A 72089-nucleotide genomic window follows, 5' to 3' on the forward strand; every position below is an offset into this window, starting at 1 on the left:
ATAGTATACGAAGAAGAGAACTCGAAGTAAAAATAAATAAATAAATAAAAAATAAAAAAATTGGGCCGCGAGTTTTCAGAGCAAATATTAAAATTTTTATGCAAAATTTTCAGAAACAAATAGCAGATCTGGATTCCTTGCGGAAAAATACCCAAATTCAAACAAAAAATCGGCTGAATCGGAGTTCGGATGAGGGAGATATCGCTGATTTAAAATCAGCGCTTTTTCCAGAAAATTTCTTGACGGCGGAAAAGATGAAACAGATTGGTCTGCTAGCCAAGAACCTGTATGCAATTGAGGTACAAGATGCATGCAAAGCCTTAAGGAGCAAGGCAAAGGTTAGATACTTGGTGGTTGAGAGGGAGTGTAAATTACCTCTCAACATGCAGCGCCAGAAGAAGTCTCAGACAATTATGAAGGAGCCACAATTGGTGAAGCGGCTTCAGGAGGTTGTGGGGCAGCCACAACTGGAGAAGCCGAGAGGAGACTGAGTGGAGGCATCCACTCATGCAGAGACCTCCAGTAGGGGGAAATTCCGAGCCAAGTGGGCAGAGGGATCACTTGCAGCGATACCTCCAAGTGTGAGGTGGGGCGATGTGAAGCGATAGTCCCAAGAAGGCTGAAATAAGAGTAGGATCCTTGAGGTACCCAGCCTCTTTGATTAGACCTTGCTATGAGAGCCCCGACGAGGAGTAGCAGGACTAGTTGAGTGGGTAGAGACAGATGCGGATGGAGCGGCAAAGAGAGCTACAGTGCAGGAGTCCCAATACAGCGCAGAGCTAATAAGCTACAGCAATGCGAGAGGCACAGGAGTGTTGCACCAGTGCAGGATGGCACAGAGAGGTGTGCAATGGTGCAAGATGTAGGGAGTTGTTGCAGCAGCGCAGAGGTCAGAGAGGGAGCACTTGTCAACGACAGAGGGAGCTTCAACATCAGAGGGTGTTTCTAGCCCAACAGGGAGGTCAGTTGGGAGATCAGTGACTTACTTCTCAGTAACTGAGTTGCAGTGCAGCAGTGGGTAGCGTGATGCAACATGATGAGAGGAGGTGCAGTGTGGATGCAGTGTTGGGAGATAGGACCAGCAGCAGCACGGATGCAACAGGAGGAATCAATGTGATTGATGCAGTCAGAGATCAAAGTGACAGAGGCTAGAGCAGTCAGACACTAAAGGGCACAAAGGTGCTGAGTTTTCAGTCGACATAGGCAATAGCAGTCAGAGACTTTGATGACAGAGGCATCATTCTAATTCAGGTTGGATACTTTTTGTTTCTGGAGTTGTTGAAGCAACAACACTTGAGAGAAGTGTTGCATGCAGAACATTCCAAAGGTTCAAGATCGGGTTCAAGCTGAATGTTTTTTTTGTTGAGAGGGAGTGTTGAAAATAGCAACAAGAAATGCTAAAAATAGAAATGCTATAAATAGCATTGCTATGGATAGCATTTCAGGTACTGGTGTGGAAAATAGCAACAATGAATGATAAAATAGAAATGCTAAAAATAGCATTTCAGGATATATTCTAATTTTAATTAGTCCCTGAATTAAAATTCGAATTTGGTCTCAGCAGTTGTTTGAAAAATAATTAATTAATTCATCTTGAGTTAATTAGTTGGTGAAAATCAAACATGAAGTCTATGTGAAGACATGCAATAATTATCCCTTTGATTGAGGAAGTTATCCCTTAATTAAGGAGATAAGAATGAGTTGTATTTGAATTGTAATTCATTAGCTTAGTTAACTGAGTTAAGTCCAGTTAAATTAGTTCCAAAGAGTTGGAGGAACTAATTGTGAGTTCAGTCAGTTAATGCATGCATGCATGCAACTAGTGTTCTCCAGATAACTGAATATTCTCTCATAAATAACTCATGCATGTCAGTTCAGAGAAAGACTCAGTTGAGATTAAAGGCAGGGACAGTGTACTATCAGTTGGAGGAATTTTCCTATAAAGGAAACTCACCCATGTAGAAGGAATTATCTCCTTCAGGTTTGTGCAGTTATTTCATAGGTCAGAGCAGTGTGTGAGGGATTATTACACACAGGTAGTAGCTTGAGGACCCAGGAGAAACTGCGCAAGGAAATAGGAGGCTTGGAGGACTGAAGGAAGGTATATGTGTTGTCTATTCTGTCTACGAGCGGCAGCGAGGGATTGTACTGAGAACTGGATATCTTGTGAGCTAAAGCTTTGTGTAATCCTTAGATATTTCCACTTGTATGATAATACAGATAGCGGGGTTTTTAGCTAAGGCTTTCCCCAGAGTATTCTTCTGTGTTTCATGTGTGATTGATTTCTCATTCTCTATTTTATGTGTTCTATTTGATCTTGCTCATAATCGATTAAACTTCCGCAAGTTTGTTTGTAGAAGTAGATCAAGTATTTTACTTTAGTATATTGCATTATCTGGTGATCTACAGTGAGAATTTCTACATGATCCTCTGGTGATTTTGATGGCTTAGCAAACCTGAAGTCAAACTCATACAATTTGATGAACCAAAAAAACATATACTATTTAAATTAATAAATATCGGTGACAAGTCTGAGAAGGTTACACTTTGAAATTAGAGTCAAATTGACATTAAGGTTTGCAAATTATTCAAGGTAGACTTTTTCCCTCAAATCATTCAAAACAAGTATGGTTGGTATCTCCATTATAATAGATAATTAAAAGTCAAGAAAACTGAACATATTTTAGAATTAAAAATAATTTAAATGAGCAAATGATATTTATATCTAGCTTTAAAATTATATAAGTTTTATAGAATAATAATATGAATACTCTAATCTGATATCAAATTAGTAACATAATTCAATATTAAATTAGTATCATTCTTTTTCAAAGGGTTCCAATCATTCCCTCTAACCACTAGAGATTAACCCAATCAACAATATCAAATTAATATCATTATTTTAATACACAAATAATTACATTACATAGTTTCAAGTTGCAACTAACCTTAAATAATGTCTTTTAAACACATATCATTCAATCCACCATATAATTTTAACTATGTTTTAATCCACAACCCATCTAAAGACATACAACACAAGGGGCATTGGGGATTTTTCTGAAATTCAAAGGACATAGAGACAATCCCCTAATTTTCCTTAGGTGTGAGCAATCTCCTAAAAATATCCTCAAGCAATTTCTTAAAAATCTCCTAGAGCATGATCAAATCATTGAGCATTTTCACATTTGTGAGATAAGTTCTTGGTAATTTTCTTATGACATTATGATGACGACGTTGATTAATGTCCACCAAAACAAGATTTGGTCTATTGAACCTTAAGAAAGGTAAGAAAGTACTTGGTATACTTTAGAATTGTATTTCTATATTTGAAAAGCTTTAAAAGAAACATTCCTGGATCACAATAATTTTGATGAGTTAAATGGTTCTGAAAATCAATTTTGTAACAAATATTTTAAATTTGTGATCTGATTTGAGTGTATGCAAGACATTTTAAAAGAAGTGTTTTTCTAATCTGCAATCCTCTTAGTGTCGTAAAGATGACAAATTCTTTGTGACCCGTGACATTTTGGGAATTATTCAAAGTTTTGTTTTACTATGGAGCTCATGAGAGTTTTATCTTATTTTAACAATGTTGATTTTTTTCTCTATGTTAATCAAAATTGAGATGTATTTCTGATCTTCTTGATTAGAGCTGATCATATCCTTATAATATCTATAAAAAAATAATCTCCTAATTCTTTATTGCACCACAATTTTTACTTAAATTTAGATGTAATAATATTTAATAATTGTTAATATGCAAATTAACCTCTTTCTTTATTCTCCAATTATTTAGCCAAGACTTGCAGCGTTATGCCATCCCCACTTGAGCCAAAAGTGATTTTGACTAAAGTTTGAAGTAGTCTTAGGAAGCCTCTTGTCTTCCATGTCATTTATCTTGTTCTTGTATATTAAGAATCTAAATATTGTTGTGCTCTCAATGAGCAAAATGCTCACTTCTATGAGGAAGAAGGATACAGTGCATTGCTTTTAATTTTGAGATTGCAAGTTATAAAATATTTTTGAATTTACTTTATCTTTCTCAATGATTCACTAGAGAAAATGTAGCCCAAGACTTTGCAATCATATAACATAACACGAGTGACAAGAGTCTCAAAGAAAAGTTTATTCTTATCCCATAGCCAAAGGTCCATTGATTTACAATTGTTTTCAAATCCACAATAAGCTTTCCACGCTCCATTTATCATTTCTCAATGTTATAGTTTTGGATGAACTTGTGATGAAGATCAATTTCCAAATACTTGTATGAAGTCACTTCCTTCCCATTGTTGATGTCATATATACATGAAATTAACATAAGTGATCTTTTTGGATTTAATTATCATAACATTCATTGTCACTATTAACAATCATACCCGTACTAGAGCAAAAATCCTTGAGGAATTTTAGTTTCTTGTCAAAGGTTATAGGGGCTCCTTCCCATAAGAACAATTTCATCGATGTAAAGAAGGATGATGACTATACCAACAAGAGTTGAGCTAAGACAACCAACTTCTTCCAAACAATCCTCTAACTTGTCAATGTATGTACCAAAAAGACATGGAATAGGGAGCATCCTTGCTCAACTACAATTAATTTCCTCCGGCCAACCCTTATTATTCCTAAACTTACCAATAATGTTCTCATACAACATTACCGTAACAACTTTCAACTTTATAGGAACTTTTAGCTCTTCTAACATATTTGATAGGTTAATCCTAACAATTATGTCAAAAACTTTTCTAAAGTCAACAAAACAAAGGAAATTGATTGAGCCAAGAGGCTCATTCTATAGCCAAGTATGAAGGTGATGTGTAAGTATGTGTGTTTGTCCCTCTTAAAATAAAAATAAAGTATTCTCTAAATAGTAATTAGAAGTAAATAAAGAAATATACGAGTAAGATGTTTAAACTTAATGTTTTTAAAAAATATTTTAACACTTAATATCAACTTCATGTGTATCAAATAGCAATAATAATAATAATAATAATAATTAATGTTGTATATAATAAAATATATAATGTTGGTTATGAATTAATATCTGCCCATTCTTAAATATATATTAATAGCAAAAAAAATACCTTTCGGCTCATGTTAGATTTGTGCTTAAGATGGATTTATGTTGGTTTTATTATTGTAACACTAGATCTATGCCTAAGATGGATCTATGTTGATTTTATTATTGTAACGCTTTTCCACAATGATCCTAAAGATAACAAAATGATCCATTATTCCATAATTGTTAATAACTCCAACCTAACTCTTTAACTCTTTTTCAATAACTTTCTAACCACTTTAAATTATAAATATATATATAATTTAAATAATTTTTTTTTATCTTATTTTTCTATATATCATCACACTTCTCTGTGTAAATACTTCCGCTCCCCAGTAATGATTAATGATGATCTTCCTATTCATTCCTCATCTTTTTTTTGGTGAGTTAAACACTTAACTTTGCATTTGCATTTCTAAAATCCACAATGAAAATCCACATCTGAAATATTCTAAAATAATATTAAACCTCAGCATATGAAAATGGTCTTAGAACATTGACACAATTCAACCGATAACCATGAGTACATTCACAAAATTTAAAATATTATACCTGTGAACGTTCACAGATTTAAACTCAATCCCAGGATTAATATGTTTAATCAGCCACTTTAATCACAGTTCTCAGACAAAATTTAAAATAGTATACCTAACTGATTTAAACTCAACCCCGGGATTAATATGTTTTTCCCTTTACTGTTTAATCAGCAACTTTAATCACAGTTCTCAGACCCTCTCTATTAGTCATGTAATCAAATGCCTTGTTGATATCGGCAAAAGAAACCTCGTGTGTAACAAATTTATCCAATTCAAGCTCCTGTAAATTAACAACCAAGAAAATAAATGATACATTATAAGCATAAGTATACTGGGCAAGTATAGATTGTTCCTGTTTATACAAACAAACAAGAACGATGAACTTTACTATCTCTGGTTAAGGTATGACAGAGTCATTTCTATCAGGAAACCTAAGAAAGTGAGTGAATTTCATATAGTTATAACTAGGCTAAATAGTTGACTGAAGTCTCACCTTATTTAAATACATCTCAACGAGGCCTGGCAAATCAGAACGAGGTTTGTAGTTTCCGAAGAAGGTTCCTTTCAACGTCCTCTCGTTTAGAAAGTTCACAGGATGCGTTGCGAAGACTGCCTCTGCATGAGGGACCCCCACTAAAACGGATACACCCCAACCCTGAAAAAAAGGAAAAAAATTATGGGATCAAATTCTCTTTAGCTGATCAGCATATGCATTGCAGGCATTTGCCCAAAAGGAAGCGATCAGCTTATGGTTCTAAATGAAATGGAGCTCAGAGGAAATACATCATGGCAGGATTCGAAGGCTTGAATCATGGTCTTAACATTCCCTGTGCATTCGATGCTGCAGTCCACACCTCCATCAGTTCTTTCTGCGATTACCTGTAAAAAGTTTGAATGATGATAAGTTTCCATAATTTTTATTTTAGTTTCCATTACAATATATTATAAGTTCACTATTTTTTTTATTTCTCTCAAATTAGAGGCAAAGTTCAGGTTTAGAGGCAAAGTTCAGGTTTAAAGTTGGTTGTTGAGTGATAGAAAAACATGGACAAGAATAAACTCCAATATAGAAATGGAGTGAACAGTTCTTTTCATTGCACAGAAGACAAACAAATATGTAGCCATAAATAATTGAACTTAACTGAATTAAAACTCAATTAACTAAACTAAAATTAACTATAACAGCATTCAGACAAAGATGAGACAGGATAAAACAGTAAAATTAATGCTTTCAACAGTTGCCAGATTAGTGCCAATAACAATGCAACGCCTCACAAATAACTTGTAATAGTGCCAGCAACTCTTAAAGCCATTCGCAAAAAAAATAAATAATTATACAAAATATTTAAATCTTAAATAAATAATTATACAAAATATTTAAATCTTAAAGCCATTTGCAAAAAAAAATAAATAATTATACAAAATATTTAAATAATGTTTATTGATAAAAAAATTACAAGCCAAGAAATTAGATTTTTTAGCTGATATTAGATCTGTGTTTAAAATGGATTTATGCTGCTAAGATATTAGATCCGAATTTAAGATAAATATATTTTCATTTGATAAGAGAAAGCTAGATATACCTCCTGAATAGGTTTTTCGTGGTCTGCCGGGTTTATAAATTCCGTTACGCCAAATAGTTTTGCTGAGAAAGGAAAGATTACACGACAGAATTCAAAGAACGAATCAGAAAGGCAATTTTACAGTTGACATATGTACACAGACTGTTCAATAATGGAAGTGGGCAATATACAACCTTGTTCAAATTTGGCACTGTTTGAACCGATTCCAATTATTCGAGAAGCTCCTGCAATTCTTGCCCCCTCGGCGGCCTATATAGTTAAAGCTCAGATCAGAAGGCTAACAGACACTTAGATGGTACCTTTATCATATTGATCTGCAGTGATAGAAACTGAACAGAATAATCCTTAACAGAAAATTTGCAGACTTTGTAACTACAGTGTTTAGTAATATGTATACACATGAAAATAAAGAACACCTTTTATTGGTACTTACAGCAAGTCCAACACTCCCAAGGCCAAATATTGCTACTGTCGAACCTTTCTTCGGTTTTCCTACATTCAAAGTAGCACCCATCCCTGATTCCACAACAACAGAAATGAGTTTTAAACAATAACTACAATCAAGGAAACCATTATTGGTGATTTTATTAACAATCCAAGAAGCATAACTTCACAGTAATGGAATTACCCACTTAGTAAAATATTACACTATGTCAACTATTTCGTTTCCTTCATTGTTTTCCGTGTTTATCTTATTTCTTCATCATGATGAAATTACTTAGAAAACTTCTACAAGCTGAAGTAATTTACGAGTTAAAATGGCAGCTTGCACTCACACTGGGAATTCACCCTTGTGGATTAGACTCAATTTTGTTGGGCATCCAAGGGCAACCCAGGCCTTGCAAAGGCAGGGAAGGGTTTAATGAGGAGCATGGTGACATTTCAACGATGTTGTGTTGTTTTTGCATACCAAGCCCAACAATCAACAAGAGAAATAGGACGTCCAAGGGCTAGCAATGCCTGGCTCAGGCTCGCCCTGAGGAGAGGGTGGGGTTAGCAACTTGATTCGGTCACCCCTTAACCAAGTCAGGGGTTTTGCCGAATACCCAGCCCCTGCATGCATTCCTCAAGTTATCCCTGATGTAATGCTCATAAGGAAAATTCATTACCACAATTATCATTTTTAGGGATCCCAACAGCATTTGCGAGTGTTTGATATCATTGGGAGTAGTTCTCTTCATAAAGCATGTGGCAATTGTTACTTGGGGACTGAAATTGACCTCAAAAACGTGCTCAACATCCTAAAAAGCTAAAAACATTAAATATCCATAAAATAGGGTTTTGAGTGGGATGATAGTGGCATGTGTAGTCATCTTATATAATGCTGCCAAGATTTGATGCATCCTAAAACCTTAATTTCTCCATTAAATAGAAGATTTTAGGGTGGAAAAGGGGAACCTTCTCTCTCCACTGGGATTGCTTGTTCCCCATTACGATTACTTATATGATGCTGCCAAGATTTGATGCATGCTAAAACCTTAATTTCTCTATTAAATAGAAGATTTTAGAGTGGAAAAGGGGAACCTTCTCTCTCCACTGGGATTGCTTGTTCCCCATTGGGATTACTTTGTTAGCATTTTTCTTCAGTTGTAGCTATGGTTTCTGCGTATCGACTTTACTCCTTGTTTATGCTGTGGAGACAATGCACATTTTGAGGAAGGATTAGAGTTAGAAGAGATTGAATGGGAATGAACCCAAATTCAGGGTATGGAGATCTTCGTCAAATAGCACAGGGTTTGCAATAACGTTAATGAAATCTCTGTTTACCCATCCAAATATGTTGCGTTACGGATTATTACATGTTAAATTCATCTTTCAATTCTGGCTTTGCTTTGATTTTAATTTGCAAGTTCAATTCATAGATATATGACATGGGTTTTCTTGAGAAAGTGTAAAGGTGTGGCTGTTGTTTGATGTGTGTGAGTGTGATTGATATTTTCGTGTTTGCGGCAACTACCATATCAAAGAAAAAATATCTTTGAGCTAATTACCCAAAAACACCTCCTCTCTTTTCAATTGTTTTCAATTGTTTCAATTGCTTGAATAGCTAAATTGAAATCAAATTAAGAAAAACAACTTCAATCTCACATCTTTCAAAATGATGTCAACTTTTCATCCCAGAGGTATGTCACTAACGTACATAAAACCCTTGTAATAAAAATTGCAACTCTCCTGACAATAAAAATATTAAAATTTTTCTTTTTCCCATTCATCTTTGTAGTTACATAGGTTAGTAGGTTAGTAATCCTAAAAATTCAAACCCTTCTTCTCATTGGTATTTTTGGGCAAAACTTATTGTGTTTTTTTTAAGTTTTTCATCTTAGGTCATTTATTACACAATTATCTTAAAGGTATTTTAATAGGCTTTCCCTATGAAGTTTGAACTCTTCAAGAAAATAATGGCTATGTCTTATCATTTTGAGCCTTTTGATCCCTTCCCAGCCATTTGCTTAGGCAGTGATTGGTTTGCTTCTTAGATTTCAATCTTAAATCAAAAAAGGAAAAAAATTCATTTTTATTCACAAAAGAATATTTAGGTGAATTATGCATTATGTCTCTACTTTGTTAGATTATTGATGTAAAGATGGGTTTAAATTAAAACTTCTCATCGTGCATTACTTTCATTGTGTTTGAAAAATAGCCAAGATGTTGTGTATTGCTTAAATGATTGAAGTTGATGCTTTTGTTTGGATTGGTGTGTTGCTCATTGTGTTGTCATTGATGTCAAGGTCAGGAGAACCAAACCAAACCAATAGCAGCAAGCCGAGCAGGTTGCTTGAGGCGCAACTAATTCAAGCAATAGAGGGCCAAGTAGGTCAAGCAAGCCAAACAAGATCAACAATAAAGGTGCCTTCACCGAAAACCCTGGACTTCAGATTCCATCGGATGTTATATTGCACCAGTATGAGATAAGCGATGTTATATTGCATTAGTACCATGTGACTATTTAAGTGTTGAAATGAATAGGTCGTTACCAATGTTTGATACAAAAATGGTTAACCACTAATTCTTGTTAAAATGTGACTAAGATGTAATTAACAAACACAGGATGAGCTTAGTGATATTAAGCATACCAAGCACTAAATGCTTTGTTGATAGAGTGTTTCATAAAAATTTAGATATCCAATATGGTGTTAGCGTGCATCAAGTATGGCATGGCAAAGTGGGTCCCTACTGAGGTACTAGGGTACTGGGATGAATAACACTGCACGATCGTATCCAATATCCAGTATGACCAAAAATAGGCCATCAATTGCATATTATGGAAAATAATTTAAATAGTCCATTAGTTGATAGGAAAGGAGTACTAGGGTATCGGGATGGATAACATTGCGTGAGCCTTTGATATGCGGTGTTCTAGTATGTAGCATTCTAATATGAAGGTTGTGGTAATGTCATGTGGTCACAAATGGGTAAAGAGCTTAGCCCCAAGGGCTATGTCTATGTGGATATCGCCATAGCGACTTCTTGGCATAGAAGAAAAGAAAACCTGATATCCAGTATCTAATATGGGTTAGCACCTATTCACGGCATGTGGTCATGGGTGATCAACGGTTTAGCTCCTTAGGCTAAAGGGTCATGAAAGGTAAAGTATATCCGGTCCTTTTGATGTTTGAATTAGGGCGCCAATGTTCGATCAAGCCCATGATTTCTTGACTAGCTCATAGTATTAGCCCTAGAAGGGCTCCAAGGTATTTTGTTGGCTTTGATCAAGTTACTCTCGTGTTGTGTCGGCTCTGATCAAGCATGTGTTGGCCCAGATTTGGATATGTGCTATAAATAAAATTGAAAAGGTATGGTGTGAATGTGTATCAAATAAATCAATTGAAATAGATCAAAGGGGTCAAAGACGAAGATGTTCGAAGATGAATTTTGAGGAGGATGTTTATGGAGCAAGGGGGTATATCCCTGAACAGGGCGTAGTTGTCAAAGTAATAGAGTGTCATAACTAGTAAGAGGAGCAATCCTGATCTAGGAGGATATTGTTGGCCACCCATTGGCTCACAACACAATTTTCTATTTTGTCAGTTTTTACTACAATTTTTAGGTCCTAAACTGGTAGAGTCATTTTGACTCTTGAGGCCCTAAACAACGTTTTTTTGAGAGCAAGCACTCGGTAGTCATAGATTGTCAAGTGCAGTGAAAAAATGGTGTCTCATATAGACCTTTGTAATGGGCTATCGTGCATGCGAAACGGAGATTGTATGCCAAAGTTACGACTCTGGGAAGTTGACATTCCAACTTACTTACCCCATTAGGGCCCACAAGCCTTTGTCACTTCATCTCCTAGGGTTAGGTTTTTAGATTTTATGATTTCTCATTACTTCTTTATGATAAAAAGGCCTCAGAGCCTCATTGTAAGATAGTTCGGTGAAGACGTGTAGCATTTTCCATTTATTAATAGAAGTCAAGTTTCATTATATCTTAGTGTTTTGGTTATAAATTTGTATATCATTTCATTCCCTTCATAAACTCAGATAAAGTACAATGTGCATGATGGAGTTTGCAGTGTAAGGCATGCAATAATGTTGTCTAAGATATACATGAATCACGATAAGAAGAGTATGTTTTGTACAGTAAATAAGAGTGTTATTGTCTAAATTTCACAATAACAAAGATCACTACATATTTGGATCTATAAGAGGCTAATTGGAGCTCAAAAAATAGAATTTTATCAATGTTGAATAGACCTGTTATGAAAGTATGAGATGTGCAAAAGAGGTTCTGACGGTTAAAGCAGAACATTGAGAGCAGAGAGGTCAAGAACAGAGTAGATTAACATAATTGATTCAAATTAATTTAACTAGGGGATTGGTGTCTCCTTTAGGTTAGTGCCTATAAATCAGGGGATTGGTATCTCCTTTAGGTTGGTGTATGTAAATTAAGGGATTGGTGGCTCCTTCTAGTTGGTGCAATAAATTGATGTAACAATGGGTTGGTGCCTATGAGAATATTCATATAAAGAAGTTTTGTGGTTTTCTCCCTTTAAGGGTTTCCACGTACATCTGGTGTTCTCATGTATTGCATATGTGATTGATGTGTTAAGTGATTTGAATTGGTTTAAATTATTAAATTGGCCATCATAGTGATTCACTCCCCCCCCATCAGTATAATTGTGAATTACAACAATTGGTATCAGAGTAGGTTCATTCATAAGCAATCTAACCACCGAAAGGGATACCTCAAAGGAACCATGGCTACAAACAAAGCTCCATTATTCAATAGATCAAATAATGTTATTTGGAAGGAAAGAATGAAGCATTATATAATGACTTTTGGCTTTGATACTTGGCAATTTATAATGGATGGAAGGAAGGACAATAAGCATAATGGAGAAGCTATCAATGTTATCTTGAGTGGGCTATCAAAATTAGATTATGATAAGGTGATTTATTGTGAAACAACAAAAGTAATGTTGGATAGGTTGTAAAGCATTTATGAGGGAGATGAAATTCACACTACATATGAAATTTGGACAAAAAAGTTTGCTCAAAAGGAAGAATCACTCAAAGACTCAAAGAAGACCAAAGACCATGATTGCTCAAGTGATGAATCAGATAAGGAATAAGTCCAATTCGCGAGGAGACTGAAAAAGGGATCAAACAAAGGTAAGAAATATTTTCAAGGTGAGCTCACTAATTCCTTAGAAGAGATAAAGAGACTCACAATAGCAAACAAAAGGCAAAAGGAGTTGTTGCAGGACTATTATATAAGGATCCTGATATTTATGAAGCAAAGAAAATGGTTGTCACCTTTGAGACTGAATTAGAAGAAGCAAGAATAATGAAAGGAGTGATGGCAAGCCAATTGTTAAAAAAGAAAAAAAGGAAGGACATTGTGCGAGATTAGAAGTTGAGATTGTTTCCCTGAGAAATGATCTAGAAAGGTAAATGATCGGTTGAAGTTTGGAAGGAGCTATAAAATATTAGATGATATTCTTAGTTGTCAGAGATCTCCTTTTATTAAAACAGGCATCAATTATCCTGAAGTTATTAAAAGAAAATCAAGTTCAAACACATCAAAGACAAAAGAACCTATAAGCTATGCCAATGTGCTTAAAGGAACCAACCAGTCAAATAGTATGAGAAATGAAGTCAAAGATCAACAGAGTATTAATCAGACTTGTTGTACAAACAATAGGGAAGAAGGTGAGGATCAACAAAAACAAAATCATATCAGCCCCACAAGTAGAGATGGATCAAAAATACATCAAAAGTCTGAATTTACTCAAAGAAGCAAACAAAGCAAGCCAATTACTTCAAAAGGATCATTTCCTCCAAGAAGGCTCTTCACATCAAGGTACTTAGATTTCTTTAATGGATATTATTTTATTTATCATAACTTTGGCCACAAAGTAGACTATTGTAGATCAAGAAGCAGTAAAGGTCCTTATCAAAACCTTAATGAGTAACCCTATCAAATCTAGAAATTACTACAATCATGGAATCAAGAACACCAATTCATTTTATCCCTTGTTGGATCACATTGAATGTTTCTAGTGCAACAATTTCGGACACAAAGCTCGTCATTGCAGAAGCAGTATATTAAGGCCTCAAAATAAAAGAAGAAAACAAGATTTCATCAATAATAGAAATCAAAAAACAAAGATACGGAGAAGGAAGCAAGAGCAATGTGAAGAATTCAATCTAGCTCTATGTGTTCAAGGTAAAGAAAGCCAATGGTATATAGGCAGTGGATGCTCAAATCATATGACAAGTGATAAAAGAAAATTTATCTCTCAAGGAAGTCAAAGGAGGTAGTGTCACTCTTGAAAACAATGATACAAGAAGTATTAATGGAAAGGGTACAATCAATCTTGATGATGGAAGGACAAAAAATCCAAATGTCCTTATTGAAATTCTAGAGAACAATCTATTGAGTCTAGGTCAAATGATTGATCCAGGATATGATCTCACATTCAATTCCAAAGGGTGTGAAATAAGAAAAACAATTTCAGGAAGATTGATAGCAACTGTAACCAGGTCTTTAAACAATGTATATGTCCTCAATGAAATTAAAAAAAATAAAAATTTCTCTATGGCAGTAATATCCCTAACAGTTCATCCGTCAAAGATAAATATAAGTGAGATCTTGTAGCACCTCAAGTCACATTAAGAAGATGGGAACTTTTTGCAGAAATTCCCACTGTAGATCAACAGATTATGCAATCTACTAAAGCAAAATACAAGATCTACTTCTACAACAAACTTGCGGAAGCTTAATCGAATTTGAGCAAGATCAAATAGAACGCATATAACTAAGAATGAGAAATCAATCACACATGAACACAGAAGAATACTCTGGGGAAAGCCTCAGCTAAAAACCCCAATCTCTGTATTATCATACAAGTGGAAATATCTCCGGATTACACAAAGCTTTAGCTCACAAGCTATCCAGCTCTCAGTACAATCCCTCTGTTGCTCATAAACAGTCAAAAGCTTCTCACAAACCTTCTCATCTGCCCTCCAAGCCTCCTATTTCCTTGTGCAGTTTCTCCTGGGGTCCAATGCTGCCACCTATGTGAATTCACCTCTCGCACTACTCACTAAACTCAAAAGTAACTGTGCAATCCTGAAGGAGATAATTCCTTCTGCATGGATGAGTTTCCTATATAGGAAAATTCCTCCAACTGATAGTACATTGTCCCTTCCTTTAATCTCAACTGGGTCTCTGTCTGAACTGACATGCATAAGTTATTTATGAGAGAATATTCAGTTATCTGGAGAACACTAGTTGCATGCATGCATGCATTAACTGACTGAACTCACAATTAGTCCCTCCAATTGTTTAGAACTAATTTAACTAGACTTAACTTAGTTAACTGAGCTAACTAATAACAACTCATCCTTATCTCCTTCATTAAGGGATAACTTCCTCAAGCAAAGGGATAATTGTTGCATGTCTTCACAAAGACTTCATGTTTGAATTTCTCCAACTAATTAACTCAAGATGAATTAATTAATTATTTTTCAAACAGCTAGTGAAACTAAATTCGAATTTTAATTCTCAATTTTAATTCAGGGACTAATTAAAATTGGAATCTATCCTGAAATGCTATTTATAGCAATGCTATTTTTAGCATTTCTATTTTATCATTCCTTGTTGCTATTTCCAACACTGGTACCTGAAATGCTATTTATAACATTTCTATTTTTAGCATTTCTTGTTGCTATTTTCAACACTCCCTCTCAACAAGAAAGGAATTCAACTCGAACCCGATCCTGAACCTTTGGAATGTTCTGCATGCAACACTTCTCCCTAGTGTTGTTGCTCCAACAACTCTAGAAACAAAAAAATATCCAACCTGAATCAAAATGATGCCTCTGTCATCAAAGTCTCTGACTGCTATTGCCTCTGTCGACTGAAAACTCTGCACCTCTGTGCCCTTCAGTATCTGACTGCTCTAGCCTCTGTCACTTTGATCTCTGACTGCATCAATCACATTGATTCCTCCTGCTGCATCCGTGTTGTTGCTGGTCCTATCTCCCAACACTGCATCCGCACTGCACCTCCTCTCATCATGTTGCATCGTGCTGCCCACTGCTGCACTGCAACTCAGTTACTGAGAAGTAAGTAACTGATCTCCCAATTGACCTCCCAACTGACCTCCCTGTTGGGCTAGAAACATCCTTTGATGCTGAAGCTTCCTCTGCCACTGACAAGTGCTCCCTCTCTGACCTCTGCGCTACTGCAACAACTCCCTGCATCTCGCACCGTTGCACACCTCTCTGTGCCATCCTGCACTAGTGCAACACTCCTGTGCCTCTCACATTGCTACAACCTGCTAGCTCTGTGCTGTCTTGGGACTCTTGCACTATAGCTCTCTCTGTCGCTCCATCTGCATCCGTCTCTACCCACTCAGTCAGTCCTGCTACTCCTCGTCGAGGCTCCCGTAGCAAGGTCTAATCAAAGAGGTTGGGTACCTCAATGATCCTGCCCCTATTCCAGCCTTCTTGGGACTGTCACTCCACATCGCCCCACCTCCGACCTGGAGGTATGGATGCATGTGATCCCTCTGCCCACTTGGCTTGAAATTTCCCCCTACTGGAGGTCTCTGCATGAGTGGATGCCTCCACTCGGTCTCCTCTCGGCTTCTCTAGTTGTGGCTGCTCCACAACCTCCTAAAGTTGCTTCACCAATTGTGGCTCCTCCACAATTGTCTGAGACTTCTTCTGGCGCTGCATGTTGAGAGGTAATGTACTCTCCCTCTCAACCACCAAGTCTCCATCAGTTGCCTTGTTCCTCAAGGCTTTGCATGCATCTTAAACCTCAAGAGCATACAGGTTCTTGACTCGTGAACCGATCTGCTTCACCTGTCTCGTGGTGATGTGTCGAAGGAAAACCTTTCCCTTACTGAAGACTACATCATAGCCTTTGTCTTCCAGCATTGCGATCGACACCAAATTTTTCCTCAGTCCTGGTACATACTTGACATCGGTCAAGGTAATGCGAGCTCCATGCTCCCTCTGAAAAACAACTATGCCTACTCCTGAGACACTATACTTTTCATCATTACCCATCGTTATGAGTATTTGGAGATCTTTCTCCTCTAAGGTACTAAACAAACTCTTATCGCCGGTCATGTGGAATGAAGCTCCACTGTCAAGAAATCAACCACATCCCACCATGGATGAAACCATGCATGTGAAGAGGGTGAAATCCAACTCGAACTGTGAGGCCAGTGCCTCACCTTCAGATCCTTCCTTGGATCCCATCTTGGATTTCTTCAGTGGACAATTTGTAGCAAAATGGCCCACCTCATGACAATGAAAGCATCGCACTTTCGATTTGTCAAACTTCTTCCCACCAAGGGAGAACTCGATTGGAGATGAGAATCCTTCTCCTTTCCTTTCTTTGCCTTACTCTCTAAGGCACAATTTTCATCATCCTCCTTGGATGAAGAACCATCTCTAGTGCTTCTTATCTCCTCCTGCATCAGATTCAACCAAAGTCGTTCCCAATCTGGCAGTTTCTCTCTTCCATTTACCGAGCCTTGGTAGCTATTCCAGATCTTAGGAAGAGAGGAGAGCAAGACTCACCATGTCATCATTGGTTGTCGTGATCCCTACACTTCCAAGCTCATCCCTGCAGGTGGTGAGCTTGTTCAGATATGTAGAGATTATGTCGCCCTTTTCACACTTGATTTTCCGAAGCTTGTCTTTCAGCGCCAACTTCCTCTGATTGTTGTTGTTCTGATATAGATCTTTCAATATTTTCCACATCGAAAACAGTGTCTCCTTCCCATGGAGGCTCGAGACAATGTGGTCTCGAACTCCCTCCAGGAGGATTCTCCTCGCTCTAGCCACACATTTCTTCCATTCTGCCAATTTTGTAGCATTAGCCGCTGCTGGCTTGGGGACTTCTTGATCAATGAAGTCCTTTAGACCGTTATCCTCTAATACTACTTCCATGCGATCCTTCTAGGCTATATAATTCGAGCTACCATCAAGGGCATACTCGAGTCTCAAACCATTGAACGCCATTGGGGAAATTTGAGATGTGATAAGAATTCGAATTCTATAATCAGGAACTTGAAACTTCGAACTTCTCCCTTCTTTGTATATTGTTCTTCGCTTTGATCACCTTTGCTCCGATACCATGTAGAAATTCCCACTGTAGATCAACAGATTATGCAATATACTAAAGCAAAATACAAGATCTACTTCTACAACAAACTTGCGGAAGCTTAATCGAATTTGAGCAAGATCAAATAGAACACATATAATTGAGAATGAGAAATCAATCACACATGAACACAGAAGAATACTCTGGGGAAAGCCTCAGCTAAAAACCCTGATCTCTATATTATCATACAAGTGGAAATATCTTCGGATTACACAAAGATTTAGCTCACAAACTATCCAACTCTTAGTACAATCCCTCTGCTGCTCATAGACAGTCAAAGGCTTCTCACAAACCTTCTCCTCTGCCCTCCAAGCCTCCTATTTCCTTGTGCAGTTTCTCCCGAGGTCCAATGCTGCCACCTGCGTGAATTCACCTCTCACACTGCTTACTAAACTCAGAAGTAATTGTGCAATCCTGAAGGAGATAATTCCTTCTGCATGGATGAGTTTCATATATAGGAAAATTCCTCCAACTGATAGTACATTGTCCCTTCCTTTAATATCAACTGGGTCTCTGTCTGAACTGACATGCATAAGTTATTTATGAAAGAATATTCAGTTATCTGGAGAACACTAGTTGCATGCATACATGCATTAACTGACTGAACTCACAATTAGTTCCTCCAACTGTTTGGAACTAATTTAACTGGACTTAACTCGGTTAATTGAGCTAACTAATTACAACTCATCCTTATCTCCTTAATTAAGGGATAACTTCCTCAATCAAAGGGATAATTGTTGCATGTCTTCACAAAGACTTCATGTTTGAATTTCTCCAACTAATTAACTCAAGATGAATTAATTAATTATTTTTCAAATAGCTAGTGAGACTAAATTCGAATTTTAATTCAGGGACTAATTAAAATTGGAATCTATCCTGAAATGCTATTTATAGCAATGTTATTTTTAGCATTTCTATTTTATCATTCCTTGTTGCTATTTCCAACGCTGGTACCTGAAATGCTATTTATAGCATTTCTATTTTTAGCATTTCTTGTTGCTATTTTCAACACTTTTGAGAGTGAGCTGCAAGAGAAGGATGGTGAAATGGAAAGGTTGCAAATTATGAATCCACAATAGAAAGTGAAGTAAACGATGCATTTTAAATAGTGCATAACTTCAAGGGGAGCGATTCTTTGATGTCAAAATAGTTAAGTTGTATAAAAAAGGAAGCATAAGCCTAGGGGGAGAAGTCTCAAAAGAAGAGCTACAGAAGAAGAAATGTTGCATGCAAAAGGACACAGCCTTAACAAGGGGATCCAAGATGCAATTACAACCAGAAGTAAAATCCATCTCTATTCATCAAAATGGGGGAATTAAGCAAACATAGTGAGAACCGACTAATTAAGAAAACATGAGAAGACTCTCAGACAGTTACAGGGAGTTTCGTAACAATTACAGACAAATTGTGCTTCAACTTCAATATAGGAAAACTTTTTGCTCCTAGAAGACATGTAAGGGGGAGTCACATTTGTAGCCGGTATAACCCCTTGCCATTAATGTCATAGGGGGAGAGATTGCAGATTGGAAGATAAAATAGTTGCAGATTGGTGGAGAGATTGCAGATTGGCAGCAGTGCTCAATTGTTTGGTGTTGCCATCAATGACAAAGGGGGGGATTGTTGACCATAGCATTGTCATCAATATCAAGGTCAGGTAAGCCGAAACAAATCAACAGCAGTGAGTCGAGCAAGTCACTCAAGGCACAACAAATCAAGCAGTAAATGGTTGAGCAGGTCGAGCAAGCCAAACTAGATCAACAACAAAAGGTGCCTTTGCTAAAAATCCCGAACTCTAGATTCCACTGGTATGGGATGAGCGACGTTATATCGCATACCAAGTATCATGTGATTGTTTAAACATTAAAATGAATAGGGTGGTACCTGTTGGAAAATCATTGCAAATAGATTAGGGTTTGATTCTCCTTACTTGATAATTACTTGTGAGTTATGTTGGCTTCTTTTACTTCTTTATTATTTTATCATTCATCAAGAAATTAACATATCATGTGTGTATGAAGATCACAAAACAAGAGACACAAGATGTAGGCACTATGCCAGGGCAAAACCACCCTCGAGGGGAAAACCTAGTAAAAAATTATCTTCCTTTCAATAGTATTTTTTGAGACTCTTCACCCTAGACAAAGACCAAACCTTCCCTCCACACCAAGTCAGCCTCCCAAATCTTCGACCTCTTTCCAGCAGCACTTCCTTCCCAACAACTTCGACTATGTAGCAGCTTTTGGCATTAAGCAGCAACGGAACTTGGAAGACTTCGATCTTCCAAAATAGGGCACGAAACAGAGAGAGAGAGGCCCCAAAAGTTCAATTTTCTTCTTTTCCTTAGACTCCACCCAACTCGCACTTCCTTTTGCTTCCTTAGACCCACTTCGCACTTCTCCAGCTTCTCTTGAGATATCAAACTAGCTTGAGATGAGATGCTTCAAAATAATTCGACTTGCTTCTATTTATAGGCTTCAAGTGAGGTCGAATTAGTGTCCTTAGGCCGACTTGATCACTTCTATGCTGACTTGGTGTGGAGGACACATAAATCATATTTGACTCAATAGTAAACCTTTTTACATGATTCAAAAGCCCAAGAAGGGTCTCTTTGAATGCACAATGACTCTATAAACTCAATATTAATCCTAGGAGTCCACAGTGGGGACTTTTACTAATATAATGATGACCCAAACATGAAACCCATGCTTTAATAAGTCATTGATACAATAATAAAAAATATTTTCTTTATTCTTTTGACAAGTACATTTCATGATGACTCAAATACATTAATGAAGACTGAACCTAGTTACATTTTCCAACACTCCCTCTTAACTAACGAGGTATTCATAATATACAAATACAATGGAAGATCTCAAAGTATATGAACAATGAATAACTTTAGGCATTGCAATGCCATGGACTAGATTCCTGACCAGGGCAATATATCCATTGGTCTCTCATCAATTTGGGCACCGCAATGCCACGGACTAGATTCCTGACCAGGGAATCTATCCAAGTGGGAATAAGGTGGACTCAAGCTTTCAGCCTCTCTAGGTACCATCAGGCTTACACGCTAACCACCAACCCAGGGACCTAGGTGCATATCCATGGTCAGAGCTCTACAACCCACGCCACCTTCCCTACTTTGGGACCTAGACATCAATATAAAGTGTCGGCCAGACGTCCTCCCAGGCAATGCTTCACTCACAAAGCCTCAACAAATTTCTTCCAATTTCCTATCATCAGTACAATCATCAATGTCTACCAAACCAAGCAAGTTCCTCAAATATTCAAACTTCTTATTAGGAAGAGCCTTTATTAGTATGTCTGCTACCTGTTCATCTGTCAAGACATACTCCAACTTCACGATCCCATCCTACACCAGGTTCCTAATAAAGTGGAACTTATTGTTGATATGTTTCGTTCTAGCATGAAACACGGGATCTCCAGACATCTTGATACAACTTTGATTGTCACAATTAATCACAGTAGGACCCAGAGACTTCTTGAACAAATCCGTCAGAAGCTTCCTTAACCAAACAGCCTCTTTTCCTACTTCACATGCAGCCACATATTCTGCCTCAGCACTACTTAAAACAATGGGATCTTGCTTCCTACTCATCCATGAGATCATAGCATCTCCCAGACTAAAACATCCTCCAATAGTACTCCTTCCATCAGTCTCACTACCACCCCAATCAGAATCTGTGTAGCCAATTAACTTGACTTCCTTACTATCATACTTTAGGAAATGATATATAGTGCCACGAAGATACATACTTTAATATATGTTTGGCACTTATCTAGTGATCATGATGAGGCTCCAAGTGAAACTAACTAAGAATGTTTACTGCAAAACATATATTTGGCCTAGTATTTACCAGATACATTAGGGAACCCACCAACTGTCAATAGGAGGTAGGATCTGCGAGACTAAAGTCAGAGTCCCTCAATTTCTTGAGATTGATGATCATAGGAGTAGTCATCGACTTGGAATCCATCATCCTGAATTTCTGCAACAACTTGATGATGTACTTTCCCTGCCCCAAATATATCTCCCCAGGTCTCTGCCATACTTCTAGACCTAGGTAATAGTGCATCAGTCCTAGATTCATCATTTCAAATTCAGCTGCCAACTTCTTCTTGCATTCTTGAATTCTTCGCTCGACACCTGTGATGAATAGATCATCCACATATAGTAAAATAATGATGGGCTCACCATTCATGACCTTGATGTAGGGATTTGGATCAACAAAACTCTTCACGAACCCAATTCTAAGTAGATATGCATTCATCCTTGCATACCATGCCCTGGGTGCTTGCTTCAAGCCATATAGGGCCTTCTTAAGTCTGCAAACATGAGAGTCATTGCTATTAACTTCAAAGCCTTCAGGTTGTTCAATGTACACTTCTCCATCAATGGTCCCATTCAGAAATGTGGTCTTCACATCCATTTGATGGATATTCCAACCCATTGTAGCAGCCAATGAAACCAAAGATCTAATGGTAATGTACCTTGCTATGGGTGAAAAGGTTTCTTCATAATCAATGCCTTCTTTTTGAGAGAAACCCCTTGCAATGAATCTCGCTTTGTACTTGTCTATACTTCCATCAACAACATGTTTGATCTTATAGATCCATTTGGAGGTGAAAATCAATTTGTCACTAGGTCTTGAAATGATTTCCAAAACCCCATTCTTCATGATGGATTGATATTATTCCCGCATTGCTTTCTTCCAAACCTCTTGATGAGTAGCTTCTTTGTATGTCGATGGTTCGACTTCAATTAACTTCATCATATATGCAGCATAACCAGAATATCTCTTCTATCTCTTACTTTCCCTGAAGGTTCCTTTTGCAACTTCATGTCCTTCAACATCTTCTAATGTAGCTTTTAACCAATTTGGCATTTTCCTTGTGGTTGGGATAACCACCGATTGAATAGGCTCACTTGGTCCTTCTTCTCCTAGATTTGTGGTAGGGTCTTCATGATGAACTTCTTCTTCTTCAAATATGGGAACTTCTTCTTCATCAGAGTCAATAGGAATATCCTTTGATTTCTTGTATGCTTGATTTTCATCAAATATGACATCCCTGCTTCAATATGTCTTCCTTCCTTGATGTAGATTCTATATGTGCTTTTGAGGAGAGACTATATCCAACGGATATTCCCCTGATACTTGTAGTGCCCAACTTCTTTCGCTTGTCCTTTGGAACATGGATGTATGTTGGACTTACAAAGATTCATAGGCGATCCACACTCGGCTTCTTTCCTGTGAATACTTCTTCGGGTGTTGTATTATCAAGAATTTCATGAGGACTTCTATTTTGAATGTACACGGTTGTCATTGTTGCTTCTCCCCATAAGAATTTTGGTAGGTCTTGATCAAGGAGCATAGTTCGAATGTCTTCTTCAATTGACCTATTCTTCCTTTCGACCAATCCATTTTGTTCAAGATAATAGGGAACAATGAGCTCCCTCTTAATACCTACTTCCTTACAATATGCGATCAATTCCTTAGAAGTGTATTCCCCACCATTGTCAGACCTTAGAGTTTTTATCTTTCTTTCGGTTAGGGTTTCCACTTCGGACCTAAACTCCTTGAACCTATCAAATATTTCATCTTTTGTTTTAAGGAGGTAGAGCCATGTCTTTCTAGAATGGTCATCAATGAATGTCACATAGTAGAAATGACCTCCAAGTGATTTTTCAGACATGGGCCCACACACATCATAATGGATGAGGTCTAATATCTCTTTAGACCTAGTTTCATTATTCAGAAATGGATTTCTTGTATGTTTCCCCAAAGAGCATCCCTTGCACACACCTTCATGATCTAGATTCATATTGGGAATACCATGAACCAATTGACTAAGAGTTGGGATGACCTTATAATGTAGGTGACCATACCTCCTATGCCATAAGCTCAATGGGACTTATTTCCATATGAACCAAAGCTTGAGGAGGTGGTGTAATGACTCTATAAAGGCTTCCTTCACGAACTCCATTAACCCCAGCTTTATCAACGCTAGAGTCTTTTCCCCAACCAATACTTTTCCATCAACAAAAGCAACTCTTTCCCCTTTATCTTCTAAACAAGAAATAGAAAAAAAATCTTTTTCAAACCTGGAACATATAGAATGTTGTTGAGGTGCAACTTCGATCAATTTTCTAGCTTCAACGATGTTGATCCCAGGCCTCTAACAACATAGCTTTTATTGTCACCCAATTCCAATGCATGAGAAGATGGCTCCTTTGATAGTGTATGAAGTTGTTTACTTTCTCCTGTCATGTGCCTTGATGCTCCACTATCAATGATCCATGCATTGTCATCATTAAGGGAACCTATAAGAGCAACCAAGAATCCTTGACTTTTGACCTTGTTGAATTAGTAGATGACCTTCTTGATCCAGCTTCTAGCAGTGTTAATACCCATTCTTATGTAGTTCATCAAAGAGGGAAAATCCATGCCAACAAAGTGATCTTCGACTTTTCCTGACCCTAGCTCCGACACCATGTTGGAAAATCAATGCAAATAGATTAGGTTTGATTCTCCTTACTTGATAAGTACTTGTGAGTTATGTTGGAATTTTTTACTTCTTTATTATTTTATCTTTCATCAAGCAATTACCATATTATGTGTGTATGAATATCACAAAAGAAGAGACACAAGATGTAGGCACTATGCCAAGGCAAAACACCCCTCGAGGGGAAAACCCAATTAAAAATTCTCTTCCTTTCAATAGTATTCTTTGAGACTCTTCACCCTAGACAAAGACCAAACCTTCCCTCCACACCAAGTCAGCCTCCCAGATCTTCGACCTCTTTCCAGCAACACTTCCTTCCCAGTAATTTCGACTACGCAGTAGCTTCTGGCGTCAAGCAGCAGCAGAACTTGGAAGACTTCGATCTCCCAAACTAAGGCACGAAACAGAGAGAGAGAGAGGCACCAAAAGTTTGATTTTCTTCTTCTCCTTAGACTCCACCCAACTCACACTTCCTTTTGCTTCCTTAGACCCACTTCACACTTCTCCAACTTCTCTTGAGATATCGAACTAGCTTGAGATGAGATGATCCAAATGAATTCAACTTGCTTCTATTTATAGGCTTCAAGTGAGGTCAAATTAGTGTCCTTAGACCGCCTTGGTGTGGAAGATACATAAATTATATTTGACTCAATAGTAAACATTTTTACATGATTCATGTTAAAATATGAAATTTCTATGCAGAAAATTGAATGTACTTTGCAGAACACTGAATGTACTTTGCAAAAAGTTGAATGTACTTTACAGAAAATTGAATGTACTATGTTGTTACAATTACTTAGAATGCATATTTCTTCTTCACAACTTTTCAGAACAGCAATTGTAAATATAACATAAACTTAAGGATCATATGAAGACAGCCAAGCACAAATATGAGACACTGAGAGTTAGGTCCAATGACACGGGCAAAACCCACAAGGGGAAAACCCAAATGATTCTTCTTATATTGTTCAGCAGAGTAGAGAGAGAGAGAGAGAATGATAATGAATAAAGTCACCAGTGTTTGATCAACTTGCAGCTGAAGTGTTCTTGCTCTTTGTTGGAAAATCTCATCATTTTCTTGATTAGATCTTGTCCTACACACTTGCTCCAACTCTTCCCTTGCTCTTACTCTTCACTTTCTCTCACACTTCTCTTGCACACACTCAACTCTAGCTCTCCTTCTTCACAATGAACATGTTACTCTCAACTCTCACTTGATCTTGCTTAAATAGATGAGAAAGGAGAGTTACAAAATGAATTCATTCCTTCAGCCAATAATAGGAGAATTGAATTCCATGAGGGAGGAGTTACTTGAGGAGAAGTGTAACTCATCCCAAGAATAGAGAGAGAGGTACACTTGTCTTGAGGAGTTACAATTCAAATTAGGGAAAGAGAGTATTTGGTGATACTTACAAATCGAATTGAATGAGGAATTACACTTTTGTCATACATTGAATTAGTGAGAGAGAGTTACATTCTCCTAAGTGTGGAGTTACTATTTTATTCCAAGAGAGAGGTTCAATTTGCCAAGTAAGAGATGCTCAATTTAATTTACTTATTTTATGAGAGAATTTGTTTTTATTAATCCATTGAAGGTGAATGATTTTATACTATTTTATAATTAATAGTATCATAATAATAATACTAGTAAGGATATGCTTGACTTGTATAATCATGATTGGTTTGATTTTAAAGTGGATTCCATATGTTGAGATCATCCTTGATCATTTAGACATGACTTTCTATTTTTGGAAAGTCACTTCCAAATTGAGATGTGACTTACTATTTTTGGAAAGACATATTAAAATTATTAGAAATGAAATTTTATTATAGGTGGTTCAAACAGAACTGAAAGATATGATTTCTTCTAAGAGAAATTCATCTCTGAGCTGTCAAATTTTAACAATTCAAAAGCCCAAAAAGGGTCTCTTCGAATGTGCAATGACTCTATAAACTCAATATTAATCCTAGGAGTCCACAATGGGAACTTTGACTAATATAATGATGACCCAAGTATGAAACCCATGCTTTAATAAGCCATTGATACAATAATAAAAATTATTTTCTTTATTCTTTTGACCAATACATTTCATGATGACTCAAATACATTAATGAAGATTGAACCTAGTTACATTTTCCAACAATATCGGTGTTTGAAACAAAAATGGTTAACTACTAATGCTTGTTAAAATGTGATTAAGGTGTAATTAGCAAACAATGGATAAGTTTAACAATATTAATCATATTAGGCACAAGATTCTTTGTTGATAGAGCATTTTATAAAAATGTAGATATCTAGTATGGCATCAACATGTATTCGATATGATGTCGCAAAGGTGGGTCCCTACCAAGGTACCAAAGTACTGAGGTATCAGGATGAATAACACTGCATGATCGTATTTGGTATTTGATATGATGGAAAATAGGTTGTCAATTACAAATTATAATAAATAGTTTAAAAAATCTATCAATGGATAGGAAAGGAGTATTGGGTACTGGGATTGATATCATTGTGTGAACCTCTAGTATGCGGTGTTCGAGTATGTGGAATTGTAGTATGAAGGTTTAGGTCACACCATGTGGTCACAAAGGGGTAAAGGACTTACCCCCGAGGGCTATGTCTATCAGGATATTACCATAGCACCTCTTGACGTAGAAGGAAAGAAAACCTGATATCCGGTATCTAATGTGTTGGCAAAAAGTTTTGTTGTGTAGATATAGGGTTCGACCACAGGGTGCCAACAAAAAGGCTCGTCGTAGTCTAGCACAACGTTGGCATTTTCAATCCTCCGCAAGGGAGGAAGGTCTCACTCTAGGTGTTCTGAGACTGTTAAGTGATGGGTTAGGGATTTAGAGAGTAATAGGATTAATTCCATCAATTAAAACATACATTAAGCCCATATTTAGTCACAAAACATTCACACAAAAGTAAATGGACACATAACAACAACAACAAAGAACTTTAAATTTTTTAAAGAGACCACACAACTCAATGTCTTTCAACCATAAACACATACATATGGAACCCCGCAACAAACTCCTTTTCATTATACCCCAAGAAAGACAATCATTACATCACAGATCCACAAAGGCTCTACCGGATCTTTTCAAAATCTTTAGCCAAACTCTTGTTTCAAGACCAGAGTACATCAAAATACAGTAGAATATATGGAAATCTTAAGTCTTCATTCCAGTAGCCTGACGGCCCCTCTCTGATCTCTCTCCTTTTTGGCTTGATCTCTCCAGCAATATATATATATATATATATATATATATATATATATATATATTATATATATTTGGTCCAATTTAGCCAACTTGACGAAATCCATCTACTTGGTCCACTTTCCGCTTGATTCCTTCAAACTCAACGTTTTGATTCTTCTTCCGCGGCCTTGGCAAGTCTCGATGTAACTATTCTCTTCCATTGCTTACCACTTTCTTCTTTTTGTTTGCCACTTTTGGTCTATTTGACCATTTTCTTTTTCCATTTTTGTTTTCTTACCTCTGCAGCTTTGTTCTATCAAAATTGATCAAAATTGTTTACAAAAATGAAGGACCCAACAATATGGTTAACACCTATTCATGGCGTGCAGTCACAGGTGCTTAATAGTTTACCTCTTGAGGCTAAAGGGTAATGAAAGGTAAAATAAATCCGAGTAATCCGAGTATTTGATCCTTCTGATGTTTGAGTTAAAGCACCAATGTTTGATCAAGCCCATGGTTTTTAACTAGCTCATAGTATTATCCCTAGAAGGGATCCAAGGTATTTTGTCGGCTTTGATCAAGTTACTCTCATGTTGTGTCGACCTTATTTAAGTTTTTGTTGCCCCGGATTTGGATATGTGCTATAAATAAAACCAAAAAGGTATGGTATGAATGTGTATCAAATAAACCAATTGAAACAGATCAGAGGGGTCGAGGACGAAGATGTTCGAAGATGAAGTTTGAATAGGATGTTTAAAAAGCAGGGTGTCTATCCATAAAAAAGGGCACAATTGTCAAAGTAACAAAGTGTTGCAACTAGTAAGAGGAGCAATATTTGAAGAACAACGTGCATGATGAAGTCTGTAATGTAAGGTATGCAATAATGTATTCTAAGATATACATGATGAGAAGAGTTTTCCTATGTTACAGTAAATAAGAGTGCTACTATTTGAAGTTCATAATAACAAAGATCACTACATATATGGATCTACAAGAAGCTAATTGAAGCTCGGAAAATAGAATTTGATCAATGTTGAATGGACCTATTATGAACATCTAAAATGTGTAGAAGAGGTTGTGGTGAACAAAGCAGAACGTTGAGAGTAAAGTGGTCAAGAACATAGCAGAATAACAAAATTGATCCAGATGAAATTAACTAGGGGATTGGTGCTTACTTTGGGTTGGTTCCTATGAATCAAGGATTGGTGTCTCCTTCAAGTTTGTGCCTATAAATCAAGGGATTGGTGTCTTCTTCAAGTTTGTGCCTATAAATCAAGGGATTGGTGTCTCCTTCTAGTTGGTGCTAGTAAATTGATGTAACTTTAGGTTGGTTCCTACAAGAATATTCATATAAATAAGTTTTGTAGTTTTCTCCTTTTAAGGGTTTCCACATACATATGGTGTTCTTATGTGTTGCTTATGTCATTGATGTGTTAAATGATTTGAATTGGTTTAAATTGTTAAATTGGTCATTACACTAATTGTGAACTAAAACATGGTGAAGGATTGTTGTCCTAAACACGTAGAGAATCATCAGAAGAGCATTTCCCTTTCAATTTGTCATTTCAAGGGATTTTACAAGAAAATTTTCATTTAAAAGCACCTTTTACATTTAATTTTCCACTTCAAAGTGATTTTTACATTCAAGAGTAGAATTTAAATAATCAAAAGCCAAAGAAGTCTTCATTCAATCCTACTCTTTGATTTGAGTGTTATGTTTGTTACCACACGATCTCACACCAAAAGATGTAAAGTCCAACAACTAGGTGGGGACATGTCAAACTAGGAGGTTGGCCACTACCACCTCACCAACACTCCTTTGCACATTAGACAAAGGGTTGAGTAAATCAAATGGCGAGTTCCCTATGGTTTCTAGGGTCACTTCATGTACTATGGAGTGGAAGTAAAGAGAGCTTAACAACAAATACAACAAAAACAAAATGGGAAAACTGAATAGGTTAGGGAGATGGATGAAAGGGATCCAATACCTTATTTCTTGGGATATGGAGTCACACTGCATACGTGCAATTTAATAAGGTGTTCTATTGAATATAAGTCAGAGACAACAAGGTAATAAGGGAAGGGACTACTCACAATAGGAGCTCCTAAACCAAACCAAAGAATTCACTCGCAAAAGGAGGTCTAGTGATTACAACATCTCCTATCGAAGACAAGGCGCAAACTTTTACCCACAATGGATGCATATGAGTTTAACTCCTCTTCAAGGAAAAGTACTCAATTTAACTTTGACACTCTTAACCTACAATCACAAGTATACTAGAGGTGCAACTAGAACATTGCCACATATAATATATTGTAGAAGCATAAAACCACAACTTCAAACAAATAATTTTACCTTACTACATAAGCTTGAAGCAACTTTCCCACAAGTTCTTCCATTCATAAATTTCCCAAGTGCAAAATGGATAAAGAAAACTTTTATATAAGTTTTAGCTCAACTGCTTTCTCCAATAAAATATTATTTTCCTAATAACATATTAAAATATTTACAACTAAGAGGTCGAATTGGGTCAATAGCCCATAGAAAAGGCTTGGATAAAATGTTCTATATGAGTGTAGTGCCACATGTCACCTTCCTCCATATTCTAACTCATGGAAAGGAAAAATTTGTGTCATTTGTCCTCATGTGCAAGGAGCTCTCCAAGAGATAACTACCTCAATATAATAATGGAAAACTCTTATTCAATGAGGTAGGTAGGGCTCTCCCCTAGATATGTGCATGGATGCCAAGTATACAAGCCTCGTGATGAGGGAACTTTCTAGAAATAACCACCTCCAAATAATAATGTTGCTTGTTTAAATGAGTAGGTTGGCTTTTCAAGTGGATGAGTAATTTTCCAAGTGTATAACATGCAAATGCCATGTGTAAAGCTCAAACGGAGAGTGATTTTCTAGATATTTTATGTGTCTTCATTACTTAGCTCCTTCTAGAAGTGTTATTTTCCATAAATTATATAAAATAGCTATCTTTAGCTTGTGTGACCTAGGAATATGAGCTTCCTTAACCATTTGGCTAGAATAATGCAATATCTCTTGAGCTTGTGCACCCTTGATTCTTGTGCTTCAATGGACAATCTTTTAATAAAATAATTATGAAGTGATCCTTTAAGAAGTGTGCCCTAGGAAAGAGTTTATTTATCCACTTAATAACCTCTATCATAATAAAATATTTATCTATGCATGGGCTATTCAAGTTAGAGAGTGTGCCCTTGAAGAATGTGTCCCTTCAACTACTTTGATCAATTCAATCATGGAAAGACCGCCATGAAGGGGGTACTCTAAGTAATGTGCAAATGGATCATCATCAAATTCATCTTATCTCCTCAAAAGTGTGCAAATTGACCCCCTTTGACCAAGTCCAATAATCACTAGTAACTTCATATGCACGCCAGGGGTAAACAAGGTTATGCAAGGAGTGAATATGTCCTCATAGTGGAGCATGCCACCTATGGATGTGTGCATGAGCGGATAAGGTCGATGAGGCAGAGGGTAAAAAAACTCTAAGGAGCATGAGTAGTGAACCTCTCTAAATAACTCAAGGCTCAACTAACTCCTAAAACCTTGTGTCAAATGGTAAGGATTAAGTAGGAATGACTTACCACATGTGAACAAGACTAGGCTAAGGTGAGGGAGAACTAGCGTTTTTGCATGCATGTGCCAAGGAGGGAGTGCCCAGTCTCATGTGTACCACATAGACTTTAGGTTATAATTGCTTGTGACAAATTAATGAGTGAAACTTAGGGGAAAGGCCTCAATAAATAATTTGAATAATAAAGTACTAATAGACAATACTTAGGCAATCAACCTAAGGTTTAGGACTAAATTAAAATATCATGAACCAGTTATGCATGTTCACACTAGAAAAAAGTGGAAATATGAGAATTGAGAGGTTAATATGGTTTAGAACGTAGGGAGATATAAGCAAAAAGTTACATGCACCTTAGAGATTGAGCATAGTGAAATGTAAGTGTTGTTGTGGATTTTACTTATGTGAAAAGTTAGTGTAATAGTGGATTTTACTTGGGTGAAAATCTAGGATGTGATGTGACACAAATTACCTAAGCAAAATGATGAAGTTTGGTGAAAATGTATGTATGAAATGGATTTCACTTAGGAAATAGTGATAATATGCTTGAAATAAACAAATTGCCTAGGTAAATTGATATGAAACACTAGTAAAATACATCACCGTGTTAGAGGATACCCACACTTTAACCATGAAATATGAAGTGAACATGACTAGGATGTGACATGTTACCATAATGAAGAAAAAGATGCACCACTGAAGCAACCTCCACCAATAGCCAACCTTTGGAAGGATAAAATGATCCCACAGATCTACACAGCACCAAGTTAACCTCTCATGTCAATGTGAGGGGTAACAATTTCCACCAAAAATGTATTCTTTATTGATAGTGCAAGAGCTTTTTGTACGAGCAAACACAACGTCCACATCACGTGTGTATGCTTCAAGCTCTAGGCTCATTACCTTTAATGGGATAGACAATTGAAACCTTGTTATACTTCTTCCATGCCATTTAAAATTCAAATAATGGTTGATTTTAACTCATACACAAGGACAACTCATTAATATAATATGGATGAGAGAAGCTCCTCTAGTACTTTTTACTCCTCTGTTTGGAAACATATAGGTTCTCCCACCTTTGTCTTAGTTACGAGCATGTAGTTGGCTTTTGATGGTATATCTCATGAACGTATAGGAATTCTTCCTAATTTTATTATCATGTTACATTGGAAGATTGCCTTAGTTGATGTTGTAGTGGTGTCAAGCCCATTGGAATTCAATATGCACCTTTGGCATGACTACATGTACACCTTGAATGATGTAGTGCCTTTGTTGTTTCTTATTGTATATCTTCCACATGAAGAATGCATTGTCATGATTGATCTACCATCATATTATGATTCTTGACCATCTTTGATTAAGACCATGTAATGTCAATTGTTGCTCATGTCAAATCTATTCTTATTGTTTGGTTGGGCATTACCTTGCCACAAGTTAATTATGTGCTCTCATTGTGTATTTGTTCAATTTCATTGAGAATGGAACTTTGTGCACATACTCACTTCTTTAGGCTTAGGTATGGTAGTTGATCTCAGATTTTCTCCAATGGGGGCAACGATATCCATCCCTGCCCCCCCCAACCCCTAATGGCCCAAGCAAGTACTCTTATTTGTGTCCCTTTTAGGAAAATGTCTTCCCCTTATATGAAGCCCTCTTGGAAGCAATCATCAATTTAGATGTTGCTTGGGATGACTCTCAACATATGTCTTCCATCCTCTCCAAAGAGACTCACTTTCGATTGAATTCTACTACAATTAAATTCAACATTGACTTTACTTCAAAAATATGATCACTTTGCTAGCAGATCCTTAGAATTTAGCATTGTTGAATTTTTTCCCATTGAATCTGTCATTGAACATGATGTTTTTGAAGATATCAAGACTGACATCACCTCTACCACAACTCTTAATATATCTCTTTCTAGGTCTTTGAGATATGATATTATTGCTAATATTCCTTGGTGTAAATTTTTGCGTTGCATTTTTGTTTTAATAGGGATCATGCTTTGTGCTTTGACTTGGTTAGTTATATTCTAGAGCTTAGGCTCAAGTGTCTTTGCTCTTTCTTGTTGTATATTTTCCACATGAAGAATGCATTGTCACGATTGATTTACCATCATATTATGATCCTTGACCATCTTTGATTAAGACCATGTAATGTCATTTGTTGCTCATATCGAATCTATTCCTATTGTTTGGTTGGGCATTACCTTGCCACAAGTTAATTATGTGGTCTCATTGTGTCTTTGTTCAATTGCATTGAGAATGGAACTTTGCACACAACTCACTTTCTTTAGGCTTAGGTATGGTAGTTGATCTCAATTTTTCTCCAATGGGGGCAACGATATACCTCCCCACCTCCCAACCCCTAATGGCCCAAGCAAGTACTCTTATTTGTGTCCCTTTTAGGAAAATGTCTTCCCCTTAGATGAATCCCTCCTAGAAGCAATCATCAATTTAGATGTTGCTTGGGATGACCCTCAACATATGTATTCCATCCTCTCCAAAGAGACTCTCTTTCAATTGAATTCTCCTACAATTAAATCCAACATTGACTTTACTTCAAAAATATGATCACTCTGCTAGTAGATCCTTATAATTTGGCATTGCTGAATTTTTTCCCATTGAATATGTCATGAACATGATGTTTTTGAAGATATCAAGACTGACAGAACCTCTACCACAACTCTCAATATGTCTCTTTCTAGGTCTTTGAGATATGATATTATTGCTAATATTCCTTGGGTGTAAATTTTTGCGTTGCATTTTTGTTTTAATAGGGATAATGCTTTGTGCTTAGAATTGGTTAGTTATATTCTAGAGCTTAGGCTTAAGTGTCTTTGCTCTTTCTTGTTGTATATTTTCCACATGAAGAATGCATTGTCACGATTTATTTACCATCATATTATGACCCTTGACCAGCTTTGATTAAGACCATGTAATGTCATTTGTTGCTCATATCGAATCTATTCATATTGTTTGGTTAGGCATTACCATTACCTTGCCACAAGTTAATTATGTGGTCTCATTGCGTATTTGTTCAATTGCATTGAGAATGGAACTTTGCACACATACTCACTTTCTTTAGGCTTAGGTATGGTAGTTGATCTCAAGTTTCCTCCAATGGGGGCAATGATTCCCCCCCCCCCCAACCCCTAATGGCCCAAGCAAGTACTCTTATTTGTCTCCATTTTAGGAAAATGTTCCCCTTAGATGAAGCCTTCCTAGAATCTATCATTAATTTAGATGTTCCTTGGGATGACCCTCAACATGTGTCTTCCATCCTCTCCAAAGAGACTCTCTTTCGATTGAATGCTACTAAAATTAAATCCAACATTGACTTTACTTAAAAAATTTGATCACTCTTCCAATAGATCCTTAGAATTTGGCATTCTTGAATTTTTTCCCATAGAACCTGTCATTGAACATGATGTGTTTGAAGATATCAAGGTTGACAACACCTCTACCACAACTCTCAATATATCTCTCTTTCTAGGTATTTGAGATATTATATTATTGATAATATTCCTTGGGTGTAAATTTTTGCATTGCATTTTTGTTTTCATAGGGATCATGCTTTGTGCTTAGAATTGGTTAATTATATTCTAGAGGTTAGGCTTAAGTTTCCCCTTTGTAGCAATGCACTTAAATCATAATTCACCACTCAAATTTGTCATAGGGTCCACCACATTAGGCATTGGTGCTTTAGTCTCTTCTACTTTCCTTTGTAGCTTTCTGAAGGAAGAGCCCTACTTTAGCACCTTTTTGTTGTATGGCACACACCCCAACATTTTGAGATGGGATCAAGAGCCAGTTTAACATGAAGCATTTTGAACCTTGTTCCTTTTTCTCATCTACATCTAGCATTCTCATGTGGGCTTCCACCCTTTATTTTAGATGTTTGTTTTTGCACATTTTTTGTGATGTATGCGTCCATAAGTTGCTTTCTGATTTTTCCTTTGTTACATGTAATGCATGCAACCCATCACCATTTGAGGGGAGGCATGTTCTATGTTGTCACTTATTTTCCATTGATTTGCTTCTTTGTCTACATACAATCTTATGTTTCCTTGCACTTGGGAACTTGTTTGCTTGCCAATTAACACCGCCTCCTTATAGCTCTTTCATTCTTTGTAATATGAAAATATCCAAAAAAATCATAAACTATAAAAAGAGAGGAATTGGGCAAGAAAGAATCAAAACCTTGTATTAAACTTGCATTTAGGTAATTATCCATGTCACCCTTGAATGGAGCACCTACATTGAGTCTTATCTTCGTTCTTGAGGTATAGAAGTGATCCTTTATGTATGTCTTAATTGTTTCCTTGTTCATCAAATTCTCTTTGAATTCCTCCTAATTAGTTACACTTCCAATTGTTATGGTGTCTACATGCCTGGTCTCTTCAATATTAGTTGTTTCCTAGATGATTTATGTCCATACGTCCAACCAACAAAAGTCTTGAATCAAACCCCTACCTCAACCATTATTGATCTGGATTGGATCATTATATTATTTTTCATCCATATCGATTTTTTCAAAGTAAAAAATTTGGAAGAATCAACTTGCAAGGTCATCTTTACTGACAATCCTAGTTTAGAAAATTTGGGGTGAAAAAATTCAGATCCATTTTGAGGCCTTAAATGGCCACTTTTTGTGGTCCTGAACTTACCATGGACCTAGATTCCATAATATACACATCGATACCTTTCCAAAGTGTAAGAATCACCTCAATAAAAGCTCGTATAAGAAAGTTATGCCTCCAAGAAGTTGAGTTATCGTGATTGACCACCATAATTCGAGAGCATGCTATGTCAACCTTTGTTACTCATGGAAATAGGGGCAATCCATGTGGGGAATATGAAGAAGGCTCTATAAGGGTTGATTTGTAACTTATGTTGAGGGTTGCATGGGTCAAATCTAACCCCTAGTTGTCTATCAGGTTGTGTTATAACGGACCACCAGGAGGAAAAGGGGTTCCATTCTATTGGCTTGTATTTTGTTCTATAGTAGAGAAAAGTTGCAAAGTGTGGATAGAGAGAGAGCATAACAGATGGGGTTTGTATTTTATAGTACCCCACGAGCTAGTCTCGGGATACTCCATAAAGAGTGCCTTCTCCTTTGTACTTGCATCATTTCCATTATGTACAAAAGAGATCAAAGTAGCTTCACCTTTCAGTTGGGTTTTCTCCTGAAAGGACTTCCTACAACATATCTTGGTATTCATTATGGTCTGCAAGCAGTTATATTTTATATGTTCTCTATTTTTTGGTTATATATTGCACACATAATAACAAAACTAGTAATAACAGATTCAGAATATAAAGGAATTAACCCTTCATAGTATAGATTTTGGATTATTTTATTAGATCTATTGTGATGAACTATCTAGTGGAATATCCACAGTCGTTTATGAATCAATTAGTCAAGCATCCTGACCTTGAATATGTCATCCATTCCCTAATTTAAGTTCAAAGTATTCTAGGTACTTAATCATTGCTCTTATCATGTGCCAATCAAAAAGACACATCATTGCTTTTACTTGTGGGTGCCCATATCGACTATGACACCTTTTCTCAAAGGGATTGGCTTAGTGGTTTCTAGTACTATCAAACCTATTTTCATCAAGGTAGGTTTCCTTGCACTTAGTAGTGGACTTTCATCATGGTAGGTTTCCTTGCACATTGCAGTTCATAATTGATTGTTGACTAAATGGTTTCTTTTATATTTGACCTCAACATATCTATCACACCATTAGGATTAATACCTGTACCTTGGGTCATTTCCATCAATGGGGATACACCTTGCATCTAGTAGTGAATATCCTTATTTGTCATTCATTGGATGATCTCTCTAATGATCCTTATTGGTTGTTCACTAGACAATATTTGTCCTATAAACATTTCAATTTGCAAAGTAAAATGTCACACTTAATAGCAACAACTTAAAATATGAAATTGAAGACTTCAACATTATTACTCATCTCCATGTTTCTCTCACTTCAATTGAAGGGCTTCAATGTTGCACTTCTTTTGATGAATCTAATCATATCAACTTCAACTCATTTGTTTAGGAGTCTCATCTACAAGCCTTTAGTACCTTGGTACATATAGTGATTAGTGACACTAGAATTACATCATTGAACCTTAATTAAATAAGTTCTTTAGTGCTCAACTTCAACTCCTTTATTCACATTTCAAGGAATTGTAATAGTACCTTGGTACTCACTTTCATCATAAATGGGAAACCTTATGTTTGGCAATGATATAAATTATTGATCACTAACTAAGTGATCATTCTTATGTTTGACTTCAATACATTAATTCACATAGTGAGATTCATACTTAGTGACAAGATTTTGCATTAGATCTTGGGCATATTTTTGCACCTTCCATTGCTAAAGTCACAAAGGTGTACATACTCAAACTCCCTCTGGATTTGAACCTATGCCTCCTAGGAGGAAACACATGTTCTTAAGCATTAGGCCCAATCATATAGAAAATAAAGGATAAAAACAAAAGCAAAGGAGAAAGAGAAGGGGGATAGTACAAACAAAACAAGAAATAAAGTAGGGAATAAGAAAGAAGTCATGGTTAGAAAGAAGGTTTATTGATTCAAATGATGGATAATGGGCTTTCATGAAGGCAAAATTTAGTGGCATTGCCTCAATTAAATTGTTTGGATTATTTTCAATTTCTACATCTTCCCCAATAATATGAGATGAGTAATGAAGCATTGATGTTAATATTTTGGCTTGGTCAAAGCAAATGAGGTGTTTAGTAATATAGGAGTGCTCAATGATCACTAGCTTAGCAAGGTGGTTATAGAGTATGTTGGGTATATGTTCTATGAGACAGGTTTGGATCATGGGGTCTTCATTCAATGAACTTGTGACATAGCACATGCAATCATGGAATATCAAAGAATACCCCTAATTTCACTAGGTACTGATAAATACCTCCCAAAATATTTTTTTTGAACCCCCCTCCCAATACATCTTTGCAATAAAAGAACCCTTTATTTTTACTAGATACCATATTTTATGTCTCTCAATACCTATAAGCCCCTACCCTACACCTCTCTCTAATACCTACAATATTTTAACTTTATTTTCCACAATTTTAAAACCCACATTATGAATGAACATGATAAAATATTGGTCAACATAGTGAAACCCCTGTAATTTGGATCAACCTACCAATTTACTTAATTTATGATTTACTATAAGAACAAAAAAAAATTATAAATACCTTGGATGAGTATTGAATCAAATTAATCTTTAACACTTCCAAATGATTACTTTCAAGTTTTATAAAATTTATATAAGATTTTAATGTTTTTCGAAACTAAAATCTTAACAATGTGATCACTAATCTCTTTAACATAAAGAAGAGAAATCCCTTGATCCTCCCTTAAATCAACACCTCAACCTATCCTTTTCTCATTCCTAGACCTATTCAACTCACATATATCTATTAGTTAGCTTATTCAAAACATGTTTCATATTAAAAACATCAACCATGTAATTTTTTTACACATCCTTTTATATATACTTTTATTTAATTTCATAATCATTACTTGAGGATTGAGTTTTTATTTACCATCCTAGATCCACCTCAACCTATCCTTTTCTCATTCCTAGACCTATTCAACTCACATATATCTATTAGTTAGCTTATTCAAAACGTGTTTCATATTCAAAACATCAACCATGTAATTTTTTTACACATATCCTTTTATATATACTTTTCTTTAATTTCATAATCATTACTTGAGGATTGAGTTTTTATTTACCATCCTAGACCCATTTTTAATCCGGATCTACCAAGTGCCAAGAGGGATCAAGTTTGGATTAAGATGGATCTAAGCTAGTATTATTGCATTCCATGATGGATTTCTTCAAGCCTTTAAATGAGCTTTATCATAACAAATACAATGGGAAAAACCATGGGTTCTCAAAACTTGGAGCTCAAAAACCGCCAACAGTAATCTATTGATTTTATATTTTTATTTGGCCGAGTCAAAATCTTTATGTTTACATTACAATACATCTTCCATATTGTGTTGGAGAGCACCTCTTGGCGCAATAATTTACATCTCCTTATTTAATTATATTAACCTTAGGTTTTTTTCCTCTTCATAGTTATTACAGATTGACCTTTTATTTTGATAATCATGTTAATAATAATATCATTATAAGTACTTAAACCATCCTAATACAAGTCTAGTATTTATGTGTAGTGTTCTTATTAGTGATTATATCGCTTACCTAACTTGTTTTAAGATTTAGCGCACCTTAGACTTCCATTTTCTAGCTTGTCTAGCTTGTTGTGTCCACTTAAAATGTTGGCCATTTCAAAATTGAAAAACATTTCAATTGTAAAAATTCTATTCATAATTATCTTACTGAGCTAGCTTGGCCAAAGATTTTGCACACTTAAGGTAGAATTTTCCTGTCTAACTTGTCTAGCTTGTCTACGTCCATTCAAAACATTGGGTCATTTCAAGACAAAAACACATTAAAATTTTAGAATTATATTCATAATTATCTTGCTTAGCTAGCTTATTATGAGATTTTGTACACCTTAGCTAGACTTTTCCTTTTCTAACTTGTCTAGCTTGTTTGTGTCCACTCAATGTTGGGTTGTTTCGACATTGAAACACATTTCAACTTTAGAAATTATAACCATAATCATGGCTATTTGTGGAAACTTGCACACACATGCAATTTAATGTATTAATGAAGATTTTTCTACTTCCACCTCCACAGAATTGTTGTTGTCATATATATATAATCCTTTTCACTTTAAATTAGGGCTAACATTGTAAATATTTTGTTCACTCAGTAATATATCTTTAATTGCATCAGTAATAAATCTTTAATTTTTTCTACTTAGAAGTGTATATTTATGATAGATCTGAAGTTAAGATGGATCTTTGTTGGTTATTACATACAATTCATTGTCAATCCCTATTATGTTTCAATTTTAATCTTTAAATTCAACTCATAAATTTATATTTTTGAAACAAGGCTTTATTAGGAAAAAAAGTAATAATGTGGTTGTCGTTTGAAGTGTGTGAAGGTGGGACTAAGATTCTAATTTGTTGGATGTTGCTATAAATACCACGCTAAAAAGAAGATCTTCTAAAGTGAATCCAATATCTCCTCCTCCTCTTCTTCTTTCCTTTTTATTGCTTGCATCATTGTAGTGAAATCAGGTCAAAGCAAGAACAACATAAATCTAAGATATGTCCACAATTGCCAACCGTTTATTGAGGAGGGTTTGACAATTCTCTCTATAAGTACACTTGTAAAAGTGGGTTAGTTTTGAGATAAGCATGGTCACATTAGAGGAATGTTAGCCAAATTTTTGGACACCAAGTAGAGACTGAAGGCTTGGTTTTGGGCATAAGTGTGGAATTGATGGAAAAATACATAATGGTTATTTTCAATATGGAGCAGGAATTTATTAGAAAACTATGTCAATGGGATTATAGGTCAACCCTAATAGAAGATGGCAACAAGGTCTCTTGAATACAAGAAGCAAAGAATTATTTGAAATCTAGATGGATGGGAATTTAGACATTTAGATTGTTCCAAATAAGATAGCAAATTGATTAACCAATTGATGTTGTTAGACTCTTTTTGGACTCCCAAGTATCGTTGAGTCTCCTTTGAAAAGAGTTACTCCTATAAACTCTTTTGTAATACTCTTCACTTGTTTAGGCTCCTCTGAAACTCCCCAAAAATTGTGAAACTCCTCTAAGACTCCTCGAGACAATCAAATGGGGGAATATATCAGAGGGGTAGAACTACCATCAATTTTCTTGTAACTTGACCTAGAGGAACCATGTTCTTGAAATCCATTGATGCATCCTCACAGGTAAAAGATGCAAATGTAATATATTCATTGTTGGTGAATCTTGTGGAAAGAGTTGGAGTTAAAAATGTTTTCCAAGCAATCACAAACTTATGTGGTAGGTGGAAAATTGATATTTGTAAAATAGCCTACTCTTTTTTGGACCCCATGTTCTTCCCATTGCATAGATCTAATTTTGAAGGACATGGGGAAGTTGGAGGGGGTGCAAGATATTATTCATGAGTGCAAACAAATAACCAAGTACATTTATAACCATGCTTGGGTGTTGAACCTTATGAGAGTTCACAAAGGGCGAGCTTAGTTGCCCCACTATCACATGCATTGCCACAAACTTTCTCTCCTTCCAAGGTCCTTTGAATGAGTACTAAGCATTGAGATCAATTGTTTGTAGGTAGTGATGGCTATTTTAGAAAGACAACACAAAAGTAGATGCATTGTTGTGAAAGTGTCTCCCTTAAAAGATAATTTATGGGAGAAATTCATTGAGGTTGTTAGAATAATTAAACCCCCTGTGAAAGTGTTGAGGATTATGGATGGAGACGAACCTTTAATGGGAATCGGGATTCATTTATGATGGCATGTACAAGGCTAAAGAGGCCATCAAGACTTTCTATAAGGGGGATTCGTCTAAATATCTCCCTATATAGGAAACTATTGATTCTAAGTGGGACATTTAGCTACATTTACTATTGCATGTATGGAAGGATATCTCAATCCAAGCATATTTTGTAATAAGGAGTTTAAAATTCAAAAAGATCCCCAAGTGATGAGAGGTATGATGATATCCATTGAGAGGACGTACCCGAATGAAAACACACAAGATCAAATCAATATGCAATGAGATATGTACAAGGAATCATCTATATGATTGGATTTAGCTCAACCCAACATCTCAAGAAGAAGAAAATGCTAAGTAACATTTAATTTGTCAATCATTACATTGTAATTTTGCTAGTTTTCTTTTCAAGTTTTCCATTGCAAAACTTGTAATCTTTGGTTTTCTTATAACAACCTGTCAGTGGATAGATTTCGGCTCTAAGAAACCATAACTACAAGAATTCACCATCATAATTATGAGTCAACCTTGCACGCTTCAAGTTGTGAGCGCAATTGGCTAGCATTTTAGAACATCTAGGTCAAAAAGCACAACAGGTTGGAGGATGAGAGGCTAGAGAAGTTGGTCTTCATCTACTAAAACCTTTGGATGCTCACAAAACAATTGTGGGCAAAGGATTTGGATCCAGTTTTATTCAATAAGATTGATCTAGTCCCGAATTGGGTTTTGGAGGATGAATCTCTTGTTGATGATTTGAGTTAGCTTGATGAAGAGACTCGGGATCTCTCCAGTGTTCCATTCTCTCAAATGGAAACACCAGATACATCTGCTTCATGGTTGTTGTTTCAATCTCGCAATGTTGGCTATAGCTCCTCAGAGGCTTATTCTAGGCCTTTTCTTAGTCATGCATGAGGCTCAAGATTGGACTCGAAGACATTGTCTATTTTGATTTTCTAATTATGTCATAAACTATAAGTTATGTAGTTGAATTATATAATATTTGTGAATTCAATCATGAAATCATCTTTACTTTACTATTTTCATTTTGCATATAAATAGTGAGGGTCAAATCTTATGTTATGATATTTATCTAATGATATTATGAATTCGCATAACCTATGATTTTATTTTATAACCTATATAATGAATTCGCATAACCTATGATTTTATTTTATAACTTATGTAGGTTAGAAATGTAATCAGTATATTTTTTTACATTAAATTTACCATGTTTTAAGTATTTTTTCTCTTTATTAAATCTAAAATGTCTGAAAGGAGTAGACAAGTCTTCCCAAGCCATAGGCGAAAAGTGTTTGAGTTTGACATCTTAACTAAGGTAATCTTAAATTTGCTAGTTGGTTAATCAATCTGCGATCTTATTTGCCTTTTCCCAAAGTATAGGGGTGTTGGAAGGTTTTATCATCCAGCTTATTAGGCCAATGGGAACCTCCAATAAGAAATTGCCTGGTTCAAAGTCATAAAAACAGAGAGTCTAGGAGATAGCTTAGCAAAAGAATGCAACGGTTTATGGAGACATAAGTGAGGTTCTGAAGTCTATTTTCATAGAAGAAGAGGTACTGCTATCTGCAGTGACTTATCAGTTTGGGCTTTTGAGACAATCTATGTAACTGCTTAATACATATGGACGGCTACAGTTCTTCTCAATACAACTGATAATGAAAATGTTCATGGCTCTTTCACCCACAGGGTTTGAAATAAAATAAAATTTAGAAAGAAAAATAAAATTGACTAAAAAGAGGGTTCTGGAAATAATTTACTTATAAAATTGACTAAAAAGAGGGTTCCGTAAATAATTTACCTGTTGCAACACCACAGCTTAGAATACAAACTTTGTCGAGAGGAGCCTCGGGATTGATTTTGGCAACACATCCGACATGCACAACAGTGTACTCGCTGAAAGTCGATGTACCAAAGAAGTGGTGAATAGGTTTCCCATCGATGGAAAACCTTGACTTTCCATCACTTATCATAACCCCTCTCCCACTGTTAACTCTTAGCAGATCACACATGTTGCTATCTTCTGACTTGCAGTGCCTGCATTCTTTACATTCTCCGGTAAATACAGGGAGCACCTTGTCACCCGGCTTGAGTTCAGTTACCCCTTCGCCAACACTCTCAACAACTCTGTACCAACCATTGCCAAGATTGGCGAGCAATTAATCACCAGAAAAATTCTCATGACATGCTACTGGCTGACTGAATAATTATTTTGAATACATATTTTCATAAACATGAGCAAGAAGAGAGTAGATACCCGGCTGCTTCATGTCCAAAGATGCGGGGGAAGAGAGGAGTTTGACCCTGCAACCAAAGTGGCAATAGGGATTTCATTACCAATAAAAATTTAATTGCACTCAAACAAAGAAAGATAGTGCTCCCTGTGTGTGGATGTCTGTGTATAACAATAACAAAATCCCACATCTATTAAATATTTGGAAGGGTGGAATCAATGCAAGTGCAAATTTCTAAGGATTAACCTGAATCTGAAATAACTGAAATCCATTTTAATCTTTTCAGTCACCCTGAACAAATTAACACAGATCTGTAAATATACTTCAATGTTTGAAAATCCAATGTAAGCACTTAAAAGATTGGAAGTTTGGGTTTCGATTTTCAAGTTTTTTACTTTACAAATTTGAAATTTCTCAATTTTCCCCTTTTTCTTTTTTCAATACTTAATATATCCTTTCAGAATACTTAATATATCCTTTCAGAATAAATTTTAATGAGTAATTAAAATTTTGCAACAACTATGTGTTACTTTTGCTTCCCAAAAGAGTTTGGGTTTCGATTTTCAAATCTTTTACTTTACAAATTTGAAATTTCTCAATTTTTCCCTTATTTTTCTTTTTTCAATACTTAATATATCCTTTAGAATAAATGAGTAATTAAAATTTTGCAACAACTGTGTTACCTTTGCTTCCCAAAAAACAAAGTCTGTACGACACAAGGCAGTATAATACACTTTAATCCTGACTTCCATTGCCTGTGGAGGTGCCACTTGCACTTCTTCAATCTTCAGAGGCTGCCCCGGTCCCCAAGCAACAGCAGCTATAATGAAAATAAAATAAAAGAATGTCAGAGTTGAGATGGTAGCTTACCAACTTTATATTTTGATAGTGCAAACTATATCTTTTGAAACTTACCATGTTCTGTGGGTAGTTAAGGATACGGAGGAAGCTTACCATTATTCCAACCATTATGTTCATAGGAAGTATAACCACGTGTTTTTTATTAATAATAATTTAACTATCTTAAAATTATAAAGAAAGATTATCATTTTTTAAGATATAAAGAAAGGTTATTATTTTTTAAGGATATATATTGGAAAATTATAATTTTTTTATAATTAATTCAGTCATATAAATTAAATAGTTAATAAAAATTGATAAATTTAGAATTAAAATTAATTATTTTGAGAATATAAAAGAAGATTATCATTTTTAAGAATATGAAGAAAGATTATTATTATTTTTAAGGATATTAAAGAAGATTATCATTTTTTTTAGAGGGAGAAATTGTTAATTTTTTAAGAATATAGAGGAAGATTATCATTTTTTTATTATTTTTCTTTTTATTTTGATTGAGTAAAAATGTTTTCAAGTAGGGTTACTTTTATTTTTAGGTTTAAACAGGACATTAAATTACATTACAACATCTCTACCATACTAGGCTGGAGAGTGCCTCTTGGCACAATGATTGAAGAATGTTTATAGGCCTAAAATGGATGCAACCCAGAAAGATAACTATGGCAACAAGAATTCAAATCTTAGAGTTGGAAGACAACTACATGGCTATAAACCTTTTAAAAATACAAATAATCATAAATCTTTATTTATAAAATACAACTTAATAAATTTAATCACAGTCTTTCATTTTACAATGATGAAAAATATTATTATTTTATTAAATCTCAAAGATACACAAAATATTTGTAACAAAAAACTTTAAGATTTGCACTCTCTTTGTGTTGGGCCAGCCCAATATGGGGAGATTTGTATGTTTAATATTTTGAGTCAGTTAAAATAAAATAAAAAACAAAATAATATAAAAAAATTTGGCCCATGGTCCAGACCATTATGGGGGAGATTTGTATGTTTAATATTTTGAGTTAGTTAAAATAAAATAAAAAACAAAATAATATAAAAAATTTTGGCCCATGGTTTTTTCTCATGATATTCTTAACCCATGGTATCTTCTCTAATGTGACCAATTTAAAGGGTAATAATTAAACCAACCTAGATCCATCTTAATTCAGAATCTACCAAATGTCCAGAGAGATCAAATCACTTTTCACTCTTAAAAAAGGTTTGCACCTCAAGAATTTTGATCTGGTACTTGGTAGATCCGAAATTAAGATATACTTAAAATGATTTTAATATTTAAACTTATTTAATTTTCATATAAACTTGTTTACCAATATAATTTTGATTAGTTTCCATATAAATTATTCTCTTGAACTATTCTCTACTTATAAGGAGTATTTTTAAAATATTGAAAAAACTTGAACATATGTAATCGATTAACCATTATATTAATAAAAAGCAGCATTATCATTTCTGTATAGATTACAAACCAACCATTAAACAAACAGGACTTCTTTATACTGAGGTTTAATGAGGATATAAGCATGAGGCACTACACTTCGTGACTTTACCATTGGCTTCATAATTTTGATATATTGAACAATATATGTTAATGTGAACCAATGTGAAACAGTCAATTTGGACTCCAAGCCATATAGGAAATCCATGTAAATACGAACTACTTAAAAGTTAAAATCATTCTAATGGCCATTCATAGATGATGTAGAACAAGAGTAGCATCTATGTAATTGGAGACTTATCATCTCTTGCAATGAGAAATTCTCCTAGATGCTCACTGTGCTTAATACTGAAATTGGATTAGCATTCCCTAACTGAACAAAGCACATGGATAATTTTAGAAAGTGGGGAGTCCTACTTACCTTTGCATGTGATAACTTGGCCTGCAGTAGAGCTTAGCAATTTACTTGAAGGATCGATCGTATCCTCAATTGGTTTCTTCTGCGTCTGAGCACTGAAAATGGATTGAACACTGAAAATGGATTATCCTTCCCCTTAATAAAGAAACCATATGGAATTTAGAATGTGGGCAATGTCAATTACCTTTGCATGCGACAACTTCGCCTGCAGTAGAGCTTGGTGCTTTCCTTGTAGGGTCGACATCCCCAAATGCTCTAAAATGGGGAGTGAAAAAATGGAAATGCATTATCATTCCCTTACCAAACGAATTGTATGGATACTTTTAGAATGGGGGCAGTCCTAATTACCTTTGAATGTGGGAGCTTAGCCTGCAGTAGAGATTGGTGTTTTCCTTGAATGATCGATTTCCCCAAATGGTCTCTTGTGCTCAACACTGAAACTGGATTGAACACTGAAAATAAGTTATCATTCTCTTACTAAAAAAAATCATGTGAAGATTCTTATAATGTGGGCAATACCAATACCAATTACCTTTGCCTCTCATAACTTCCCCTGCAACAGAGCTCGCCATTTTCCTTCAAGTATCGGTCTCCCACACTGGTCTGTTTTGTTAGTAATGTGCTTAAATAGCCTCAGCCTTGTTGTTGAAGGCACGTATGTGACTTTATTTAGTCCATAGATTCCATAAACCGCCATACTTAATTCTATGGGCTGGGAGTCTGGCACTTCTTCACTAGCTGGTTCTGGACCTATGTACGAGCGTGGCACATATTTTTGTCGCCTGGGTTGCGGTTCTGTGCTGACATTCTATTTCTGCAGAGGTGTGTCAAAGACATACTCCAAGGAATTGACCCTCTCTCCAGTTAAAAAATGACGAATTTCAATTTTAGAAAACACGGAATCAGTAGTCTGGAATTGGTAAATTAGGCTGCTAACCACGTTATCCTTTGGTGCCGAGAACCAGTTGCACATTGGATGGTTGCAATTCGCCTTTCGCCTCACCTTATCCACGTACTTTTTCCCGCTGAAAGCATTAAAGGAGAGGCACGGCGCAATCTGCTTGCGCTTTGGAGATGAAATACATGTAACTTTTCCAAATTATTATGAAATGTTTCAACTTTCAACCCAATTAATTTTATAATAAAATCTGTAAATTTTGATAATTATTTGTTATTTAATATATTTTTTTTTTTATCTTAAAGAGTAAATATTGATATTTATATATTACTACTATATATCTATTTTAATTCTACATCTATCAAGTTAGAGGGATTAAATTTTTCTAATTAAGATGGATTTATGCTGACTTAATTTCTCTTTTTAAATAGGCTATATTCCACATGAATACCATGGATTGTCATACCATGAAATTATTTTTTTATTTTTTTAAGCTTGGTAGGACTACATCTTCATCATTCCAACTTCTCACCAAATCGGGGGATAGAAAGATTTTAACCTAAAACTTCTGCTTCAGCCATTAACAATTGAGCTACCCTAAATGGACTATATACCATGAAATTATTTTTATTTTAATATTATTTTTTATTAATTTTATTTTATGTACAATGAGTAAAAATGTTGTCACTTAAGGTTATTTTTATTTTTAAAATTTTATTTTTTTCACGGAGTTAAAAAATGAATAATTTTATTAAAAAAATAAAATAAAATAAATTATATTAAAGGCTATTATATTATTATTTTCAAATAAAATTATTGCATTTTAAAATATTATATTCAAAACCAGAGCCCAAAACTTGTATATGGTAAATTTTATTTTAATTTATAAAATTATTATTTATTTATTTATATGTAATGTAATTTGACCGAATCAAAATGTTAAATAGGACAAGACATTACAACATCTCTACCATACACCACTGAGCGCTAGAGAGCGCCGCGTAACAAGTGGTCCACTTGAGAGAAATTATTTTTGAAATTTGTTTTGTATAATATAATACATTTAAATTTTATGCTAGATCTTAGACTTCTGTGATCCATATTGATAATGAAATTGTCTTTGGGATTGATCAGATCATTAAGATTTGGGCTACATTTGGAACCTTTATCTCAAAGATGAACCACATTAGATGGGTTTACCAAATCTTAATGATGTGATTAATCCCAAAGACAATCTCATTATTTAAAATTATTTTGTTAAATTTAAATACAATAAGTACATAACATTTAGTTATTTATATTATTTAAATGAGTATATAGCATTTAGTATACGATATTTCACTTTTTAGGTTTTGATAATCAATTTATTATTTCATATTTTAATGATACAATTTCTAATAAAAGAAATTGGATTTAGGCTTTTACATTTTTTATATATTTTATTATTAGGGCAACTATATAAATTAAATGGTTAATAAATATGTATATGCATTACTTTATGATAAGTATCAAAACACTCGCTTTATATATGGAAAATATAATGTAGAAATTAATAGATGCTATAAACAAGAAACAACTTGGATTTTGGTTGTTTGAAGGTCGGAGAGTTCCACTCAAACTCTATCTCTACTCCTTATACTAATCTTCTCTTCTAGGTTGCTTGGTTGTTTGTTAAAGCTTTGTTGGGCTTACTTTGATATATACAACCCCTTTTGGACCATTTTGTCCTTTTCTAAAGACTATGATACTTAATTGGATTGGACAAAGTTGCTTGGAATCAAGCTTTTTTGGACCATATTGTTCTTTTCTAAAGACTATGATATTTAATTGGATTAAACAAAGTTGCTTGGAATCAAGTATATGTATATTTCAATTCAATTTATTGAATAGCAAGTATATGAAAAAAAATCATTTCCCCTACTTATATTTAAAAAAATAAAAAATAAAAAAAAAAATAACTAAATTATAATTTTATTTTAAATTATTAATATTACTAATTATAAATAATAATAATAATAATAAATAAATTGATATATAGGTTAAACATATATACATTTAAAAAAAAGCAACATCTTTTGCCGTGAAAATTCACCCATGCTGTACTATAGAGATTGTTAATCTAAATAGATTTTGTTACAATACTATGGGTTAATACCACGGTTTTCAATACCACATTCCCAAAAAATCATCACATTTCACATGACATTTGTTCATATGACATTTTTTAATTAAAAGGACAAAATTGGCATAGCTCTTTTGGAGATAAATCTTAACCTTTGATTTGTGAATACTAGTAAAAATATTCCAAAATATTCACCAAAAGTGTGATATTCCCACTTAGCAACATTGTTAAGGGAAATATCATTTTTTTACCAATTTTTAATTAATTCGAATTAGAACTTAGGAGGTATAGGTTTAGAGGCCCCACATGTTTTTTTACCAAATATGAGCCCAAACATTAGATGATGGAGGAGAAAAACAAGCCACTAGTAGTACATGGGGGCCACTCATAAAGAATTGTGGCCCATGTGGGCAACATGCTCTCATTTGGAGCGAAGTTGGTGGGAAAGTCGAGTTGGGCCCACATGGGCATCTTGGAGACTCTTTGATAATAGAGCAAGAGACACTCATTTTGGTCATTCATTCATCTATTCAGAAATTGTATCTTTGACCTAGCATATTTGAGCTAAAGCCAAGTCTGCAATGTTGTTTAGCACACGAGTGCCTATGAGCGGAGATCTCAACCCTTGCTTCGGTGGACTTCCAGTGTGAGCCCAAGGAGGGAGTCCTACCTATACCAATTCGTACCAACAGCAGGGAGTGTGAGTTTGTGGAGAGGATTGGCAGCAACAACATAGGGACTGCACAGTTCTTGGAGGAGGCACGCTTGGAGGTTGAGGAGTGAAGGGAGTTAGGGGTTGAAACTTGAGGTGGAGTCCGGGGAAGTGTTGTGGGGGATTTTCTAGCATTTTGGCGGAGCAGCAAATGCAACATTTGCTACAGGTTACATCTTCTGTTTGTGGAGGAGGGCCAAGCATTTGGGGGTCAATTTTGGAGCGTCAAAACTAAGACAAACCCTTTTTGGGTTTTTTTGGGTTTATTAAGGAGAGGCCAAGATTAATTTGGCAGAATTTTTTTGGGTAGATTTGAGGGGTCAAACAAGGGCCCCAACTCAGCCAGCAACTAGAGGAGCTAGGGGAAAATTGGGTTGAAATTCCATGGTCAACATTTGGCCAATTCCTTCGCGGGCTTTTATGGGTTATTAGTGGAGAGCCTGGGGTTAATTTCCCAGAAATTTTATGAGCACCCGAGGAGGCCCTAGCAGCAATTCTTTGTAGTCAACAATATATTTTCTGGGTAGTTTCAGCACAGAGCCAAGAGAGAGCATCAGTAAATTTGAGAAGGTTTTATTATTGTTCATTTGGGCTTAGCTAGCTTACCTTGATCAAGCCCAGGTGTACTTTTTCTAGCACCACATTGTACCCTCTTACTTATTAATAAAATGGCTCATATCAGCACAGTGCATGGATATTTCTGGTTGTTAAATGTGTTGTAAATTTTTGTATATGTATTTGTGATGTTTGCTTTGTTTAAGCATTGTATATTTCCATTATGAATATTACAGTGGTATCATAGCCATAATCTTGGCTCAGCCTGTGGGAAACCCTTCATTCTATGACAAGACTAAAATAAAAAACTAAGAAATCATGGGATCCAAAGAAAGATTAGAATCAAACAACATGGCAATAACCCTGAATGGGGTGATTAGGATGCAACAAATGATGATTGATGTGGGGGAGAAGTTGACTCATTCTGCAATTTGGAATCAAGACCATTCTTAGTCATACAACAAATCCGCTATGCCCAAAATCATGGGTAATGCATCAAGATGGCAAGATGTGATTGCAACTGAAGTGGAGTTATTGGAAGCAAATTGGAGGGCATACCAATCATTAGGTCATGGCATTCAAGTGTCCCTCTCTTTTTGGGAGTTCTTTGAACTAAGAGGCATGTACAAATCAGTGGGGATTCGGTGGAATTCTACAGGGATGACGAAGAGGATTAAGGAAGAAGATGAGAGAGTAGTTCAAGGGGCCATGGTTGGCAGAAGTTTGTCGAAAGAGGTGGCATTGGCAGGCCACCAGATGGTGCCTTGTATGGAGCTGGGGAATCTTCGCTTTTGTGTGGGGCACAAAGGACACTGAGGAGCATAGAAATGGTGAAATCATTGTTGACACATAGGGAGATTCACTTCTCGGATCCCTCAGGGAGGAATTGGAGTGAATATCCATTCATCGGCGGGTATAGTGATGCGATGGTGGAGGTGATGATACCGATCAGGTGTGGGCTGACACGTAGAGACACAACTCTAGGACATCATATCCATGGATGTGTGGGAGCATCTAACATTGAGCAGTGGACTACAGGTGGACATGGAGGTGCATGGTGGTGTACCGTAGTGAGTTGGATTGCGTTGTGGAGTAGGAGTGCCTTACATCACATTGAGTACACGCGAGGGGGTGACTGGTGCCTTAACACAGATAGGACGCAAGAAAGTATAGAAGGGTATAGCCTTAGCTAGGGGTATCCAGTGGTGTACAGGGATAGTTTGCAGCATACAGTGGCATGTCGAGGAGTACAACGATACTTGGTGGTATGCAATGACACATGATGCAGCGCAGCAGGCTCTTGGAGGGTTGCCTCCAAGGAGACGTATGGACGGGGGAATTGGGTGTACCATTGGATGTAGCTCACCTAGGATTGATGAGGACATTGATGAGCATCTAGGGACACCATGTTTAGCAGAGCCAGGGCATCGAGGGAGTTATCAGCAGATCTAAGGTGGAGAGAGTGTCATCCGTAGGATCACTCTTAAGCATTCTAGCAGACTTTTGATCATACTCTTTGGGACATACCTGCCCATCATCCCCCAATGTTTCTTATAGTCACAGAGTATTTGGTTGTTGCCCCTTGACATTCTCCATTCAGGCAATAGTGCAGGGGAGGATCACCCTAGACAGATGGATGATACCCTTGGTAGGTGCATGAGTTTTCAAATACAAACTTAGGGATAGTGTGGTTGATTGTTGAGGTAGCATATGTTCCACCCCTGGGCTCACACTTGAGGGACGGTGGATGGTAGACTTTGTCTACAAGAGGGTACCCAAACTCCAAACAATGTCCAGGTGTATCATCAGGGGTTAGGATAGCGGATTTCACTACCTGGTCTGCCAAGAGTAGGGAAAGTTCATATGTGTGGGACATACTCCTAATACTTGGGGTCCACCCAGGGGATACATATAGGGGTCAAAGATGAGGGCCATATGGGTTCTAGCAGGTAGAAATGCTACATAGCGACATCATGGGAGGAATGGGAGTTATTAGCTCCCCGTATGTTTGGGGAATCCAAGGACCCGATTGGCGGGTGGATCACTCCCCTTTACGATGAGTAGGGTCATGGAAGAGGGTGATCCAGTTCACTTTGGGTTTGACACATGGGGGTTCACTGAGACCTCCACTTCATGGTGAGGCATACTTATCCTGTTATGGCTCAAGGTTGAGATTAGCAATGGAGGGGTAGATATTGGCATGATGGAGATGCCCAGGCAGGATGAGCTTGACTCTCATAGATTTTTCGCCGCTAGGCCTCGGGAGGGGAGGATACAATCCATGCACGAGGGGGAGTATATCTTAGTTAGAGTAGTGCAACATCAGCATGGTGGCACCACTCTGGGACTGGCAGGGTACTGGAGCATCACAACTCGTCACAACTCAATAACCTTTAGGGATGAGCTGGCTACTATAGGGGGCGATCATGCAGATCTTCCATTAGGCTTTAGCAAGTCACTATTGGAGTGGAGGACTTCATTAGCATGACAGGTGGGCCAGCAGGATGATATTAGGAGAAGCTCATGTGAGCGAGATGTTATCTCTGCAGGGATTGGTTGGTATCTTCGAGAGTATACTCTTGGAGTGCATGAGATGGCCTACGCAGTAGGACGGTTTCACGAGGGGTTGGGAATAATGCCACATTATCATGATCCCCTACTCATTGATGGTATGCATGGGACTTCTGGTACTTGCACCGGTCAAGATAGTGAGTGGAGCAAGGGAAGCTCCACGTTGGACAGGATGGCCTAGGATCCTAGTATTGAAGGATTCTTTCATGTCAGGACAGTGCAAAGGTCAAGGATGATTCAGTGGCACATTTGGGACCCTGACACATTTTGTAGTGACAGTGGGGAGAAACAACTAGAGAGGATGCTTGTTCAGGCATTGCTTGAGGACAAGCAATTTTTGGCGGGGAGGACTGTGATATTCCCACTTAGCAACATTGCTAAGGGAAATATCAATTTTTAGCCAGTTTTGAATTAATTTTTATTAGCACTTAAGAAGTGTGGGTTTAGAGTCCCCACATGTATTTTTGACCAAATATGAGCCCAAACATTAGAGGATGGAGGAGTGGTACGTGTCGGCCACTCATAGAGAATTTTTACCCACATGGGCAACACACTCTCATTGGAGCGAAGTTGGTGGGGAAAGTCGAGTTGGGCCCACATGGGAATCTTGGAGGCTCTTTGATAAATAGAGCAAGAGGCACTCATTTTCGTCATTCATTCATCTATTCAAAAATTATGCCTTTGACATAGCACACTTGAGTTGAAGCCAAGTCTGCAGTGTTGTTTAGCACACGAGTGTCTCCAAGTGGAGATCTCAACCCTTTCTTTGGTGGACTTCAAGTTCCACCCTAAGGAGGGATTCCTACCTATACCAGTTCGTATCAGTAGTAGAGAGTGCGAGTTTGTGGAGAGGATTGGTAGCAACAACACAAGGACTGCGTAGTTCTTAGAGGAGGCACGCTTGGAGGTTGAGGAGTGAAGGGAGTAGGGGGAAATGTTGTGGGGATTTTTCCAGCATTTTGGCGGAGCAACAAACGCAACATTTTTTACAGGTTACATATTATGCTTGTGGAGGAGGGTCAAGCATTTTGGGGTCAATCTTAGAGTGTCAAAACTAGGGCAAACCCTTTCTGGGTTTTTCTAAGTTTATTGATGAGAGGCCAAGATTAATTTAGAAGAATTTTTTGGGCAGATTTGAGAGGTCAATAGGGGCCCCAACTCAGCCAACAATTAGAGGAGTTAGGGGAAAATTGGGCCGAAATTCCATGGTCAATATTTGGCCAATTCCTTTGCGAGTTTTTGTGGGTTATTGGTGGAGAGCCCAAGGTTAATTTCCCGGAATTTTCTAAGCACCTGAGGAGGCCCTAGCAGTAATTCTTTGCATCCAACAACATATTTTCTACGTAGTTTCAGCATAGATTCAGGAGAGAGAAACAACAAATTTGAGAGGGATTTCTTACTGTTCATTTGGGATTACCTAGCTTGCATTGATTAAGCCCATATGCACTTTTTCTAGCACCACATTATACCCTCTTATTTATTAACAAAATGGCTTAGATCAATGCAGTTCATGGAGATTTTTGGTTGTTAATTGTGCTGTAAATTTTTGTATGTGTATGTGCTATGTTTGCTTTGTTTAGCATTGTATATTTCTATTAGGAATATTACAGAAAGTCAAATTCCTACCATCCACTTAATAATTATTGATCATTAAATTAAATTTTTGGAAATCGCATTCCAAAATAAACAAGTCTATCAATATAATTATAATTAGCGCAGCCATATAAAATGGCTCATAAAGGACTAAAAATAAATAAATTATTATTATTATTATTATTATTATAATAATAACTTTATTTTAAATTATTATTGCTATTAACTATTAAAAAAAATAGCACCCTCTAAACTTATTCTACTTGCCTTTAACTCACTCTTTTATTCATTAATGCTACTTTACTAGCAAAAGATAATAATATTTCTTATAGGTGCTAAATACTTATAAGGAAGGGACCTCTATGGAGTTGTGGCCCTATGATGGATATCTATTGACAAGATTCTCATAGTGGGTGACTTGAAAATGGTAAATGATTGGGCACATGGCCACAAGTCCATAGAGATCCCTTCCTTATATCATTGGTTACAAAATATCCAAGATTTGATGGCCTCTTTCTCCAATATCTCCTTTGAGCATGTATTCTGGGAGCAGAATCTACCTATTAATGCTCTATCAAATGAGGGATCCGCCTTCAAGTTGGTTCGATCCACTTTGATCTTTAGGTGGATGGCTTTATCTGTGGATCTGGGCCATTCGCCTTCTAGCTCTAGGTAGGTTTTTCTTTCTTCTTTTTTTTAACTGTAACGGATATAGTTTATTAATGAAGTCTGGTTGGGCCTAAGCCTAATCAACCATTTTTACATAGCTTTTCCTTACATCTTTTCCGCCATTAAGAAGATTCCACATGCCTGAGAAGTCTGGAATGCCTGGACGATACACTAGAGGCTACCTCTCAGAACTCTGCTCATTATCCGACATGATGACAAGGTTTGCAGTGGCTTTAGCTGGAAACCACTGGAGGTTCTGGCGCGTGATGAGTTACTATCCACTGTAGGCTATTGTTTTCAGAATCAGGCTGCTACCATCAGTTGATGTCAAAGCTGGAGTCCTCCATCCGAACCCAATCTGAGTGCAGAAGCGTCGGTAAAGAACTAACCAACAGTGTCCTTATAAGAAGTCCTCCATCCGAGCCCAATCTGAATGCAGAGTCATCGACAGAGTGGTTACCAACAGTGTCCATATGAGTGCCATGGTAAAGTGCATATACCACCTTCAGTATCGGAGGTAGAAAGACTTGGCAGTAACAATGAATGGCTCCTCTGTTCCGATATCCTTGACGAAGCAATTGCAGGCCGCCGTCTTTATCTAGCAGCTACTACACAGTCTGATTGATTTTAAGATGGAGAAAGGTCCCCAGATTTACCTGTGCACATCATGCTATACACTGTTATAGTTGTTGTGCCGAAATTGTCAGTCATAATCCTCTCACGAATGTTCAATATGTTGTAATCCATGCTTCCTGCTTCTTGTTCTGTTCTACCCTTGAGTTAAGGAATGCAATATGAGTTAGCGTTGTTGCCATTGTTGTTGAGTGTTCCCGGTGCTAAGAGACAGCCTTTGTTTGCCATTTCGTCCGCCTCCCTATTCAGAATTCTGAGGATATGGTATATTTTGAAGGAGGTGAAATCTTGCAGAATTAGCTTTAACCTTTTCAGAGACTTGTTGAGAATAGCATTGTTGAACTAGTCATCCGAGTTGATCTTCTTAATGAGAATTTCGGAGTCTCCGAATGCTTGGCATTCTTTGATGCCTTTATCCCGAACTATCTGGCAGGCTTTTGTGAGAGCAAGGAGCTCTTCCTGATTGTTTGTGTGAATACCGAGCCCCTAGCAAAAATGGACTTTTCTGGGGTTGTTTGAGAAGTATATGACTCCTCCAGCTCCCACATCCCCCGGATTTCCTTTGGAGGCACCGTCGAAGAAGATTGAAGTTGTGTTTTGGGTCTTCCACCAGGTTTGAAAGGCAGCTTCAGGTTCTCTGATTTTCCAAGATGGAGAGGGGAGGGGAGGGGGAAGGGAACGGGCTTTGCTTATGGGACGAGGGCTATGAAGGTTCAGCCAAGCCTTTTCAGAGGGGAGAAGGGAGAAGCTAGAGATTTGGGAATGCAGGAGGACAGATTCGATAAGAAGAGCTTTAGCAATTGAGGCGGATTTAGCAGGAGAGCGAGAGGAATTGTTGAAGATTAAGTCATTCCGGGCAAGCCAGATTTCCCAGCATACAAATTTGGGAATGGAGAGCCAAATGTGAAACCACAAGGATTTATTGGGGATGATTTGAGGGTAATATTGAAACCATTCAGAAAAAAGATCAGCCACGGAGCTGTGATGGGGAGGGGAGGCGGGCAGTCCAAGGAGAGTTAGTTTCCAAACTTCTTTGGCAAAAACGCAGTCAATGAACAGGTGGGAGGTTGTTTCTCCAGAGTTTCTGCACATTGCGCATCTATGAGGCCCAACAAAATTTTGTTTTGACAAGTTATCCCCTGTGAGCTGTTTATTCTGCATGAGGATCCAAAAAAAGAAGTTAACTTTGGGTAGCCCCTTGGCGCTCCATACCTGTTTCCAAAGCGATAACGTTCTCAGTCTATCTTTTTTGATCTGCAGGGCAGAATAACCCAAAGCTGACGTCTAAAACCCAATATCACCCCACCCCCATCTGTCTGCACTGATGCGGTGGACCGGTTTGAGAATTGCGATTTGGTATTGGAACTGCGCCGGCACAGGTGGGATCGCCTAGTCGATCCAATTTCCTTTACTATCCCAAGCTGAGATTTCATTCAGCTTTCTTATTCCTGCTTCGTGGAGCCAATCTCTGAGGTCCCGGATTTCTTCGTGGGAGTTGAGAGGGGGACTGTTCATGATGCGGTCTTTCCAGAGAAGGGTCTTCTCCCCATTGCCTGGGATGCGGTACAGATGTTTCTTGAAACTGCTGATGCTTTTCCTGCAGAGGTTCCAGGTGTGTGTGCCTGTGGTTGTATTGTTTGCTGACAGGTGCCTGAGAGAGATCCCCTGCGCGTATTTGGAGGTGAGCGTTTCACTGACCGGGTGTGAGGTATCTGAATATATTTTCCATAGGAGCTTGCATCCAAGTGACAGATTAGAAAGAGCAGGGTCTCTGATCTGTAGCCCTCCATCCAGTATTGGCCGCTTGACTAGATCCCAGTTTGCCAAATGCATTTTATTATGATTGCCTCTGCCTCCTTTCTAGAGAAAGTCTCTCAGGAGACAAGAGATCTGTTCCATAATGTGTTTCGGGGCCAGAAGGAAAGAGGCTTGATAAATGGGGAGAGCAGATAAGATGGATTTAAGAAGGATATTTTTCCCTCCCTTGGTTAGCCAATAACCTCCCCAGGAAGTGATCTTGTCTTTAATTTTGCTAATGATGCCATGCCACAGAGATCTGTTGTTGACTCCAGATGTGAGGGGTAAGCCGAGATATTTGATGTTGTCCCATTGTGCAAAGCACTCAAATCCAAGGGTCTGGGCTATGATATTGAGATTGTGTTGGCTCACATTCCATCCAAATATCGAACTCTTTCTATCATTTATCACAGCTCCTGAAGCTCTACAATAACTTTTTAGCACAGCATCGAAATTAACTGCTATTCTAGTAGAGGCTCCGCCTAGAAGAATGGAGTCATCTGCAAAGAGAGCATGATTTATTGGCTTTAGAGCATTTGCAGTTCGGATTCCTGGGAGATCACCAGAATTCATTTCCATAGCCAGCTTCCTGCTAAGAGAATCAGCCATGAGAATGTACAAGAAAGGTGAGAGTGGACAGCCTTGCCTTAGTCCACGATGAGCTTGGAAGAAGGATGTTGGGTGACCGTTGACCATGGGGGCTATCCAGGGGTTTGAGATGCATGCTTTGATGAGATTGATAAACTGAGGAGGGAAGCCGAAGGATCGGAGGACTTGGAGGAGAAAGGAATGATTGACTCTGTCAAATGCGTTAGCCTTGTCAAGCTTGATCAGCATCCCCTTCTCTTTCCTCTGTTTGCTGGAGTGGATAGCTTCCTGCACTTGGATGATGTTGTCCAAGATGTGTCTGCCTTTGACGAACCCCCCTTGGGCATTGGATATTAGTTTGTCAAGAAGGGGTTTGATTCTATTTGCAATAATTTTAGACAAGATTTTATAGGAGGCGTTGCATAGAGAGATGGGCCTAAACCTGCCGAAAGTTTCCGGATTGGCCTCTTTTGGAATTAGAGCAAGGAAGGTGGAGTTGATGCCTCCCCCAACCTTGGCTTTTCCAAAGAAACCTTGTATCATTTTCAGCAAATCTATTTTGATGATGTCCCAGCAGACTTTGTAGAAGTGTATTGTGAATCCGTTTGGCCCAGGGGCCTTATCTGATTCCATTGCCCAAATAACCTTGATGATTTCTTCTTTAGATAAGGGTTTCAGTAAAGCCTAGTTGTCCTCATGGGTGATGAGGTGGGGAATATGAGAGAGGAGATCTTCAGTATCTTCTTTGCTGCGTTCATGCCTTGTGCCGTATAGATCTTTAAAATGATTTTCAGCTGCAATTTTTATTTGGTCAAATTTGTTGCAGATCTGCCCTTCATCATTTTTTATCTCAGTGATGTGATTCCGAGATAGGCGGGCTTTGTACTGTCGATGGAAAAAGGAGGTGTTTCGGTCTCCTGCCTTTAACCAAAGGCTCCGAGATTTAAGTCTCCAGTGCTCTTCTTCCCTTCTGAAAGATTGATGGATATTTCTTTGATAGGCTGCTTCTTTGTTTAAAATTTCCGGGGTGATGTGAAGCCCTTCCATACCAATTTGCAAGGTTTCCAGCTGCTGTACATCGACTTTTCTCTACTGGGTAAAGAGGTTGTGGAGTTTCCTTAGCCACTCTTTTAAGGCTTTCTTGGTGGCTTTTAATTTTTGCTCCCACACAAAACTTGGGGATCCGTTGATGGGGATATCCCAAGCCGATTGGATAATATCCATGAACCCTGCTTTTTCAATCCAAAGTGGACTGAATTTAAAGGGAATAGGGCCAAGGTCTTCTTCGGGGGCCAAAAGGAGTTGAATTGGCTTATGATCCGAGGAGAGCTTGGGGAGAATTTTTGTTGATATGAGGAGATTTTCCATCAGCAGTGTTATAGACATTTTTGTGCCTCGCGTCAAGGAGCATGGAATGTCAATAATTACAGGGATCCTCAGTCCCTAAATATGTTGTTCTTACCCCTAAAAGAACAAGGTCATCAAACAACAGCACTTCCAATCAGTTCTCCACCTGAAAACACTTCAAAACAGGCTTATTTTGGATCATGTCAGCTGCTTAACTGAGCATCTGCGCTGTATTGCAACTGTCCCACTCTGTACCTGCGCTGGAAGTCAAAAACAATGAAGGCTACCTGCGCTGGGCGAGATTGGCCAAGTGGCACAGTCATCCTGCAAGGTGTCAATTGCCCAGGAAGCTTCCAAAATGACACTTGGTTCATGAGATTCGCCCTGTGATGAGTAAGAGGTACTTGATCACCATGTGTAAGCAAGGATCTCCAAGTGGACACACGAACTGAAGATTAACTGAAGATGGAGAGGACACTAGTCAGCTATATGCCAGCCTCCAGCTGACTCATCCTTTCCTCTTCCTTCCTATATATAGAGCTCTTCTATGAGGTCTAAGGAGGCTGGAATTTTGTATAAGCAAGGAGGTGCTGTTGGTATACCGCCAGGATTATTGGGTGATTGTTTTACTAGAGGTGAAGAGGAGAGTTCTTGCTGCCGAGGAAGTGCTGCTGGATTGGATCCAACATCATTGGTTGTAACTTCCTCTGGAACCCTGTTACTTTCTATCAATAAAGTTTGCATGTTCTCCTATATACTTGTTTTACATAGATGCTTTGTGTTTACATGTATATTTGATGCACCCTAATCCATGCTTCAGTTATGAGTACATGTATCTTGTAGTTCGCTCTCTTGTTTTGTGTAGGATCTGTATGTAGCTGGATCGGCTAGGAGAGCAAAGAGCTGGGAGCAAGATACAAAGAGAGAAGGACAAGGATCGACTAAGCGCAAGACATCAGGTTGGTTGACCTTCTTACTATTCTCTCTGTACTTTCATAAAGTGGAACATGAAAACTTTATCATTCAGTTGTTGCTAAAGACTGTCACCTTTAGAAGGGTTAGTGTCATCCGCATCGGATACTTTTCCCCACAACAAACTGGCGACTCCGCTGGGGACCCTAGTATCTTGTTGTTGTTTGTAGTATTTTGCTATTCATTTCTTGAAGAAAAGAGTACCAAATCGAAAAGCTTTTGACTATATCAAAAGCGAAGTAGAGGGACTGCTACTCTTGCTCCTTTGCTGAGCAAATTCAAGATTTAAAGAGCTAATCTACAGATGAATCTTTACTCTTTGTGATAGATCTTTATCCTCTTGATTATCCCTTAGCCTGTACTTGACCTATAGCTTTTTATTTCAGCAAATACAGTGCATTTTTGAGCTTTTTATGACCCGGAATTCTTAGCAGACGTAACTCTCGTAAGTCAGTGCAGGCTGTCCACAGGCAGTCTGTATTACAGCGCATGTGCTCCCTTCGGGAACTGCGCTGAGAGTGAGATTGGCAGACTAGAACCTGCGCTGGTCCAGTTAGCCCTTGTCTTGCTCAGTCTTCCTATTGTGTCTTGGCCCTGTTTGCATTTGTTTTTGGCTGATTGCTTGCTGGTCATTGTATTTGCGGTAGACCACTTCTCCTTGACTTTATTCAGCCTCAGTTGTGTGATGAAACTGTGAATGTTCTTTCAGTATTTCTTACTTCAGTTACAGTTTCCCATTGTGAAAAGCGAACCAGTATAGCTGTGACCTCTTAGATCCTGAACTGTAAAAGTGTCTTTGTGATCTTATGAGCTAGTTCTATTACTGTTCATGGCTGTTTGAGTTTGTTTGCTTTTCACTTTTATGGTTTGAATCTATACTTTTCCTGTGTTTAAACAAGTCTATCATAAGGTGTCTTTTTGATTGTGGACAAACTTGTTTATTTCTACTTGAAAGTTGATTCAAAAATCATACAACAGTTTCCTTTTGTTAGCATCAACATTAAGGATAACGAAAAGAAATACATGCATTGTGCATTTTGCATTTGACTGTGTGCTTGACGATTTAGGAAAATGTGCATTTTAGTGTGTGTTCTTTGATCTGTGGAAAAAGTTGTGTCTTTCTTTTCCCTCAAGTAGATTAAGGTTTTCAAAAGTTGAAAGATTGAAAAGATTTGCTTCTCATTCTTAGATTGCATATAGGAAGTTGTATATATACATCTCGTGGCGAACCTGAAAGGCAAACTGTTAAGAAAGATCAACATTAAAATAAACTCAATTTACATAACAACGCTTTGGAATTTAACGCAAACATCTAGAGGTCTAGGTAGAGACGTGTTCCGGCGTCGTTAAACATAGTGACTGTCGATCTCTACGAAGGTGGGTGATTCCTCCTGAGAGTCGGTGGCACTAACACGGACTTGAGCTCCCGCGTACCGTCGCGTATATTGGGAGACCCCTATAGGCTTTTATCCTTTATCCTTAGGAAACCGTGTCGGCCGCCCTACTGATCGCGATGCAGTGAACACAGCATTCACGAAGATCGACCACCCGTACCGTAAAACGTATTCTGTGGTTTCGCGAAAGGTTTGGCACACCCTCTGCCTAGATCTCCAGAGCAGTTTCTTTTGGCCCTTTTCAAACTCTATAACTGAAAAGGTCCAACCGAGCATTTGTCACTTCGGGCTCGTTAATACATCGAAGGCGACTAGAGTCATCTTTAGCTTTTTCTCGACTCTTAAAACATGAAAAAGCAAGTTTGTGTCTAAAAGCGTCGTAAATAAAATTTATTTTAAAGCGGAACATAATCACCTGTTATTCCCACGTTGATCTTTCAGTTGAAAAGTATGGAGCCTACCAACCAAGGAAGTAACCTTGGCGGAAATCCAAATCCCTTCTCCTCTTGGGGAGATGTTGGTGCGCCTCATATGGCTACATTGTCGCTTCCAGGATTGACAATCGGCCTCCCTGTATGGCTCTTTTCAACTAATGTAGTCCAGATCGCCACTAATCCTGAGCATTCGAATCAACAGTCAGAACAATCTAGAACTACCCACCAGCCTTCCACTTCTTGTGATACTTCCTCTGATCCTTCATCTTCGCAAGGTAGAGCTGGCAAAAGTCAGCCTCCCAAGGAGAAGAAGGAAAAGAAGAAGAGAGAAAAGAAGCAGAAGGAGCCTCTGGCGAAGGCGACTGGGGGCAAGCAGAAGAAAGCTGACAAAAACCCACACACTGCACCGACCGGGCCTAAAACGCCATGTGTCATTTGCAAAGGGATCCACTTCCATCGTGATTGTCCTTGTATTCCCCGGATACTAAGGGACTGGTCCCCAAAGTTGCACAATCCGGTAGCATCAACCTCTGGTTGTCAAGTTGATTGCATTCCGTCAACTAGCGAGAGTGAAGGACGAAGAAGGGGACCAAGATCACCCTGTCTATTGTGTGAAGGTCATCATGCCATCCACAAATGTCCATTCTTAGATGAGGCCAAGAGAGTTTTGGAAGATCGCCCGGTGTCACCGGTGCAACTTCCTCCTGGATACCGAAAACTCGCGCCTAATCCCTCGATAGTTGAAAATCCAGTTGAACCACTCAGGTGGTCAGCTGAAGTGTCGGTCATTGAGAATGAACCTACCGAATCTAGACCAGACGAAAGTCTAAAGGTCGATACGGCAGTTGGCCCGGTTCTTCCTTCAGAGGTTCTATTGTCCAATGACCCCGTCATTGAAGACCCGTCTTCAAATGACACCGTCGCCGAAGAGTCATCTTCATGCGACACCCTCACTGATGAGAACAAGGATGACACCATCCAGGTTCTTTTCATCAGCACCGACTCAGATGAGCATCAGGGCAATGCGCCCATTCCTTTATCGCAGGAAGGAACATCATCAGAGTCGTATCCGGCCGTATATTCGGTCCCACCACCAAGCAACCTGGTTGTATCCTTTGATTGGAATCAACTAGGCAGACCCCGGTTACCAGCCAGTGTACCATTCAGAATCATTGTCCAGATCTATAGAATGATTATGGCTGGTACTATCATTGATGAAGGGGCGTCTGTGAGTATCCTTTCCTCTGTTGCTTGGAAAGCACTGGGTTCCCCGACGCTTTTACCTGAGTTGAGAAATCTCTCAGGTTTTGATAAAGGAACCAGTCGACCATTAGGGATCCTCCCCGATGTACCTGTTACATTAAAAGGGAAGACCGTCAGGATGAACGTGTTGGTAGTTCAAGGGCCCTTGGATTATAACCTACTCCTTGGACGCGACTATATTTATTGCATGGGAGCGATAGTCTCCTCACTCTTTAGAGTAATGTGTTTTCCGCACGAAGGAAGGGTGGTCAAGCTCGTAGACCAACTTTCACTTCCGGGATCTTGCATCGCAAATAGTCAAATACCAATCCTAAATGGTCTGTTCACTCAAGATTCGCCTCCGCCCCCAGTCCTCCTTCCCGATGAGCGCGAGTAATTCGGAAAGAAAGACTAGGACCCAGGGGGCATGCACCCTGGTCTGCTTCGGGCAGAAGAAACTCCGGGTATAAGGAAGAATTTCCGCAGAAGAACATGACTAGTCCGTACCCCGTCCGAAGGAAGTGGGGTTGTTCTGGAATAATGATCTTTTGTTAAAGTTATGTGTTTGGGAATCATTCACCTTTGTCTAAAAAAGTGGGCAATGCCCAAGTAGGAATTCCCTTATTGTAACAAGTAGTCACCATCTTTAAATTCAAGCCTCGCCCATCGAAACATATGTTTTGAAGGATAAGCAGGGGCAGTCAACTAAGAAGGAGACCGTATTGTTATAACAGAGGGTAACCATCTTTGGACAACCCAATGATAGACACCGCCGAAGAAATAGATTGATTTGCGGCAGCGAATAGAACCACTCTTCGGATAATAAGAAAGAGGCAAGCCTCCCTCAATAATACCAATGTTTTATCTTTGAGTAGTGTTCTTCTATTGTCACAAATAGCTGTTTGTTCAAAGTGGGCCGACAGGAAGTCTGAGTACTGCGTAAGACCCCTTAAAATAACGAGAAGACAAGTATCGTTAACATTAGATTAGCAAGATGACAAATAAGTAAGAACACCCAAAGAAAAACAGAAGTAGGGGAGAGGAGGGGCAGCCTCGAAATTCTATCCTATACCTGGGGGCATGCAAACTTTCTGGAGTGCAAGCTAGGGGCGGTTATTTATCTGGTTTTAAGATTAGCCGTTTCCGAACTTGCATGAAAGAAAGCCTGTGGGGCAGAAGTAAAATTTGCCAAAGGTGAGCACAGCTGTGGTAAGGCATAAGCTCTATAAAAATTGGTCCTTACGAGAGGCGTTCTTCATATGACTGGTATATCGAGCAGTTTTAGCATATAGTTCATGCTCGTTAAAAAATAAACGCAAATCCGAGCAGTTTTAGGCCTGAATTTAAGCTCGTTAAAAAATAGAAAAGTGTGAGCAAAAGTTTCCCCCAGAGTTCAAGCTCATGGAAAAAATGAACCGGTAAATAACCTTTTGAGATCGTAAATTCATCAGCCATAAGAACCTTGATCGTGTTTTCATCCATCACCTCCACTGTTCATTTGGCCGATCATTCACTTCCATTTGTGTGTTTACCTCTTTTGAGAAACAGCTGCGAAGAGTGATTTCACCTAGCCATCCTTACGACACTGCCGTGATTGGAAAATTCCAACCTGTACCTGGAATCCGTAGCTATCCATGTTTATCACTCGTTCCTCAAAAGACGAGTCTTCTTTCAGCTCTTTTCACTGACTCGTAAAATATGAAAAGTTTGCCGAGTTTTGGCCTTCCAGCTCGTTAAAGGACCGGAACGCTATCCCTCCTCTAAATTTTAATCTTTTTGGACCTGAGGGATTATTGCACAAAAGGATCGAGCGCTTGTCTTGTTCGGCTCGTTAAAAGTACCGAACAGCCATCCCTTCTGTATTGTTTTATACTTTTTCGGACTTAAGGGATTTGCTGACGAAAAAGGAATTATGGAGTTAACTTTCTGTACCTTTTTAGACTCTCTAAAAATGAAAAGGACCGAGTTTTCTTTGTCGTTAGACTCGTTAAAATGATTAAATAGCGACAAACTTGTCTTTAGACGAGAACGAGTTTCCCTATCGCTAGGCTCGTTAAATCATAGCGATGGGCTTGCCCGAAGGGCAAGTTATAGAACAAGCATATGTTATCCTCCTCAAGCTTGACAAAAATAAAGAGGTACTGGTCAGAAATGACTGGGGAAAAATTGGGAGAACATCAAAGTTTAAAGGTAGCAAGTCACTCTTGGACATGACACTTTTCCTCCGTACCATATCGGGTTGGGTTGTTTCATTCACCGGTCTCATCACCATGGTCCTCGCCACACCATCCACATTTGGGGTAATGCTACCGATCCATCGCATCAGTGTCGTTATATGTTCAAGAGGGGTCATTCTGGAAGTGTCAACCGTGTCCCATCCACTACCATACATTATCCTTCATCCATTCATGATCGCCACCCTGAATCATATTTCACAGTTTGTTTTCACCTCCACTAAAGTCATTAGCTCCGTTCCGTGTCATTGATGTGGGATTCATTAAGGCCCTCCTTTGACGGATCGCTTCTTGTCGACTTCAGCTCATTATCCAAGAAGTTGATCTAGGAACACCCCCATCAGTACTTTGAAGCTTGCATGCCTCAATGGCAAGTTTCTCACTTCCGGCGACAGGTATACATCAATGACCTTCGACCAGAAGATTTTGCGTGGCGTTCGACGCCAAGTCCTTTTTCACGCCACGTGAATTGTACTGCAGTACCTTGAGGGTCATCGTCATTATTGGCGATTCCTCTCGCGCTTGTTAACGGTTTTCATTATTGACCGGTAATCAAGCGATGTCTTTCCATGTTCGACTTCAGCGCAATTCTCACATGGATCGACTTGTACTTAGAGTGAAGATCGAACGAGTTTGAAGACCCCGGATCTAGTTTCATCCATCCGGGCTGCGATATATATTCAGGAAATATAAAAACATTTGCCATGTACATCATTGCAGCAGATGATCATCCTATTCAAAGGATGATAGTTTCAGCAGAAAATTATCAGTCTATCTTCAGACGATCGTCTGTCATATGTACCAAAATGTATTTATAGAAAGCTGAGCATGGGAATGCCCGCCTCGGCTAGATCATGAGAATAATGATGAATGAAAAATAATGTATTGTATTGTATTGTATTACAGGGCACTCTCCTCAGCACTGGAACGAACTTAGGATCCTCTAGCTAAAGCATTTCACCCGATAAACGGCCTCATACTTTAGGGGGCAACTGTTATAGACATTTTTGTGCCTCGCGTCAAGGAGCATGGAATGTCAATAATTAAAGGGATCCTCAGTCCCTAAATATGTTGTTCTTACCCCTAAAAGAACAAGGTCATCAAACAACAGCACTTCCAATCAGTTCTCCACCTGAAAACACTTCAAAACAGGCTTATTTTAGATCATGTCAGCTGCTTAACTGAGCATCTGCGCTGTATTGCAACTGTCCCACTCTGTACCTGCGCTGGAAGTCAAAAACAATGAAGGCTACCTGCGCTGGGCGAGATTGGCCAAGTGGCACAGTCATCCTGCAAGGTGTCAATTGCCCAGGAAGCTTCCAAAATGACACTTGGTTCATGAGATTCGCCCTGTGATGAGTAAGAGGTACTTGATCACCATGTGTAAGCAAGGATCTCCAAGTGGACACACGAACTGAAGATTAACTGAAGATGGAGAGGAAACTAGTCAGCTATATGCCAGCCTCCAGCTGACTCATCCTTTCCTCTTCCCTCCTATATATAGAGCTCTTCTATGAGGTCTAAGGAGGCTGGAATTTTGTATAAGCAAGGAGGTGCTGTTGGTATACCGCCAGGATTATTGGGTGATTGTTTTACTAGAGGTGAAGAGGAGAGTTCTTGCTGCCGAGGAAGTGCTGCTGGATTGGATCCAACATCATTGGTTGTAACTTCCTCTGGAACCCTGTTACTTTCTATCAATAAAGTTTGCATGTTCTCCTATATACTTGTTTTACATAGATGCTTTGTGTTTACATGTATATTTGATGCACCCTAATCCATGCTTCAGTTATGAGTACATGTATCTTGTAGTTCGCTCTCTTGTTTTGTGTAGGATCTGTATGTAGCTGGATCGGCTAGGAGAGCAAAGAGCTGGGAGCAAGATACAAAGAGAGAAGGACAAGGATCGACTAAGCGCAAGACATCAGGTTGGTTGACCTTCTTACTATTCTCTCTGTACTTTCATAAAGTGGAACATGAAAACTTTATCATTCAGTTGTTGCTAAAGACTGTCACCTTTAGAAGGGTTAGTGTCATCCGCATCGGATACTTTTCCCCACAACAAGCAGGGAGCTTTGAATTAGAAATCTGTCCAGTCGGGCAGCGATGTGGTCAGGCCCAGTTCTGTTATTGGTCCAAGTATATTTGCCTCTCACCGGGGCAAAGTCTAGAAGATCCCTCTGCTGCATTAATTCCTCTACCAAAGGCAGCAGTTGATCTCTGCTGCTGTTTCCCCCCCTTTTTTCCTTTGGCTTCATGACTAAGTTAAGATCTCCTCCCAGGACGATGTTGTTTAGGGAGTGGTGATCTAAGAAGGCCGAGAGAGTATTCCAGCAGTCTCTTTTTTCTGCATAAATAACAGGAACATATAGATTGAATAAGGCTATAGTTAACTTACTTTCAAGATGCTTGAGCTCCGTGAAGATCCAGTGTTGGGTCTCATGGGAGTTTAACAGGTGGAACTGATCTTCCGACCAGAGAGTTGCAACGCCTCCCGAGGTTCCCCTTGAGCTGACTGCTATGCCTTCGTTCTTCTTCCATTTAGATTTGCTGATATCCTTAAGGGCTTGCCCTTCGATTTTGGTCTCTTGGAGCAAGAGGATGTCTGAGGGTTCTATTTTCATCAGATCTTTGACAGCTTCAATTTTTTGTTGGGTCCCCAGGCCTCTACAGTTCCAAGAGACTATACGCATTATTTACTTGGCGAGGGATTTTGGATTCCTCCCTTGGTGGATCTTCCTCTAGTATTTCTTCCTATAGTCATCTCTATTGTGGACTGGCTACCTTGCATTTTGAGACGCTCTGCCTCCTCCTCCCTGACTGCTTTGTGGGTCTTCCTACCTGCTTTCTTCGAGGGTCTCTCATAGGTCTCTTCCTCTAAGGAGTCTGAAGGTTCTGGCACTTTTTTCTTGTTTGTTATATCTGCATACGAAGGCATGGAGGGGCTGCCCTGAGGAGAACCAAGCGATACATCTCCGCCTCGCTCTTTATTTGCCTGTGGTTCTTCGACCTGTGCTGGAGTGGTCAGATCCGTAACTGGGGGTTTTGATGGAGAGGCTTCTTCGGGGATTGGGATCTCGTCCAGTTTCTGGTGGGTTTCATTATTATTGTTGGGTTTTCCTTAATTATTCCCCTTTGTGGCTCCTTTCCCTGATGCTTTTACATGGCCCATTTTCTGGACTGAGGTCCGTTGATCTCCCTTGGGGGTGTGGCTCTGCTCTTCCGTTTTTTTCTTACAGTGTTTTGCGAAATGTCCATAGCCATGGCAGTGTCTGCATTTAAAGGGGATCTGCTCGTAATCCAGCTCTTGAATATGGGACCATCCAGCCACTGTGAGTTTTATTGCTTCGGGTAATCCTTCTTCCAGATCTACTTCCACGCATATTCGGGCGCAGGAGTATTGATCTTTCCTTACGGCCTGATCAATGTATTTACCAAGGGAGTTGTCGATGATTTGGAGAGATTTCTGACTCCAGCAATGCAGGGGGAGATGGGGAAGCCGCACCCACACTGGAACCGCAGAAGGAACATCCTGGGTCGGGTTGAAATCTGGAGACCATTTATTTAAATATAATCCCTGTGGCCCCATGAAATATGGCCCGTTCCTGAAGATGAGACTCCGGTCTTCTGCTGATTCAAAGACAAATACAAAGTAGCCTTTACCTACAAAATATGATTTGATCCCTTCCTTGATCAGAGGGGTCCAGTTTCTCTTGATCCAGTCTTCTACAGATTTGGGCGATGGCCAGAGGCCGGTGAACTGCCCAATGAGCCCTCTATCGGCTAGATTCAGTGCAGAGCGACAGGTTTCTTCCTCAGGGAGGGCCACCGTGGGGATGCAGTCTTTTTTCTTGACAAATTTCTGTTGTTGAGCAGATGGAGGGCGTCTGCTGCATGCATCAATCATTTTCTGAAATTCAATGACTTCAGGAGGGAGAGGGGGGGGATCCGCCTCCCCATCGCTAGGCATGGCTGCCAGGAGGGCCGCAGCAGCAAGGGCGATCGCAGCACGGGGGCGGCGCGAGAGCTAGGTCACGCTGCGGTCTCGATCAGCAGAGCCAAAAAACGAGATGTCTGTTAGTTTTTTCTTTCTTAACATGCTTTGTCTTTCCTCCATTTTTTGGGGTTTTTGATGCAGGCTTCTTTATCCAGATGCGGCTTATTATAGATCCTTTTTGTTTTGTAGTTTTAGTATTTGATTTTTCCTGCTCAGCTAGTGGATGTTGAAGAATTTAGATACAGATGATATTTTGATACAAAGGGAAGTCGTTTCCTTTGGCCCAATGTGGCTCTATTCCTTTGTGCAGCAATATTTGCCTTGTTGAAAGGACTTTTTTTGGCAATTTTTGGAACTGGCCTTTTCCTGGTTAATGCTCCATCTGTTTGGTTTCAGTTGTCCCATGGGGATTATGAGATTTGTATATGTAAATTACTTTTTTTAATGAAAGCAATTTGTTTTTTTTCCGTGGGAAAAAAAAAGTACTAAATACAATCCCATGAATGAGAAAAATTATGGCTACGTTAATGAGAAAGATCTATAGGTCTATGAGCCACTATAATAAATCGAGGAATTATAAATTTCCCCTACTTCAAGTAAAGGAAAGACTCTAGGAGTTCAAACATATATACATTTTAAAAACATATAACAATATTGTTATTCAAAATGTCTTTGGGATTATCATTAGTTGTAGGTAGATGTTTCAAACCATCTAATGTAGTTCATCCTCAAGACAAAGATGAAAAAATAGTTCATTAGGTATAAATAGCATAAATGTAACAAGTCCCAGATATAAAAGTTAGAAAATGAGATTAATAAATTTTTCATTTATTTATTTATTTATATTTTTTCTTCTTTCCATGACTAAATAATTGTTTTTAATATTATTATTAGTAAGTATTTTGACCAGAGTCTATCCCAACTCCCAATGTTCATTTTAAAACTTAAAATATATAATTTATTAATATTATTTTCCAACATTTATATTATTTGGAACTTGATGCATCAATGTTATTTATACCAAATGATAGATCTGTTTTTTTGTCTTAAGAATGAACCACATTAAATTGTTCAAAACGCCCACCTACAACTAGTGATGTGATTAATCCCAAACACTTTTTCAATAACAATATAAATCACAAGTCTGAAATCAATGTAACAATATTATTAACCATGGAGATTCACCCCACTTTACCATTGAAATTCTTAACTTGTAAATAGCTCTTATTACGATACAATGGGTCCATATCATGGTTTATCAATACCACATGCCCAATATGACATTTTCTTTAATTAATTAATTTGAGATAAATTGATTAAAAGAGCATAATTAACTTGGAGATAAATGTTAACCCTTGATCTGCGAATCTTAGCTATGAATATTCCAATATTTTCCATGGACATTAAATCTCTACCATCCACCTAATAATTAATAATAATTAAATTAAAATTATGAAATGCCTATTCTAAAATAGACATGTTTATCAATGCAATAATTTTTTTTTTAAGTAATCCATCTACAAATTAATTTAAGAAAAAAAAAATCTCTCAATTTTTTTAAGCACCACATTGGTGTATGAGACCCCCTTGTTTGTGGGACAAGAGACAACTATGAATATTCCAATATTTTCCATGGACATTAAATCTCTACCATCCACCTAATAATTAATTATAATTAAATTAAAATTATGAAATGCCTATTCTAAAAATAGACATGTTTATTAACATAATTTATTATTATTATTTTAAAGTAATCCATCTACAAATTAA

At 37.7% G+C, this 72089-nt stretch overlaps 1 protein-coding gene across 5 annotated transcripts; it reads right to left on the reverse strand.

Annotated features, from left to right (window-relative positions):
* Positions 1–5501: 5501 nt before the first annotated feature.
* On the reverse strand, positions 5502–47437 carry LOC149140860 (alcohol dehydrogenase 3-like). 5 transcript variants are annotated; one of them, XM_089446437.1, is made up of 13 exons: positions 47097–47437; positions 46913–47016; positions 46749–46819; positions 46568–46677; positions 44516–44652; positions 43856–43902; positions 43400–43725; positions 7612–7694; positions 7352–7427; positions 7179–7240; positions 6379–6474; positions 6089–6250; positions 5502–5875 (listed from the first exon to the last, which is right to left on the reverse strand). In XM_089446437.1, exons 1-13 carry the CDS (start codon positions 47134–47136, stop codon positions 5759–5761), a joined length of 1431 nt encoding a protein of 476 aa, XP_089302563.1. In that variant the 5' UTR covers positions 47137–47437; the 3' UTR covers positions 5502–5758. The 5 variants fall into 5 exon arrangements, with proteins under 5 accessions (XP_089302563.1, XP_089302566.1, XP_089302564.1 ...); XM_089446440.1 differs by having other exon boundaries at positions 46913–46998; positions 47097–47436; XM_089446438.1 differs by having other exon boundaries at positions 46913–47004; positions 47097–47429.
* Between the last annotated feature and the right edge of the window lie 24652 nt (positions 47438–72089).

This window comes from Pinus tabuliformis, chromosome X, assembly GCF_031772625.1.
Source record: "Pinus tabuliformis cultivar Carrire ecotype Pingquan chromosome X, CPIR1, whole genome shotgun sequence".
NCBI lineage: Eukaryota > Viridiplantae > Streptophyta > Pinopsida > Pinales > Pinaceae > Pinus > Pinus tabuliformis.

Bases quoted from the DNA above. Each gene is read 5' to 3' on its own strand.
- LOC149140860 (XM_089446437.1), bottom strand. From the start codon at position 47,136: ATGGCGAGCTCTGTTGCAGGGGAAGTTATGAGAGGCAAAG. The intron at 46,678-46,748 runs GTAATTGACATT...ATCCATTTTCAG, and splicing joins CGAAGTTGTCGCATGCAAAG to TGTTCAATCCATTTTCAGTG. The intron at 44,653-46,567 runs GTAAGTAGGACT...TTTTCATTATAG, and splicing joins CCAAGTTATCACATGCAAAG to CTGCTGTTGCTTGGGGACCG.